Source organism: Lactuca sativa, chromosome 8 (genome assembly GCF_002870075.4).
Source record: "Lactuca sativa cultivar Salinas chromosome 8, Lsat_Salinas_v11, whole genome shotgun sequence".
In the NCBI taxonomy this organism is placed as follows: domain Eukaryota; kingdom Viridiplantae; phylum Streptophyta; class Magnoliopsida; order Asterales; family Asteraceae; genus Lactuca; species Lactuca sativa.
This window is the reverse complement of record NC_056630.2, coordinates 209,203,590-209,275,678: the sequence shown is the minus strand read 5'-3', so window position 1 is coordinate 209,275,678 and position 72,089 is coordinate 209,203,590. Positions and strand designations below refer to the sequence as shown.

Below are 72,089 nucleotides of genomic sequence, written 5' to 3'. Positions count from 1 at the left end.
ATTATTATTATTATTATTATTATGATCTTTTTTGTATCTTTGTGTATACAAAAACTCTATTGTATTTACTAAATACTAGGGTTAACGGTATAAATGTTTACAGTTTTATTTAATATGCTGATTTGCTATTCATATTTTTTATTATTAATATTTTTAATTATTAATTATTCAGGTTGGCAATTCACAGTCATTTGATGTTGCTGAAGCAGATTTTGAATCACAAGATACTAGGAGTTTGAAGGTTATATACACAATATACTTGCATTGAATTATTTTATAAATATTAGTTGACTTTATAAATTTATTAAGTACAACTGTTATTATTTTTAGGATGCAATTTCTGGGACAGATGACAACATAACACCTTCCACTGTTGATAAAAATTCAGCAACAAGTCCCATGAAGAATTTGAATACACCAAAAGTTTTGAAGAGAAATTTGGAAAAAGTATTTGATTTGGAGTTGAATGAAAACTCATCATCTTCAAAAACTCCAAAAATTTCACCAGAATGACGCATTAACCAGGTTGTGAAGGTAAAGTTGGAAAAAAGTGGCTGAGTTGGATTTAAGATGAATTTCGTAAGGTAGTGGATTTTGATTTTTAAACAATGATTATGCATTTTATTTTTCATTCCGTACTTGGACATTGTGGTTTTGAAGTTTCAAATATTTGTTTGGATATTATTTTTTTTAATGGTATGTTTATCATACATTCATAATATTTTATGAATATGAATTTATTATTTAGAAATTATTTTGTTATTTAATTTATATTTATAAGACTGTTTATCATTATTATCAATGTTTTAGCAAAAATATAAAATTTGTTATAACACTTCGAAATAGAAAAATATATGTATTTTATTATGTACAAGATTATGCAAATAAAAAACATACCACTCCTTGACGATTTTGGGATGCTGTCATACCAACAATTGCCAATTTTCTACATAGATCTATTTCTTCATCTGCTGTTCTGTAAGTGAAACCCTAATGGTATCACCAAGCCCATCCTGTATGTACACCAAAAATCATTTTAAAAAACTTTAAAAAACTTTTATTTTTATCAAAGCATACAGCAACTCTCATGGAGATGAATTGTATTTGTACCTAATAAAGACCTCCCTTCAGAAGTATGCCCGACTTCTTCAATATCCGAACCAGGATTTGCTTTTTTTTTTTATCTATGTTATCTTGGTTCTCATAAATTTAGCTATCTTAAGGTCTAAATTGTTTACAAAATCTGAAGCTTTTGCAAACCCCAACCCATTGTCTTTGTTCTATAAACTTGTAAAGGAAGCTCGAGCAAATCCAATGGAGAGGACTATGAAACAAATCTGTCCAATTGACAACCAAACAAAGTATGAAATGAATATCAAGTTCCAACAAATATGAATGTATAAAAACAGAAAAATAACTAAATATTTATCTTTGCTGAGGGTGTTTTCATCTTTTAACAAAAAACAAAAAGAAAATATGGAAATGAATTCCTTTCATACGACCTTGGGACTGGAAAAATTCATAAAACATGAAAGTCTAAGAAAATGTAATTCAATCTGACAATCTGCAATTGTTACTTCACTGTTCTACGCAAAAGATCCATGCTTCATACAACTGTTTCCAAGACCATTGGCTGAAAGAAAATGTAATTCAATTTGAAAATCTGCAATTGTTTTCTGAACAAGTATTTTCATATTATGCAGACCCAATACTTTGTACTATTCGGAACACAAACATTCATATTCATAATTATAAATAAAACATCATTTTGTAAAATTATAAATACCCGGTATAATAAGGCTTAAACTGAAAGAAATCTATCTAAAATGGATATTGAACTTCCATGTTTACACTTAGCACAACAACATCCTAATAGATATCCCTTGAAATTGACAGATTAATCAAATTATATTTTTATACTATGAATAAAATGTTACTTCATCTCAACAGATTGAAGGAATGTGAAAAGAAATGCAAGCTATTAAAAACTTACTTGCTATGGTTAAGTGTTGAACTACATAGAAGTTTCTTCAAACAATGGACGAATTCTTTTGAATTATATCAGCAATGTCGAATGGAATACAACAAAATCAAACAACAAAATTGACAATTCCATTCCCAGACAAAATTTTATGAACATCATTTCTTCTATGTTGCTTTTTCCCTGAAACATCAAATAAATAAAATAATAAATAAATAAAAATAACTATTCGAATTTCAAATATATAAAATAAAATTACTTTGTGGGTTATAGAATTTAAGATCATTTCCACAAACTTAGCGATTGTTTCTCATACCATATCAGGAAAAGTAAATAATTAACAAAACACCTATTTTATATTGAATATATACGATGAAGATTCGTCTCCTAATTTATAGCATTTTTGAATTCAAAAATTGAATAACTATATTTTCTCAAACCTTACAAATTAGCTGATCATTTCAAATACAGAGACTATTCATTTCATTTTAAGAACGTATTTTGCCCTAATTCAATTTCAAAGAATTTGTTCATCAATCTTCAACAGGTTAGTTATTCTTCCGAAACATGTATCTTTTGTTACAAAAATTAAGAAATACGAACAATATATACATTCATGTGTTGAATCTTACCTTCGTATTTCTATTAACGGATCCAATTTCTGAATTTTCTACCTGATTTTCAGTCGCCGGAAACAATACTTCTTCAATCTAATTTGTTTCAAATACAATAACTTGAATTATTGGTTTATGATCTTCAATCGATGTAGACGACCTTGAAATCAGATTGAAAAATAGAGAACAAACAGAGTTTGTGTGTTGTGCCAGAAAAATGAGAGCGTCTTAGGGTTATTCGCATGTGTAATGCAATGATATATTGGGAAAGTGTATTACGTCTATACCGTTCGTATGCGTTTTACTTTATTATTTTTCATTTTTATCAAACAAGACCATGGACGCCATATACGCTAGAGAAAGAAGAAAAAAACGAAAGTTATACTTGGATAATAAAAAATCCAAGAAAATCTATACTGCAGAATCTTCTCAACCTATACCTATTGCACATGGTATTCATTTTAGCCAATACGGTAATTTTCTTACCTTTTTTACATATGTAATATGTTTTATTTATTTATTTTGATTATGTTGTTCATAATTATGTTTAATATATATAAAGTTTTATAAAACTTAATATATTTAACTTTATATAAATAATGTCGTTAAATTTTATACTATTATTTTACAGGTTCAATTAACACTACAGATTCTACAAATGCTAAAGAGAGGAGAAAAATTAGAAAGTTGTATTTGGATAATAAAAAATCCAAAAAAAATTCCAACACTTCTACGCATCAAAAATCATCTATTACACATGTTTCTTACATGTCAAAAAACGATATTATTATTAGTTTGTTTTATAATTGTTTTTTAGCTATATAATTTATTTCAAATTCATATATTATTAAAATTATTCTATTCTATAATAATTATTATTATTGTTTTTCTTACTAACTATTTTTTTCATTACATAACAGATGTCTACAATCGTCGTCATCATTTACTCTCTGTAGATAACTACAGAAACGGTAGATCAGATAAGGAAAATATAAATCCAGTCAAATCGTTTGTATATGAACATACAACTATTCATTCTCCTGCTACAAATATAAATGTTAGAAATCCTCTATCTAACATTTCAAATGGTATGCATTTGTATATAGACAAATTCTTAAATATATGTTTCACATTTGTGTAGTCTATAACAAATCCTAACATTCTAATTTGTATTTTTATGTTCCCAGGAAATTATATTTGTAATAACAACATTCAAACACCGCTATCTATTAACAATGATAATTCAGTGTTTGGTCTTGGCATGACATCCACCGGTCATTCAACCATAATTCAAAAATCTTCATCAATCAAGTTACCAAGAGGAAAACATCAATTAAAAAGGAAGACTACACATATATCTCCTATACCTATGATTGACTTGACATTAGATGAAGAAATTAATGATGAACATATTATTGAAGATGTTTTTCGTGGTACTTCAAAAGGTGATCATAATTATAGAAAAATTAATACTTTCATTTTTTTATTTTTAATTATATTCATCATTTTTTTTATTTATATATGATATTCAACAGATTACTTGGATCATGGAGACCAGATTGTTGTATGTCAGATTTGTCATGCAAAACTATGGACAGATGAATCAGTTAGAGGCAAAAAAAGGGAATACATCTTATTCGTTATGTTGTGGTTACGGCAAAGTTGAACTACCACCCTTAAAAGAAGCACCGTCGTCTTACAAAAATCTTTACCATTCAGTAGATTCTAAAAGCAAGCACTTTATGAAGAACATTCGACGTTACAATTCAATGTTTTCATTTACATCCATGGGAGGCAAAGTTGATTCAACTATCAACACCGGCAACGCACCATACATATTTAGAATTAGCGGTCAAAATTATCATAGTATGGGAAGTCTTCTGCCTTCAAGTGGATGCACACCAAAATTCTGTCAGTTATACATATATGATACGGATAACGAAATTTCAAATAGATCGACAAGTATTGGGTATATTTTTACAATTAACTTTAGTAAACCATTTAAATTCATTTTTGATTATTTACTAACAATAAATAATTTACATAATATTTTCAGTGGAACAACACGCGCTTCATCATCAACTTCAAGATCATATGATCTCCAGATTATAGAATTTTTGAAAGTTATGTTAGATTCAAACAATGCGTTGGTCAAGTCTTATAGGATGGTAAGAGATAATCTTCATGAAAATCCTGGTGCTAATTTAAAGTTAAGATTAATTGGAAAAAGAGAACAAGATGGAAGGACATATAACTTACCAACTTCTTCTGAGATAGCCGCTTTAATTGTTGGTGACATTTGTGATTCAATTGAAAAAAGAGACATCATTGTTGAAACTTCATCAGGATTACTAAAGCGTATCAGTGAATTACATCCTTCTTACCTTGCTCTTCAGTATCCATTACTATTTCCATATGGCGATGATGGTTATAGAGTTGACATCCTTCATAGAGGTGTAACATCTTCAAGTAACAGCAAGCGCCCGACATGTACAATGAGAGAATTTTTTGCTTACAGAATTCAAGATAGAGATCAATCCTTCTCACTAATTCTTAATGCTAAAAGGTTGTTCCAACAATTTTTGGTTGATAGTTATACCATGATTGAAAGTGAGCGATTATATTTTATACGTAAGCAACAAAAAATTCTTAGATGTGAGTCGTATGACAATCTGCGTAATCACCAAGCATCTGGGAGTACAGATATTTCAAATGTTGGGCAACGTGTGATCTTACCTTCTTCATTTACAGGTGGTGCACGTTATATGATGCAAAACTATTTGGATGCCATGTCGTTATGTAAATGGTTTGGATATCCAGATTTTTTCATAACCTTTACGTGTAATCCAAAATGGCCAGAAGTTCAAAGGTTTCTTAACGACACTCCACTTCATCCAGAGGATAGACCGGATATATTATGTAGGTTATTTAAGATTAAGTTGGATGCATTTATTAAAGATTTAAGGGAAAATGAAAATTTTGGCATGGTTCAAGCAGGTATTTAAAATTATATATATATATATATATATATATATATATATATATATATATATATATATATATATATATATATATATATATATACACACACACACACACACATTCTTTAGTTGCTAACTTTTATCCTATTTGTATATTTTTACATGCAGTGGTTTACACAATTGAATTTCAAAAAAGAGGTCTACCTCATAGTCATATATGTCTGTTTATGCATTCTGACTACAAGCTTCCGATAGTTTAATATATAGATCTAATTATTTCTGCTGAGATTCCAGATATTGATGAAGATCGGGAATTGTATTCACTTGTCAAAGAGTTCATGATTCACGGTCCATGTGGAGCTGAAAATTTCAATTGTCCATGCATGGTAGACAGAAAGTGTTCTAAAAACTTTCCAAAGCAATTCTGTAATCATACTTCAGTTGATCCAGATGGTTTTCCCTTATATAGAAGAAGAAATGATGGAAATTTTGTTGAAAAATCTGGTGTTCGGTTAGATAACAGAAATGTTGTTCCATACAACAAATATTTGTTAAAAAGATACCAGGCACACATCAATGTTGAATGGTGCAATCAAGGATCATCTATAAAATATTTATTTAAATATATAAACAAGGGTCCTGATAGAGCAACTTTTGCTATGGTGCACAACAATAATGATTCTGATAAGAACGATGCAGTGGATGAAATCAAAGAATACTATGATTGTAGATATATATCTGCATGTGAAGCATCGTGGCGGATTTTTAAATATGATGTTCATTATAGGTATCCTGCTATGATTAGACTACCTTTTCATTTGCCTGGTCAACAACAAGTTGTATATGAGGCAGACGATGATATTGAAGATGTTCTTGACCGACCTTCAGTTGCTTCTTCAATGTTCATATCTTGGATGAAGTGTAATGAGATCAATAAAGAAGCACGAAAGCTTACATATGTTGAATTTCCTACCAAGTTTGTTTGGAAACCTAAACTTCTAAGTTGGCAGCCAAGGAAAGTTGGACATTCTATTGGTAGAATTCACTCCGTTTCACCTAAGCTTGGTGAAGCATATTTTTTAAGAATTCTTTTAAATAAAGTGAAAGGTCCAAAATCCTTCGAAGAAATTCGCACAGTCAATGGTGAAATATGTTCTTCTTTTAAAGATGCATGCTATAATCTGGGCCTTCTGGATGATGACAAAGAATACATCGAAGCAATTAAGGAAGCAAGTGTTTCTGGATCTGGTTTTTATCTACGTTTCTTATTTGCTACGATGTTATTGTCGAGCAGTTTGTGTAAACCAGAGATTGTGTGGGAAAACACATGGGAATACCTGTCAGATGGAATTCTTTATACTCAACAAAAGAGATTAAAGTCTCCAGGTATTATATGTTTATTAAATTATTAATAAAATTATATCATATAAATTTCCAATATGCACTAAATTACATTTTACGTCCCAGTTAATCTGTTTTTTAATTTGTTGTTACTAATATAGTATTGTTCGTACAGGTTTATCACTAAACGAAGATCAAATTAAAAACTTGACTTTGTTTGAGATAGAACAAATTTTACTCCGAAACAATTCCAGTCTCAAGAACTATAGAAGGATGCCTTACCCAGATGTTGATTTGGTTTCATCTTCAAACAATCGTCTGATAGCCGAGGAGCTAGATTATGACATACCAAATTTGAAGAATGAGTTTGATCGCCTCTTTGATTCATTAACCGATGAGCAACGCAACATTTTTCTTGATATAATGGCTAAGGTTAAAAATAATAAGGGATGTGTATTCTTTATTTATGGTTATGGTGGAACGGGTAAGACATTTCTATGGAAGACAATTTCTGCAGCAATTAGATCCAAAGGAGAGATTGTTTTAAATGTTGCTTCAAGTGGGATTGCTTCATTATTATTAACTGGAGGCAGGACAGCACACTCTCGGTTTATTATTCCCATAAATCTTACCGAGGATTCGTATTGTAGAATAAATCCAAAGAGTGATCTTGCGAGTTTAGTAAGAAAAGCCTCATTGATCATTTGGGATGAAGCACCCATGGTACACAAGCATGCATTCGAAGCTTTAGATCGAACTTTAAAGGATATATTAAGATTTGTCGATCCTACAAACTCAAATATTCCATTCGGAGGGAAAGTGGTTGTTTTTGGAGGTGATTTCAGACAAATTCTACCTGTTGTTCCGGGTGGCAGTAGACAAAACATTGTTAACGCTTCTTTAAGTTCTTCGTATTTATGGCAATAATGCAAAGTCCATAAATTAACAAAAAACATGAGGTTAACTGTTGGAAGCGATTCATCTGATGTTCATCATCGAATAAAGAGTTTTTCAAACTGGATTTTGGACATAGGAGAAGGTAATCTTGGTGGTCCGAATGATGGTGAAGCAATTGTTGATATTCCAGAAGATATTCTCATTAATGATCCATGTGATCCTATTGGTTCATTAATCAATTTTGTATATCCTTCCATTCTTGAAAACTTCAACATTGCGGGTTATTTTCAAGAAAGAGCAATACTTGCTCCCAAGAATGAAGTTGTCCAAGAAATAAATGATCGGTTGCTAAAATTGATTCCAGGAGAGCAAAAAGAATATTTGAGTTCAGATAGCCTCTGCCAATCTGAGTTTGTCCATGATCAGTTTGATGCAAATTTATACTCACCTGATGTTTTAAATGGTCTTAAAATCTCAGGTATGCCAAATCATAATCTAATTTTAAAAGTCGGTGTTCCAGTTATGTTATTGAGAAACATTGATCAGAAAAATGGCTTATGCAATGGCACTAGACTACATATCATATCTTTGGGTAAACGAGTTATCGAGGCGGTTATCATATCTGGAAGTAATATTGGAAACCGGACTTTCATTCCAAGAATGTCTTTAACTCCTACTGAAAACAAGATCCCGTTCAAATTCCAAAGAAGACAATTTCCATTGGTTGTATGTTTTGCAATGACAATTAACAAGAGCCAAGGACAGTCTTTATCGAAGGTTGGATTGTTTCTCAAAGATCCTGTTTTTACACATGGCCAATTGTATGTTGCTTTATCTAGAGTTCAAAGTAGAGAGGGATTAAAATTGTTAATTTTAGATAACCATGGTAGACTATCAAATAAAACATCCAATGTCGTGTATAAAGAAGTTTTTAGAAATTTATAAAAAAATTTAACAAATTTATTATTCCTATCAACTTATGTTAATGTTTTATTTAAATTCATATTGCATGATACAAAATGATAACTTGATAACATATCTATAAATACATATTACTGATTTCATATTTAAATCATTCTCATTTCATAATTTCAACCAATCATTATATCACTATCAAATTACAGACAAAACGTTGTTCAATAATTAACTTATAATTATAATTTAATTTAATTATTTTTAAATTTCCATCCCGTGGTGTCCACGGGTTATAACCTAGTCGTTTAATAGACAGCTCCTCGAGATAAGAACAGCCATCGAGGAGGGCGTTTATGCCTTTAGCACCGAACATGCAAGATCCACAAGAGAATTTCTTCAAACCCTTGCAGTTTTTCGCTAAGCCGGCCATACCTACATCAGTTGCAGGTGAAGAATGGGAAGAAGATGATAGGGTAGGTGGGTTTTTTGATCTTACGAGAGAGAGAGAGAGAGAGAGAGAGAGAGAGAGAGAGGTGGGGCCCTTTAATATTAAATAATTTTTTTTCTTTTTTTTTTAAAAAAAAATTAAGGCGAACTTCATAAATGGTCCCTGTGGTGGTAAAATGACTGAAATGCCCTTCACTTAACGGTTAAATGTTAACGGTGTTAGCAAAAATGACCATTTGTTAAAAGTTTTGAAACCACAGGGACCATCTGTGAGGTTTTTTGAACTTAGGGACTAAACTTGATATTTTCGAAAACCACAGGGACCATTTTTGAAGTTTTGTCTTAGTTTTTTTAATAAATTAGACAAATTCAAACCCTTATAACTTTCTTATTTCTTATCCATTTTAACCGATTCTTTTTGTAAGGTAAAGCTCACAACCTTAACTATATTTTAGGGTTAATATATAATAAAAATGATATATACATGTTGCTATTCATACATGGCAGCTGATTCATATATAAAAAAAAAAATTCTCCATACATAATAATTTGTGTTTTAGAGTATTGTATTGTACAACTTTACAAAGCATAAAATGTTATGCATAACAAAAAAGTATTTTTTTTTTATATATAAATAACATCCCTTAATACCTTAATATAGAGAAAATTGCAAATTTAACCAAATACATTAATTACTTTGTGAAAAATAGCAAAAAAAAAAAAAAAAAAAAAAACTCAAATTACAAAATGAGCCCTTAAAATCGCAAATAGATTGAGTCCATTTGTGATTTCGCATTTCCATCTGCGAACGTACAAGTGCCTAAAGCACATCTGTGCGTTAGACACTTGTATGTTCGCATATGGAACAGTCCATCTGTGATTTTGTACATTCCATCTGTGATTTCGTAGCTATTTTGTATAAAAGGTTTTTTTTCTTCATTTTTCACTATATTTTTTAGAGAAACTCTCTCTTTCCACCTCCCGTTAGTTACAACGCAAACCAAATATTCTTTCATTTTTTTAGAGAGGTTTTAAACAAATTTTACAAAGAAAAAACAACAAAAGTGATAATTTTTTGAAAAAAATTATATATAATAAGATTGTTTCATAGTTAAACCCTATCAATTTCGTAGTCAAAACAAAAAAAAAATATTAAAAAAAACACATGCACACACACAAAATCGTAGGTGAATAGAGAGGAAATCGCAGATGGACATAGTCTATCTGTGATTTTAGGCTGGAAAGGGGTTATATATACAACGAAAAAAACTACCTGCGAACATACAAATGGCTAAAGCACGTTTGTACTTTAGCCACTTGTACGTTCGCAGATGAATGGCGAAATCACATATGGATTATACTCATTTGCGATTTTAGTGGCTAAAAATGCAATTTTAGTTTTTTTTTTTACTATTCTCCACAAAATAATTAATGTATTTGGCTAAATTTGTAATTTTCTCTAATAATAATAATTAAAAAAAAAACTTCTATTAAGGACGATTTTAGATAATATAGATTGAGACCGTTCTATTTTGTATCCAAATAGTAAACATAAATACTACATATTGTTGGTTTTATAAATTAAAAATTAAAAAAATTGGGTGTACTTCACCTAATCAGCTAAAGTTATGGACTAATTCAAAAGTGTTGAAAAATCTTATACATATGTTTATCACGCCTATATTTTTTCTACGACGACCAGCCGACGACATAGCACCAATGGCCACCTCCGAGGACTCACTCCGACGAGCTCTTGCTGAGAAACAATCCACGATCGATGCGACCGGCAACTCGATACGTCAATTGAAGTCTTCCGGCGCATCAAATTCGGAGATAGACGACGCCGTTAAAGCACTCAATGCTTTGAAACTCGAGAAAACATCGATCGAGACTCAACTGAAAGCTTCCGTTTCTGGTGATGCTAACGGCTCTGTTATGAGCAGGGATGCGTTCCGTCAGGCCGTCGTTAATACGCTCGAACGACGTCTGTTTTACATTCCCTCGTTTAAAATTTACAGAGGTGTTGCTGGTTTATATGATTATGGTCCTCCTGGTTGCGCCGTTAAATCTAACGTTCTTGCTTTCTGGCGTCAGGTATGTAGAGTTTTATCAATCTTCATGAGTGAAGTTATTCCGCTATATGTTCATACTTTGCTCTTCTGCTCTAAAATGCATTCGACTTTAAGAGTGCAATCTGTGAAATATATACTCCATTCATTTCGGAATAAGTTTTGCCGCTGATTACGAACCGGTTGGCCTTTTAAGATCAAAATCGATTCGAGTTATAAAACTTATTTAGATAATTCACTAGATATGAGGTTTGCAACACCATTCATATCAATTTTGGATGTAGGATTTTCTAGTTTTCACACTAAAGAGTCAAAGTGTAGCAATTTGGGTGAAGAAGCCGATAGGGTTTTGAACTTAACCCGCTTCATTTCACAATTGGGCAGATTCAATCTGAACATGATTGCTTTTTGTTTTTTTTTTCTCTCCAAATCATTTGTCGTTTGTTTAAGTTTACCAACAAGCATTTTATGTTAACAGGATTAGTAGATAATATTTCTGCTTAAACTTTCTCAGCATTTTGTTCTAGAGGAGGACATGCTAGAAGTTGATTGTCCTTGTGTCACCCCTGAAGTTGTCTTGAAAGCATCTGGTCATGTTGATAAATTTACTGATCTTATGGTTAAAGATGAAAAGACTGGAACATGTTACAGAGCTGATCACCTTCTTAAAGATCATTGTAAAGATAAGCTTGAAAAAGATCTGGCTATGAGTGCTGACAAGGCTGCTGAATTCAAACACATTCTTGCTGTTCTTGATGATCTTTCAGCTGAGGAACTTGGTGCAAAGATCAAGGAATATGGCATTGTTGCACCTGACACTAAGAATCCTCTTTCGGATCCTTACCCTTTCAATCTCATGTTTCAGACCTCAATTGGTCCTTCTGGCGTAAGCCCTGGGTCAGTATTATATCTTATAACAATCATGGTTTTACATTCTTCCATATTTTACTCGTTTCATTTGATATGATTCAGGTATATGCGACCTGAAACAGCACAAGGCATATTTGTTAACTTCAAAGACTTGTATTATTACAATGGTAACAAGCTACCTTTTGCTGCTGCTCAAATTGGTCAAGCTTTCAGAAATGAGGTCATTTGCTTTTAAGCCCCAAATACCAATCTTGTTATTTTTATTTTGTTAAGGTCTACTCGGATTGGATTTTCTTTTTGGGCCCCTGTTTTTCGGTTTTTAGTCTTTGAAGCAATAAAATTTGGAGTCGAATAAGTGACATTTTGTTGTCATCTTTCTTCAGATATCTCCTAGGCAAGGTCTTCTAAGAGTCCGTGAATTCACACTTGCAGAGATCGAACACTTTGTGGATCCTGATGATAAATCACACCCAAAATATTCTGAAGTTGAAAAGCTTGAGTTTCTCATGTTCCCAAGGGATTTACAAATGTCAGGCCAATCTGCAAAAAGACTTTGTCTTGGTGAAGCCGTTTCTAAGGTTAGTTGTTATTCGGTATTTTAAAGCAAAGTATAGGAAACAGCAATTAAACATGATTTTCTTCACAGGGGATTGTGAACAATCAAACACTTGCATACTTCATCGGAAGAGTATATCTATTTTTGACACGTTTGGGGATCGATGAAGAACGTTTGCGTTTCAGGCAGCATCTTCCAAATGAGATGGCCCACTATGCTGCAGATTGTTGGGATGCTGAAATCGAATCCTCTTATGGTTGGATCGAATGCGTTGGGATTGCTGATAGATCTGCTTATGACCTACGTGCACACACGGTACCCTTTTGAATTTTGATTTTCTTTGTTGATTGATTTTCATGTCATCATGTGGACATATGACGTGGCAGGTCTATTGAAACAATAGTAAATAACATTTTTGGTCCCACGAGTATAGCTGATTTTGTAAGTTTTGTCCTAAAATGTTTTCTTGCTTTTTGGTTTTTATTTGTAACGATTTATTATCCAGTTCCAAGTAAAATGATTGATTTTGGTCCCCAAGTATTGTTGATTTTTGAAATTTTGGTCCTAAAAATAGATCTGGCAATTTGATACACGACATGAGTTTTTCATGTATAGGTTTTAGAAATTCGTGTTTCGTGTCTTACACGTGTCAAACATGAATTAAATTTTGTTGACACGCGACACGTATAAACATGTAGAGACACGAATTAAAAACTTGTCTATTGGTGTCACGTATCAGACATTAATTATGTGTCGTTCGTGTTTGATACGTATACACGCCACACTGACACGGATTGTCAGGTCTACCTAAAAGTATAGTTATTTTGCTTGGAACAGAAAACGTTACGTAAAACCTCAAATAAGGACCAAAATTGCAAATGAAAATTTTTTGGGAACAAAATTGAAAAAAATCAACTTTACTAACAAAATTGTAATTTACTTTTGAACAATTTCATTAGAGCATACGGTGTGGATCGTGTTGTTTTTTGTTGTGGCTGAGTTGGCAGCCCATAACGCCGTTATAACATCAAAAACACCCCCCCCCCCCCCCCTTCTTATTGCATCTTGTTGTGGTGCTTCTTGTTGTCTCCATGACAAGAAGAAACGTGATCACCTATTGGCTGCCAAATTATCTCTCTCTATTTCTCTCCTCTTAACATGGTGTTATAACACGATGAACACCACCCCCTCATCTTGTTGCTTCTTGTTATAATACCACTTCAAGTTGCCCATACCATATGCTCTTACATAGTAACCAATTTTTAGTTTTGTTGCAATGTTGAAACATTGAAGGGAAAATGTCATCAATCAGTATTCAAGTTTCACAAATGTTCCATTGTTGTGAAATTTTGTTTGGCGATGTTGGCTTTGATAGTTTGATACTGATGTTCTTTGGGTTGATTATTGTATTGATGTCTTCTTGACATGTAATGGCATTGCCTACATTGATTTTTGAATGAAAATGCTTTGCAACATTTGTTCAATAATTTAAAAAATAGTTTTAAAAACTTACAATGCAGCTAGATGATAATTGCAATGTTTCTAATGATATTCTTGAGTCTTGATTTTTATAGGACAAAAGTGGTGTTGCTCTTGTAGCTCAAGAGAAATTTGCACAACCTAAAGAAGTTGAGGTAATTATTCTAGTTGTGTAGTTGATGGTTTTATATTTTTAATGGAGGAAATTGCGAAAATTTGGTGTATTTTTTTTTTCAGAAAGTGATTATTACTCCCATTAAAAAGGAGCTTGGGCTTGCATTCAAGGGTAATCAAAAGATGGTAGTTGAAGCATTGGAGGTATAAACAAATTCTTCTCTTAACTATCAAACAGCCCCTCCCTATACACCAATTCTTGATTTCCTGTTTTACGTAGACGATGAGTGAAAAAGAGGCGATGGATATGAAATCTGTTTTGGAAACAAAAGGGGAGGTGGAGTTTGAAGTCTGCACTCTTGGGAAAACTGTTACAATAACCAAAAAAATGGTGACAATATCAAAAGAAAAAAAGAAAGAACACCAGAGAGTTTTTACACCTTCTGTTATCGAACCTTCTTTTGGCATTGGTTGAATCATCTACTGTCTCTATGAACATTCTTTCTACATGAGACCAAGCAAAGCCGGAGATGAACAGTTGAATGTCTTCCGTTTCCCCCCTCTTGTGGCCCCCATCAAATGCACTGTTTTCCCTTTGGTTCAGAACGCTCAATACGAACAAGTTGCTAAAAACATCTCCAGATCTTTGACTGCAGCCGGGATTTCAAACAAGAAAGATATTACAGGTTTGCCATTGTCTTGTTTGATTACTTCTCATAAGAATTTTAACTTAACATGTGTTTATATTGTATAGGTACGTCAATAGGAAAACGATATGCAAGAACAGATGAGCTGGGTGTGCCATTCGCTGTGACTGTGGATTCCACGTCATCAGTCACAATCCGTGAAAGGGACAGCAAGGATCAAATCCGTGTCAGCATCGATGAGGTGGCGGCTGTTGTTAAGGAGGTCTCTGAGGGCCGTGCCACATGGGCAGATATCTTGAAGAAATACCCCGCCCACACTTCTCTTTCTGTGAAGGAGGTTTTTTGGCAATTTTTTAGTTTTTTTAAGAGTTTTGGAACTTTTCGTAATTTCTTTACTTTATAGGCGTTGTTGAGTTGCAAATCTCGGAACTGATGATGTGATATTTTTATGTATAGTGGTTTGATATTGTTTATGTTTTTGTGATGTAATTACCACTATGTATAGTGCTTAGTTAGTGTGATTAAGCCTAAGCTTCCTATAAACTTCAAATCTATATCTTGTATTTTCACTCTAATCAATAAAGTACTAAAGCTTTGACCATATCAGATCACTTGTACTTTTACTTTTACTGTTTGATTCATGACTGATTTGGAATGACAATGGGGCGGGGCAGGGTATCCCATCCCCAAACCTGATATCAAAACTTGTTCCCTTCCCCGACCCGATATCCGCGGGTTTCTTATCGGGGCTGAAAATTTCCCCGAACTTGACCCTAAACCCAAAACCTGAAATCTATGCCAAAAAAAGTTAAAATTGTTTGGAAAAACCTACAATGGAACAGTGAAAAATTAAAATTTACATAGGCTTACAACATCAAATACGTTCATAACATCATTTAACCATGTAGAATTTAGTAGTAGTCTAATATTGTTATAAAAGCAACCAACCAAGAAACCAAGTACAAAATATGAAAAACCAAATTCATCGCAATAGTACATTACATTTAAACATTAAAACAAACTCAAAATCAAACCAAATCATCCAAACTTGTTGTCTCGTTTTCTGTAGTGTCTCCTACAAAATGTTAAACAAACCCAAAATCATACCAAAACATCCAAAGTATATAAAAGTAATATTCTTATTATCGTCATTTTACATCTTTCACATCATAATAAAATTCAACATAACGACAATATGTCACTTCTAAACAAGTTATTGTATATAAGAAAACATAAAACAATTTCAAAAAAAAAATAATACTAATATGCAAAAACGATTTATATATTAATATACAATAATATATTAGCTCGAATTTCATTCAACAACCAACTTTGAGCACACATTAAAGCCTTCAATGTTTATGCATGAAGTCGACTACGATGAAGACTTGGGGCACCAGCAACGCCCTCTCCTGGAACTTGGCGGTTATCTCCGCCACAGTCTCCGTCGGCTGTCTCATATCCAAAAACTCATTGGCCAGCTGTTGAAGCTCGACAGGCGGCACAAACTCTGCCCTGAACCTGGTCGCGAAGTCCGACCAAGTCATAGCCTCGACAGCTGAGGCTCCCAACGAGTCACCCACGGACTCCCACTAATCCCTAGCTCGATCTCGTAAACACCCTGCTGCAAACCTCACCTTCGACCCCTCAGGGCAGAAGCTGATCATCTGTACAGACTCAATGTCTGCAATCCATCGCCTGACAGCTATGGGGTCCTTTACCCCGTGAAAATCCGGTGCACCACTGCCCCGGAAGTCCTTGAAGGACAGCGTGCAAGATCCCGACTGGCCAGATGCCATGTCACTCCTGAATGCCCTGAGGCGATCCTCCATCAACTCCAATATCCCTTCCTTGATCGACCCGAATATAAGGGGGGTCAACTCAAGGATGCCTCTGGTGATCTCTGACGCGATGAACTCGCGTAGCCCCTCATCTACTGGCTCGGAACCTGATCCCGAACCCGATCCCTCTCCTTAACTGCCAACTACTGGCCTCGAGCGTAGTACCACCATTCTGAAATACAAAAATAATAATTGTTAGCGATACTGACACCTCTGGAGGGATCACACGTACTACAAGTTCTCTGGTCTTATCTTGGCCTTCCTTAGTTTCGGATACGGATCCTCTGCTTTCAGTAGTACGGGCCCATACTACCTTCCACATCTATCCGTACCTTTTCCAAGGTCTTCCTTGACTCCACCAGGTCTCTTTTACTACCGCTGATCACTGTTATACTCATCCTAGGCTTGCCCCGGGAAATCTCTAACTCCACCCTACCCGGTCCTCAGCTGCTGAAGGCCTCCTTGTAATGCCAATTAGTCATTACCTGAATACCATCACATGTGTTGAGGCTCAGATAATCCTTCGAGTAACAGACTCGTCTCTACACGATTAGACTCAGACAAAAGCCGCGCAGTAAGGCCAAATCCAGCACTCTAAGATTATTCAACCCTGATCACATGTGACGTGACGTATTCATATAATGTCTAACTCTCATCACTCAAAGTCCTCACGAAGCACAAAGCAAGCAGCATTCAGACACAAGGAAACAATCTCAGGCAAATATGTCCTCATAGAGGAAAGTTGTACTAGCATACAATGCTAAACACACACTATCTGGCATAACCCTAACAGGCTATCCTACTACTGTCTACTCAATTCTAGCATGCAATTTTCATACACTGAAGCACATAAGGCAGGCACATAAGGCATCACTCCTAGATCCTTAGTCCTATTCTAGTATGTTGTTCTACTGAAACTGATAAACATAACATAAGCTGGTATGGGTACTTTGGGGAATACTTACTTGAGCTCGGTCGGTCGCACACATCACACACTTCGTTCCTTCTTAAACTCTTTACTTAGCTTTTCGGAAAAATATTTTCTTCCTTAAAATCTTTTAAATCCCTTGATTTGAGTTCAGACACCCCCGAAGGCGTGTCCGAATCCCTCAAACCAGGGCTCTGATACCAACTTGTAACATCCCAAAAATAGGAGCAAAAAATTTCATTTTTAAAACATACAATTTGCAAAACATTAGAAATAAAACATTCACGGATTATGTCATTTCATAAAAGGTGTTGCTTGTTTGGAAACCATTTCATAAAACATAATACTATCAGAGTACAAAACCCCAGGAGGATCCCATAGTGCGGAATACAAAGCGTGTGTGTGATGTACCGCTACCGTGCTGGCTCCTTCCCCTTCGAAGAAGAGGTACCTGAAACCAAAACTGAAAACTGTAAGCACGAAGCTTAGTGAGTTCCCCCATCTTACCACATACCATACAATCACATATCATACACACTGCCGGACAATTCTGGGGTGCCTGACCTACCCGGTACGGCCATTCTGGGGTGCCGACCTACCCGTGTCAAGCCGATCTGGGGTGCTGACTACCCATGTCAAGCCATTCTGGGGTGCTGACTACCCATCGGTCCTAACAACCGATCCTAGGGGACTATTTCACCCCCTACTGCTACTATCACATATATCATAACATAACATATTATCAAACATATCTAGGGCGTCCGATCTACCCTTCGGTCCTAACGACCGGGCTTGGGGACTATTCCCCTCCTACTACCACTATCACATATAACATATCATGCCAGCATATAAATAGATCATCACGTACTGTCAGACATATCTGGGGTGTCTGACCTACCCTTCGGTCCTAACAACCGAACTCCACTATCATCACATATTCATATCAGGCCATCATATAACATATCAAGTAGTAGCAAACCCAGATGATATCACAAAGAGAATCATCTAACAAACAACTCCTACTGGTGGGCCGACATTGTGGCCGTAGACCCACCGCTACTGGAAGGTAACTCACCTCAAAGTAGCTGCTGATCTGCATGGGAATTGACTGTCTTCTGCTGCTGCTGTCCCGGAAGTCCTCCTGCTAAAATCCCCACAAAACACCCAGTCAAATACTGCTAACCGACCTTAGGGTAAAATGACCATTTACCCCTGACCGAGCCAAGAGTCAAAGTCAAAGTCAACTTCCAGTTGACCCGACTCGCCGAGTTGGCCTGCCAACTCGCCGAGTCCCTATCCTTTTGTCTGATCATAACCCCGTCTCTACTCGACGAGTTTTCCTTTTAATCCAAGGTCCAATAGTCCTTCATCCTACTCGTCGAGTTGTATGAACAACTCGCCGAGTTCACGTTCATCCGAAGAACATGCTATGATGCGACTCGTCGAGTTGTATGAACAACTCGCCGAGTCTGTTCTTGAGGCAAGAAGATTGCCTTGGACTCGCCGAGTCAGGGCATTGACTCGCCGAGTTTCTTAACGGGTGAGTCTGGCTTCCGACTTACTGAGTCACACCCCATGACTCACTACTCCACTCCGCAAACACAAAAAGGGGAAACTCGGGGACTCGCGACTCGACTCACCGAGTCCGATGAACGACTCGCCGAGTCTATCGCATGCAAACACTAAATATTCGATTTTGCTTGGATCCAGCTCATGCCATACATAGATATGGGTTTCTAGGGCCTGGTTAACACGTAAAGTTTCCAACTTTACGTGTAAATAAACACCAATGAAGGTTTTAGGGCTCAAAATGCACTAAAAGAGTAGATCTAGGGCTTTCATGCAATATGGCTCCATAAAGGCAGTAGATCTGAGCTCCTGGAGCTTAATCATGCCTAGATCTAAGGGTTAATCAGCTTATTACAAACCCTAATTCATAATCAAGCTTGGAAATGGCTTAAGAAGGACTTTAATGGAGCTATAAAGGTCTACCAGCATGAAAACAGAGGGTAACTGAGTTATACCTCAAGGGAATAACTTGAAATAACACCAAGATGTCTGGCCTCCTTCTTCTCTTCTTGATCTACTCTTCTCTTCTCTCAAAATCTTCAAGAAACACACCAAAACACTTCAATCTCTCAAGGAATAAGGGTTTGGACGATGTTGGGAGCTCTGAGGGTGAAAGGGGCGAGGTTGGGGCGCATAAGGTTGGTTTAAATAGGGTGCAAACCCTTGAAATTTAGGGTTTCATCAGATAGCGGGGACTCGCCGAGTCCAGAATGTGGACTCGCCGAGTCGCCAACTTAAACGTGCTCCCAAACCCGTCTCTACTCGGCAAGTCGGGCCTACAACTCGTCGAGTCTAAGGCCAAAATGCAAAATACTTAGATAAATTTTTACGTACCGGGAACCAGGTGCTACACACTAACGCCCCCAACAACAACAGATTTCTTACTCCTTTCCTCCTAAAACCATTTCCTCCTAATTGCTCTGATCGCACAGGGCCGTTCCCTTCCTATCCATAATCCTCATCGGAAACCAGCAAGAACATCTGTCGTTACCTTCACCACCAAAAAGCACAACCCCTCCCTATTTCTCCGATCTCTAGTTCCTCCTGCACTGTTTCGATCTCTCTTGTTTCCCTCTCCAACCCTTTATTTCTTACCTATTTTCTCTACCAACAATCGCCAAAAAAATTATAATCACCCAAGATGACCAAATTCTTGCTGGAGTTGTCAAATATGTCAGAAACCATCTAAACTTCTATAACAGGTCATAAGTTTGATGAGAAAATGTTGACAAAAAAAACTCAATGACTAAATGAATACCAATAAAAAAAAGGTTACCTTTTAAAATTATTATCCCAACAAAAAATGACTGAAACCAATTCGAAAACACCTATCCTAAAAGGGAAGTGATTTGTACACAACAATTTTTCTCCGATCACAACAATTTATGATTTATAGAGTTGCATAGTACAATATTTTAAAGCATAAGTTGTTGTGTATGGAGAAAATTTGTTATCTATAAATAAGCTCCCATCATAAAAAGATCATATAACCAAGACAAAACTGCAAAAAATGGTCCTTATGGTATGTTAAAATTTGCCACTTTGGTCCAAAAAGTTTTGGAGTTGCACCAGTGCTCCAAAACTTTCATTTTATTGCGAGTTTGGTCCAAAGCAATTAATTTTTTTTCAAATGACGGATTTGCCCATTTTATTTGTTTTTTTCATTTTCTTTTCTTTACTATTATCTAATTACAAATTTACAATAAAATGAAAAATGAAAAACAAAATATAACCCTTTTCCCTCTTTACAGACTCAATATCACCCTCTTTCTATTTACTGTTCGGCAAAAATATCAACGCCATTGCCGGAAACTCGAATCCACCACTGCCACTGTCGTCTTCTATCTCCTGCTCTGACGACAGCTTCGCCTTTGCAAATGCTACCTCGACAAACACGACAACAATCATTTCGTCTCTCTCCTTCTCCGAAGACATCACCGTTTGAAACCCCAGCGTTCATCGACTTGGCGACGACAATTGATTGCTAGGCTTTTGGCGACTGATTGTGGTGGCAGTCGTCTCTCTTTCCTGCTAAGGTTTTGGACCACCACCGTTTGCAGATCCGATTTGCCGCCTACCATAGAGGTTATGTCCAGATTTACAGAGCTAGGGTTTGTAGCGCCGGCACCCTCAACCGTCGTCTTCATTGAGTTGCAGATTAGAGCTAATATTTGCAGATCTAAATGTCGCAAATGGTGGTGATGTGAACGTCATCGTCTGTGATGTTTGAACGTCGATCTGTCTCTTTCCTTTCTGGCAAGTCGTGAAGCTACATATCTAAACATCGCAAATGGTGGTGATCTAAACAATATCAATGATGTGTAAAATACCAACCCGATGATTTCTTGATGTATCTCCCATATTTTCTAGAACTAGAATCCAAAAGAAATTGCTTGACAGATGGAATCCAACAAAGCAAAAAATGATCGCATAGAATTCTCTGAGTTAAATCATGTTGTACTACCTTCGATCATGACATCATCCAACTAGGTTTATTAGTTTTGAGATCCAAAAACTCCAAACCATTTTTTCATCCGATCATATTTCACTTATGCCAAGCTTGTGTATGTTTTTATCCACTATGTATTTACGCACAACTTTGTAAATTTATCAATTCTTAAATCTTCACAATAACGAGAATTACCCATTCAAACTTTTACTAACGAGAAAACTAAATAAAGAGAGGATTATGGTACAAAACTCAGGATGTTGGTGGGGTAATGGTATTAGGATAGATTTATTTTTATTTTTGTTTTATTTTAATTACATAAATAGTTAAGTAAATCAAAAGAAAAAAGTAAAACCAATTATAAAGGGTAAAAAGATCATTTTACACACTTTCAATATTTAAAACAAAACAACTCGTAACAAAATGAAAGTTTTGAACAATTGGTACAACTCCAAAACTTTTTGGATGACGGTGACATTTTTATAGTTGAGAAATTAAATATATTTCTTATATTTTATTCTTATTATTCTTTTATCCATATTAAATAGTAACAAGTGAATTAAAATATTATCAATTTTATTAAGGGCGTGTTTGGCACGAAGCTTTTGAAAGTGTTTGGGAGCTTCCGACTTTTAGTTTTTGACAAAACGCTCTAGTTTAAACAAAAAACTTCGTTTGTCAGTACGAGCGTTTAGCTTTGAGTTTAAACAAAACGTTTCAAATCTAAAAGTTATTTCATCTAGCGTTTAACAAAACGCTAGTGAGCTTTTGAAATCAGTTTCTATAATTACCCTTAAAAATATATTTATATATTTATTTATTTTTAATCAATTGTCCTTTTATGTAATTTTATATATTTCAAAACAGCTACTTTTACAAAACACTTATATAACAAATAAAAATTAAGACTTTACCCTACCAACTATATGCTAACGGTTTTCGGCTATCATCTAATTTTACGAAAATGTATTATAGTTTTGCGTCACCAACATGGTACCGTTTCTGTACGTACACTCCTTATTGCCTAATCATAATAATTTCTAAAATATCCGATAGAATCTTTTAGTGGCCTACATCAGAGCCCAACTACAGCCCAAAAACCTAAAACCCTAATCCTACCGCCGGTGTGGGGCCATTGATCGGAACGCATGCGTTTACATTCCGCTATCTTATCATCACTCGCTCACCACCGCATCACCTCCAGATTCCGCCAAATATATTCTTTACAACGACCGGCTAACGCCACCGCACCAATGGCCACCTCCGAGGACTCACTCCGACGAGCTCTTGCTGAGAAACAATCCACGATCGATGCTAGCGGCAACACGATACGTCAATTGAAGTCTTCCGGCGCATCAAAGTCGGAGATAGACGAAGCCGTTAAAGCACTCAATGCTCTGAAACTCGAGAAAACATCGATCGAGACTCAACTGAAAGCTTCCATTTCTGGTGATGCTAACGGCTCTGTTATGAGCAGAGATGCGTTCCGTCAGGCCGTCGTTAATACGCTCGAAAGACGTTTGTTTTACATCCCGTCGTTCAAAATTTACAGAGGTGTTGCTGGTTTGTATGATTATGGTCCTCCTGGCTGCGCCGTTAAGTCTAACGTCCTTGCTTTCTGGCGTCAGGTATGTTGAGTTTTATCTGAATTTATAATCGCCACGATGACAATCATACCGCTTAAATTTTATACTCTCATCTCCTGCTTGAAAATGCAATCGGCTTTGTGATATCCTGTTCATTTCGGAAATAGGATTTGCCGCTGTTTTCGAACTGATTGGCTTTTCACCTCAAAATTGATATGAATCGCAAAACTTTCTGGATAGTCCAATATATACGAGGCTTGCAACAAAATTCATATCGATCTCAAATCTAGGATTTTTAAATTTTCGCATAAGGTATTGAAGTGTGTTGCAATTTGGGGGAGAAAGAGGATTGAATTCCAAACATGCAGCGCCAATGTGTGACTAATTTTTCCTTGTAGGTATTCGTCTCATTTTTTACAAAATGGACAGAATTCAATATGAACTTGGTTGTTTTTTTGTTATTTAGCTCCTAAAGTTTCTATTGTCTAAGCCAGTTATAAAGTAATTTTCTGTACAACTAGGAGGATTGGTGTCTAATCTGAAATAAAAGATAAATCATTGGACACAGTTTTCCCAGAATCAAAAGCCTTAAACATCTATACCTTACTTGAGTTTTAAAATTGTGTAGCTTAAAGCAATTTGCTACCAAGCATCCCTAAGAAAGACTGACTATTTAACAAACCATTAATTGACATATGAATCTGTTTGAATCATGCGAGAGCTTATTCATTATCCGAAGATACAATAACATCAAAACTCAATAATGGAGATATGCCTCAACTAAACAACAATAGATTGGATGTTGGAGATGATAGTGGAGGATACTAATATCATTTTGCTTAAATTTTCTCAGCATTTTGTTCTTGAGGAGGACATGCTAGAAGTTGATTGTCCTTGTGTCACCCCTGAAGTTGTCTTGAAAGCATCTGGTCATGTTGATAAATTTACCGACCTGATGGTTAAAGATGAAAAGACTGGAACATGTTACAGAGCTGATCACCTTCTTAAAGATCATTGTAAAGATAAGCTTGAAAAAGATCTGGCTATGAGTGCTGACAAGGCTGCTGAATTCAAACACATTCTTGCTGTTCTTGATGATCTTTCAGCTGAGGAACTTGGTGCAAAGATCAAGGAATATGGCATTGTTGCACCTGACACTAAGAATCCTCTCTCAGACCCTTACCCTTTCAATCTCATGTTTCAAACCTCAATTGGTCCTTCTGGTGTGAGCCCTGGGTCAGTATTAATCATCTACTATTTTCAGATTATTTTACTTCATAATTGCAATGATTATAGCTTTACATTCTTCCATATTTTACTCATTTCATTTGATATGATTCAGGTACATGCGTCCTGAAACAGCACAAGGCATATTTGTTAACTTCAAAGACTTGTATTATTACAATGGTAACAAGCTACCATTTGCTGCTGCTCAAATTGGTCAAGCTTTCAGAAACGAGGTCATTTCCTTTCTTGAAAATTTAAGATTGCAACACGTGCATTTCATTCATGCTTTATGTATTTTCTTTAAGACATTAAGGGTGCGTTTGGTTGTGGAAAATTGTTTTCATTTTCTAAGAAAATGTTTTCAGAAAATAGAGTTGAGTTTTCGCTTTAAATTTCCAATAAAATTTTCAGAAAACGCGTTTGGTTGAAACTGGGGGAGTTTTCATTTTCCATCTTAGAAATTTGGAAAACTGTAAAAATCACTTTTCGAATTTACATACAAGTTGGAAAACTGAAAATTTTCATTTTCTTGAAATTTTTTGGAAAACTGAACGAACCAAACGCGTTTTCAAAATTTCTGTTTTTCTTGAAAAAATTTCCTAGAAAACTGGAAAAATTTCCACAACCAAACGCACCCTAAATGATTATTCAAGTAATGAATTTATTTATGTTCACTTAAATAACGATGTTCTCTGGAAATTGACATTTTGTTGTCATCTTTTTCCAGATATCTCCTCGACAAGGTCTTCTAAGAGTCCGTGAATTCACACTTGCAGAAATCGAACACTTTGTGGATCCTGATGACAAATCACACCCAAAATATTCTGAAGTTGAAAAGCTCGAGTTTCTCATGTTCCCAAGAGATTTACAAATGTCAGGCCAATCTGCAAAAAGACTTTGTCTTGGTGAAGCCGTTTCTAAGGTTCGTTGTTATTTAAAATTTTAGAGCAAACTACAGGAAATAGGAATGTATTCATATCTATTCATTCATAGTAGCAATATGCAACCCTAATAGCTTTTAAACACATATTTCTTCACAGGGGATTGTGAACAATCAAACACTTGCATACTTCATCGGAAGAGTGTATCTATTTTTGACACGTTTAGGGATCGATGAAGAACGTTTGCGTTTCAGGCAGCATCTTCCAAATGAGATGGCCCACTACGCTGCAGATTGTTGGGATGCTGAAATCGAATCCTCTTATGGTTGGATCGAATGCGTTGGCATTGCTGATAGATCCGCATATGACCTACGTGCACACACGGTAACCATTAATTATAGAAGGGCATTTACGTCTTTTGAACTTACAAAGTTCCTTCAATTCCTTATTTATTGAAGAGATGATGTTTTATGGTTTTACCATTATTTGTAACGAGGTTTTGGGTTGTTGGTTGGTTTTCATAGGATAAAAGTGGTGTTGCTCTTGTGGCTCAAGAGAAATTTGCAGAACCTAAAGAAGTTGAGGTAATTTTTCTACTTTTATATTTTTAATTGAGAAAGCTGCTAACAAATTGATGTATTTCTTCTAGAAACTTGTTATTACTCCTATTAAGAAGGAGCTTGGGCTTGCATTCAAGGGTAATCAAAAGATGGTGGTTGAAGCATTGGAGGTATAAACAAATTCTTCTCTTAACCATCAAACAGCCACTTATATACACGGTTTTCTGATTTCCTGTTTTATGTAGGCGATGAGTGAGAAAGAGGCGATGGATATGAAATCTGTTTTGGAAACAAAAGGGGAGGTGGAGTTTGAAGTCTGCACTCTTGAGAAAACTGTGACAATAACGAAAAAAATGGTGACAATATCAAAAGAAAAAAAGAAAGAACACCAGAGAGTTTTCACACCTTCTGTTATCGAACCTTCTTTTGGCATCGGTCGCATCATCTACTGTCTCTATGAACATTCTTTCTACATGAGACCAAGCAAAGCTGGAGATGAACAGTTGAATGTCTTCCGTTTCCCCCCTCTTGTGGCCCCCATCAAATGCACTGTTTTCCCATTGGTTCAGAACGCTCAATACGAACAAGTTGCTAAAAACATCTCCAGATCTTTGACTGCAGCCGGGATTTCAAACAAGAAAGATATTACAGGTTTGCCATTGTCTTGTTTGATTAATTCTCATAGGAAAATGTGGACTTCTTATATTGTATCTATGTATGTATAGGTACTTCAATAGGCAAAAGATATGCGAGAACAGATGAGCTGGGTGTGCCATTTGCTGTGACTGTGGATTCCACGTCATCGGTGACAATCCGCGAAAGGGACAGCAAGGATCAAATCCGTGTCAGCATTGATGAGGTGGCGGCTGTTGTCAAGGAGGTCTCTGAGGGTCGTGCCACATGGGCAGATATCTTGAAGAAATACCCCGCTCACACTTCAGCTTCTGCAGATGAATGATCAGTGAAGTTGTAATGTAAGGTGCTCTCTCTTTGTTTTTTTTGGTGTTAGAAACAATGTTGCTGTTTATTTTTAAATTCCCAACACGCCCATGCTTCTTTCAACACACATCATGCATATCAGATTTTAGCTCTACTCATATAGTATAGGGTTGTTTTTGTCTTTTCACTTATGTTGGAGAAAAACATATAGACAGACAGACACACAAGAAGAATGTAATTTTCCTGTTGGTTGTGCACCTGTTTTTTCATTTTTCCTGGATAAAGTGGTGACGTTGTGTGGATATATATAATTTGATGAATATTTGAGAAAATAACCTAGTTGGAGAAATTAAAAACCAAAAGCTAACGAGGGTAAATGTGTAAATAGTTTGGACTTGAAAGGAAAGTCTTTTTTCGCTTGCTAAACTTTTCATTTTAATAAAAGGGAAGCTATTCTATCAATTATCAAATTTGTTGAGCTATAAAGTCGAGTCTAGGGTTAAGTTAATAAGGTCTTAAAATCCCAGATTAAATAAAACAATTATATCACCTTTAATTAGGGAAACGTGTCCAGGAAAAGAACGAATATATTCTTTCTTTTTTTCCCCTTTGATAGCCGTGTCATTCGACTTTTGGCGCAACAATCGAATTGCGTACATAAAATTAATGTTAAACTTGGGTAAAGCTTTTCTTTATGACTAATTTCTATGTTCTTAAAGTTTACATATATTATATATTCTTTCATGTTTAAGATATATCAAATATTAACAAATTATCTCTTTGGTTTCGCTGTCTTTTTCTTAATTCATACAAAAAAAAAGGCGTTCTCCAAAAAATGTTGCAGTCTAGTGGAATAAGGCAATAAGCTAGAGATTATTAGAGGTGACAATTTTGGATCATTTATATGTGCATGATTCGTTTTGGGTTTGTTCTATCTTTCATGATTTGAATATATAAAACAAAAACTTCAGCTAGAAGGAAACGAATCGGACGGAGCTAAAGCTCATGTGTATGTAACTTTAAAATATGTTTTATCTTTAACGAGTTAATAAATAAAACAAAAAGTTTAGCTAAAAAAGATCTGGCCCGATAGATTTAAAGTTGTCTAAAGGGTAATTTTAAGATATACAACGTTTTGAAATGCTTGATTAAAGATTATATTAGTTTTGTAGATATATAGTTTTTCTGCAATCGTATTTTGGTAAATTAAATATCAATAATTTTTTACTAATGACAAAATGTTTGTAGGTCAATCTCATTAAACCCGAACTGTTCCAAAAAGTGATTTTAGATTTATAAATTCGATTACAATCCACTGTTTTTTTTTTATCTATTAGTCTTTTTTATGATTACTAATGAACATATTGATGATTTAGTAGTTGTTTTAGTGTAATGAGATTTTAAAGTTCAAACTATGATCTTAGTATCATCAAAGTTGTTTTAGTGTAATGAGATTTGGAAAGTGATTATATTATCCAATCAAAATCCAAGACCAATTTGTGATTCCAGAAACTACCTCGTTCTTTAATACTCCAATAGAACATTTTCGATTTATGATTCTCTGTCAAATGTTTTTATTAAAGTTTTGAATTTCAGTGAGATCGTTCTCAAATATAAAGTTTCCTTTAAAGCTTTCGATAAACGTCCCCTAGAGATCATGTCAAAGAAGGTGCATTGTTGACACAAAAAGTAATGCATATATTATCTGTAATCACATTATAGACGATTTGAAAGGGATGCTACACAACTTGAAAGCACCTTTGTTTCGTGTCAAAAATTTGAGGGGTTCGATTACGCCATTCAGTTTTATTTTATTTTTATAAATGTATGCCAAATCAAATATTATATTTTTTGTACAGATAGAACAAAATTTCTTTTTAAGTGTCACAGAGAAACACTCAAACACAAACACATGTCAAGTCAAATATTATATTTTTTTTAACAGATAGAACAAATCTATTTCCTACTTGGTATAATTTTCATCCAAAATTACTTTCCTGCCTACTAAACTTCTCACATAATCTTGGTAACCTTGATTTTCGTTCACAAACTTTCTTCTAATTAAGGTATTAATGATTTATTTTTATAGTTGATGTTAGATCATTTAATTTTGAAATATATACTAAAAATATCATTGAATCTATATAACCTTTGATTTGATGAGATCAAAGGATGAAATTGTTTTTACGATTTTTTTATTTTTTATTTGATCCGGATTCATTAGTTATGTGTATCTATTGAACAGTCAAACAAATTAACATTTCTTATTTTTTTTTAATAATTTGAATATACATTTATGAAAAAAACAGGATTGTCATTTATCATATAAACAAAATATCAAATACGACGATATAAAACTTCAAATCACTTTTGATAAACATATTTACAACCACTAAAATAAGTCTACAAGTTTCTTCACAACCCATGATAAATTTTCTTTTCTCAAAATGAAAATGATTGCAAGTATGATTTATGGTTCCCATCGAGACTTTTCCAAAGTGGGTGAGGGGTATCTTGGTCTTTTCCCACATAAAACCTTCTTTACTCAGTTATACCATATGCATCATTACTTGCCCCACGCAACATCAGTTGTACCCAGTGCATTACCAGTTGTACGTTTACCTTTCCAAAAAGCTTCCAACACTTGTACCAATCACAATGGAATCCCTCAAAATCAGTAATACAAACCGTAACGGATTGGAGAATCCTTTCCATATTTTCATCAAATCTCTCTATTAAACCATTCATCATCATTACCATTCACACAGTGAAGGTGAAATGTCACCCACAAGAACCACAAATTCTTCAATTTTCGAAGCGTTCTCGCTAACCCCACTTCCATATCCGGTTCTTTTGATCTTGTCGCTCATCTTCTTCTTTCTTGGATTTCAATGGTACTCTTCTTACGAAGAAGCCATTGAAGCTACTGAAGAGAGCTTCAATTGGGTTCTTTTAATCACTCCATTAATTCTGCTTTTTGCTGTCAAATGGTTGTCAAATGTGGAGCACCCAGAAAAGTTTTTTGGGTTTGGGTTGTCACCGTGGGAGCGTCGCCGTTGGCTAGCGTACCAGTCGCCGGAGGAGGGAGGTTCGCCGTGGGGGGTGGCTGCTTTGATATTGTTGGTGCTTGTCTTGATGCAGTTTCATTCTACTGTTCTTGAAAGTTGGTTTTGATTAAAACGAGTTGAATTTTAATGGGTTTTGGGGGTTAATGTTAATTAAAGTGAGGTTTGATTTGTTTTTGTGTTTACTTAGAATGAATGTTTAATATGAGGTTTGATTTGTTTGGTACTACTACTCAGTTTGTGCTATGGTTAGTTGTACATTGAGCTATATAGGTTGTAATATTGCTCTTATATTTGGTTTTTTGGCTTGTATAATAGTATCTAATTTATGCTTGTATTGCTATTCATGAAATAGGATTATTCATGGGTTTTTAGTATTCAGGATTCAATTGTGTGACAGAACATAATCTCATCTCATTATTTATGTAATAAATGGTACCTTGTTAAATGGTTGATAATTGGCCTATCTGCCGTTTAAAAAAAAATAAAAGTAAATGGCCAAACCCTAACTAGGCTATGCCACGTGGCTCGGTTCAATTGGAGGAATGTATATAAGTAATTTAAAATTTCATGTCTCTTAGCTCTAAATAAATGTTTTTTTTTTTTATCATTTGGCCATGATCATCCGAAACCAATTTGTAAGGTTTGAGTATTTTGCTAGTTGAAGCAGTTTTGGATGAAACCGATTTTCAAACTTATAATTGTTTTTATCGATTATTTCTTCAATTTGTTGTTTATATAAGGTTTAGAGGTTTACTATCCTAGATGCGAGGAAAATATTTTTCTAAATTTTAAAAGTTGAAAAATAATGTTATGAACCCCTCCTTGGAAAAACATTGTAGCTCATGCATAGCCATGAGTTTTACTTATTTGTCAGTTTAACCATTAAAGTTTTCTTAAATTTTGACACCGAAAGCAAGTTCAGTGAAATATGAAATCTAGCAAAAAAAAAAAAAAAAAGGTTTTATTCAAACCGCTTTCACTCAAACGGATGGGAACCGATCCTAACGAAATCCTGTAGATTTGGAATTTTTTTCCTTGGAAACTGGTTTAGATATTCTCGTGTAATCCTAGAAAAATACATTTAAATTTAGCTTTAAGATTTTGGCACAAGAAATGGTTGATCACCAAAATTTCTTAAATAAACAAATATGTGCAACTAACCCAAAGAGTTTTATGGTCTGCCAAGCAAACCCAAATACATACATGCTCTTTCTTTTTTCTAAATTAAGTTCTATAAATCAGTTTTTTTTTTTTAAACGGCAAATAACATTAAAAAAACATCATACTTGTAAGCAAGAAGCTAGCAAGCGAGGGCAGAGTACAATTACAGAGAAGAAAACAAAACGAAAAGATACAATTAAATGTGAGCAAATGAAGAACTACTCTATTAAGCCCAATTACCGCAGAAGCTATTATGATTCCTATGTTTACCCCACAAGTAAGATAAAGTTATTATCATGTCTGTTGTTTTTGTTGGAAATCCCCACACTTTTTTGAATGTCATATATCATTTATGGCCAACCAAACACAATATACGATACACTGGGCAAAATTACCATATTACCACTATGGGTCATTTTGTGATTCCTTTTCAATCCCAAGGGCCAAGATGCAATATTATTCAAATACAGGGTCAAAATTAGAAGTACCTCATCATTGGGATGTTACAAATTTCCCTTTATTAATCAAATAAGTTACATTCGTTGACCCTAACTATTACATCATCTCATTGATGCCTAGTGAGAAACGCGAACAATACACGATGTGACCATAGAGACATCACAACGTGACAAGAAAAAGTGAAGAACCTGTGTCGGGACTATTCTCATGACGTGACACATTGGTGGTCAAAATGTGAGGAATATTGCATCCCAAGCCTCTGATCTTTTAGGGTTTCGTTTGTATGTAAACCCTATTATCTCGAATCTAGGGTTCATTATCAACCTCAATCACCCTCAAACCTCAGAAAACTCTAACCCTAATCTTTCTTAGTGATTCCTGGCCTTCTGGAGCTTTTGGTAGTTTGAAGAAGAAGGTGTTCTAGTTATGGATCTAGCAAGGAAACATCATCATCGTCATCTTGTGCTCATTCTGGACCTTTGTAAGTGTCCAAAATCCAAACTTTATTACTTAATGTTGCTAGATCTAAGTTTTTGTCCCATGTCCTTCATGCTTGAGCAAGTGTGAATGGAAGGAATTCATAAAGTTGGAAACTTTATGGATTCTAAGGGTCCCTTGAGTAGTATAAGGTTCAGATCTAAAAGGTGGTTAAGTATTGGATCCATGCATGTAAGTTTTGGTGTTATCTCTTCACTTTTGACATAGAATGGATTGAGGACATGAAAGAAGCATGCATGTCCATAAAGTAATCATTTTTATGGCCCTTTGGAGTTCCTTTAAGCTTCTGAAAAATTTAGAGTTGAAGACTTAATGGACTAATGAATCAAATATTTAGATTGTTGCTTCAGACTCAAGTCACGGCGTAGCACTAAGGGTGTCACAACGTTACCATGAAAGGAACCCGCGCCTTTTTGTGTCTTTTGTGATCACAACATGACGAAGGAATGTTCGCGTCATGAGGTTTACTTAATGGGTCATCCGTGACCGAGTTGGCTGAGTTGGAGTGAGTCGAGTTGGAATCGGGCCGAGTGTACTCTCAGGACATGACCAAGGGCTGGTCACGATATGAGGCTCTGTGGTTAACATTGATGGTTGTTGACTTTGACTTTGACCATTGACTTTTTGTTAAATTTCTATTCTTAGAATGTAGAATTAGGTTTTACCTTGTGTGGTTATTAGGAGCTGTTTAGCACCCATTTGATAGTTATGGGTGGCTTGGCTTTGAGCTGGATTTTAGTCGACTTTGTAAATCAGGTGAGTTTCTCACTATACTCATGGGTCGAAGGCACCAATGTCGGCCCACTAGATTACGTTATGTATCCTTGTGTATAGGACGTTGCTACACTATAGTGGGTTGTTAGATTGGTAGATCTGTTATGATTACATGTATTTTTGGCTATTGTTTGTTTATTGTTTATGTGCATATGTCGACATGTTGTTGTTGAGTTGAGGCAGTCCTGATTTGTGATGTATGCCAAGATACCTGGGCGGTCTAGTGTACTATAGGCCCTATGATGCGATCCAGTCATACTGTAAGCCCAAGGTAGCGGTCCAGCTGTTAAAGGCCTTACGAGGCGATCCAATAGACTGTAGGCTCAGTAGAGCAGTCCAGGAAGATTGTAGGCCTAGCTAGGCAGTCAAGGCAGACTGAAGGCTCATATGTTCATGCATTGTATGTGTATTGTTGTGTGGGGTATTTTAGGGAAATAATTATACTTTGTGCTTATGGTTTGGGGAAATCAGTAATCGTGTAGGCCTTACAAGGCCTGGCATGATCACACTGCATCCCCTAGAGTTTATTTCATAAATTTAGCATCTTTGTAATAACAATAGTAAAATGTATTTAACCATTTCGTACTTTTAACACAAGTTTTCTTGTGTTTTACTTGTATCCCCCCCCTAAAACATTGAAAAATCTCGAAAATATGGGGGTATGAACTCACCTCGAGTGCGTTCTTGGTTGGATAACGAAGTGGTGGCGATGATCTTCAAGTTAGAACACGTGAAGATAGTCATATTCTAATAGTCTTAAACACATAATAAAATGTGTAAATTAGATGAACTAACAATGAAAGTGTTGTATAACACTAGATTATATAAGGAATACTTACAAAGATTCCTAAAAATCAATTGAAGGATTTGTTTTCTGGGGATATTTGAAAGTGTTTCTGGGCAAATATATGAAGATTTGAAGATGTTCTTGGGGATAAACGTATGAAGTTGAATTCGTTTCTTGAGAGAAAATTGAAGGAAATTTTGAAGTGTAAATAAGGAAATGGATAGTGATTTTGGCCTAATTTATATAAGAGGGGGTGAAGATGATGTGGCATTTGCATTGGATTGTGTAATATATCTCACTGGGAAAATTTTCAACGGATAAGATATTGTGAATTCGGCCTAAGCACTAACCGAGAACCATCTTAACGCCACCGAAATCACATGTGATTTTGGTCCAAGGGAGATCTCGGGCTCGCATGTTCTCGGTTCAAGTTGAGATTTCGGTCTCCCATGTTCTCGTTCCAAGAAGTGATTTCGGTTAAGAGGTGATTTCGGCCAAGAGGTGATTTCGGTTCTTCATAACCGAAATCTCTATGCTTTTGCACAATTTAAATAAAGAAGTTTGTATAATAATTTGGATTATTAAATGATTTTACTTTTGTTGACTTACTTGACTTTTGTTGACTTATTTGTCTTTTGTGGACCCGAAATGGTCGGTTGTCAAAGCCTTCGACCCATGGAGATATAGTGTAATGACTCACCTCAGACTGCTGAATCTCATAGATAAATCTCTGGCTGTTGGCCTGCTAAAATCCCCGTGCTATCAGTCACAAAATAACATCCAATTAATAATTAGATCCCGACTCACACTAAGAGTCCAATCTAGGGTAGAAGACCTTTTTACCCTTTCCCTAAATTAGCCCAAGGCCAATGCCCAATCCAATTGTCCAAAAAGTCCAAATTCCAAAATAATCATCCAAGGCACAAATATGGCCCACTTTTCCAAATTGGGCCCAAACCCCTTCATAGCCCTTCAACCAAGAAAGTCCAAAAAAATATTAACAGCCCAACAATAGAATTCTGATGGCCCAACAAGGCCCAAGAAAACTAAAATTCAATATTAGCATACTCTTTTTAGGGCTTGCACGTTCAACGTACCTTCTTGTACACCCAGCATACTCCACCAACTTGGCCAACTTCCAATATTTAGCTCTTAATCAATTAAGTCTTCAACCCAAACTCATATATGACTTCCTTAAGGTGGTTTATCACGTAAAGTTTCCAAATTTATCTTCATGCATGGTTTAATGGGCCTCTAGAGCTCAAAAGAGCTTAATAAATGACTTAACACATGCATGAGACCAAAACCACCATAAAGTTTACACTTTTATGCTTAAGAAACCCTTAATATGCCCGGATCTACAAGGATAAACTCCATAAACGACCTTAGCTCACAATCACCAACCAAAAGGGACTAAAATGACCATAAACAAGCTAAAGAGTAAATCAATGCAAAGAGTAGCTTAATGCGTTCCCCAAAATACCACATACACAAATAAAAAGCCTCTCATGGATATAGCTCGTTGGACCCTCCGGTCCGGTCTCAGTGAAGACCCTCCGGTCTCACGGCTCGTTGGACCCTCCGATCCAGTCTCAGTGTTGACCCTCCGGTCTCACGGCTCGTTGGACCCTCCGGTCCAGTCTCACGGCTCGTTGGACCCTCCGGTCCGGTCTCAGTAACATATAATATAGCATATATATCACACAGACAAGATGCATAACTCAAGTAAACATATAAGACCCTCCGTTAACTCATAGATACCACTCATGGTAAGTATAGTGAGAAGACTCACCTCGGATGATGAACAACCCCTATAAACGCTGCTGCCGCGCACCGGTCTCTATCTCCGAGCCAAACCCACAATTAACTCAATTAGGAACTAAGTCCAAACTCTCACTCATTAGGTCTAAAGGTAGTACACTAACCAAGCTATCCATAACCAAAAAACCCATTGGTCCCACCAAGGCCCAATAACAAACGAGCTCTCCCGAGCCCCAACTCTCAAGTCTAAAAAATATGGCAATCCCAACGCAAGGGCCCAAAGCACATAAATATATTCCTTTGGTCCAAAAATCTATTGTAACAAGCCCAAACTCCAGGCCTAACACTCAAGGCCCAAATGAGACTTAACCCAAAAATTCCACATTGAGGTTACGCGCGGCGTACCTCCCTTGGTACGCTCAGCGTACACACGAATCCAGATCGGGCCATCGGGGACACTTGTTCAGTACGCGGGGCATACTGGATTTACGCTTTACGTTCTTCTAGACTTTCTTTTTCCACTATCTTGGTCTTAACCCGTTAAGACCATAGCTATGTCTATACTCTCAGATCTAGACTCCCTCAAGGCTCATACTCCATAAAGGTCATGACTTTATGTAGCACCTGGATCTTGGTATGTATTCTTTGTAACTAACTCTTTAAATATTTGCATTTTTGGCCTTGGACTCGACGAGTTGAAGGACCAACTCGCCGAGTAGAAGCGGGATAAGACGCGGGGTCTAAGTTATGGACTCGGCGAGTCGGTTCCCAGACTCGGCGAGTAGACCCTGTCTGGACCAAAAACCCTAATCCGAGGGTTTGCACCCTATTTAAACACTTTAACCCGGCCTCCTTCGTCCCATTTACTCCCAGAGGACCCCCATAGCAAACCCTAGACATTGTTGAAGCAAACTAGAGCATTTGAAGTGAGTTTGGTGCTCTTGTGATCCAAGGAAGGAAGAGAAGCTTGAAGGAGCAAGAAGGGACTAAAGGGGATCCGAATTTGTGCATCATTTGCAGCTCATTCAAGGTAAAAAGTCTGTACCTTGTTCTTCCAAATTCTAGATCCCATTTTGTGTAGTTTTAGGGCTTTATGAGACATTTTAGCTAGCCAACCATGAATGCAAGCATGGTTGGGGATGAGGGTACGAATCTAGGACCCTCGAGGGGTCACTAAGCAGAAAGGGGGTGCTTTTTCCACCCAAGAAAGGCTCCATGCAACTCAAGGGCTTGTTTTAGGACCTTTTGAGCTTAAAGTCCCATGCAAGCACATAAAGGTTGTAACTTTACGTGCTAGAACGGTCCTAGGAGCATAGATCTATCCTTTGATCAAGAGTTGTACATCAGAAATCGAAGATCTAGTGAGAATATGCGACAGACTCGGCGAGTCCAAGATTGAGTCCCAAATCAGTTGAGGGTCAAAAGGACCCAATTGAGTGTGGAAAGGTTTTAGGGAGTCCCGGGGAGTGACCCAATGTTCTGGACTAAGCCACTGTTCGGGATATTCATGGGACTCGGCGAGTGCATGAGCAGACTCGACGAGTCCAAGGCAATCTTCATATGGATGAAGATGAACTCGACGAGTTGTTCATACAACTCAGCGAGCCAAGGGCAGGACCTATTTATCAGTTGAAGATGAACTCGACGAGTTGTTCATGCAACTCGACGAGTCGGATGAAGATTCAGTCGATGTTCAGTTGAAAGGAAAACTCGTTGAGTCATCGCCTAACTCGATGAGTAGAGATGGGCATAAGGACAAATGGAAGGATGGGGACTCAGCGAGTTAGCGAGCCAACTCGGCGAGTCAGGTCAACTGGTAGTTGACTTTGACTTTGACTTGGTTGGGGGTAAGATGGTCATTTTACCCTAAGGACAGTTAGCAATGTTTGATTGAGTGTTTTGTGGGAATTACAGCCGGAGGATTTCCGGAGCAGCAACAGCAGATAGTCAGTTCCCGCGCAGATCAACAGCTACTTCGAGGTGAGTTACCTTCCAGTAGCGGTAGGTCTATGGCTACAATGCCAACCCATCAGTAAGAGTTGTATGATTATATGATTGTTTATGTGATATTCATCTAGGTTTGCTACTATCGATATGTTTATGTGCTAGTATGATATGATGCTATGTGCTAGTGACAATAGGGGAGATAGTCCCCAGAGTACCGGTCGATAGGGCCGAAGGGGTAGTCATGCCCAACCATGCTAGATAGATTATGTGATATGTGTTATGTGGTAGTAGTAAGGGGTGAAATAGTCCCCAGTATCCGATCGAGAGGACCGAAGGGGAGACCAGCACCCAGATATGCTAGTCAGTATCCGGTCGACAGGACCGAAGGGTAGGCCAGCACCCAAATATGCTAGCAAGTATCCGGTCGAGAGGACTGAAGGGGTAGGTCGGGCACCCAGATATGCCTGACAATATATGTATGTTGTGTGATTGTATGGTATGTGGTAGGATGGGGGAGCTCACTAAGCTTCGTGCTTACAGTTTTCAGTTTTGGTTTCAGGTACCTCTTCATCGAAGGGGAAGGAGTTGGCGCAATAGTGGCACATCATACACACAAACTGTTTTCCGCCTTACGAAATTGTTCTGGGATTTGTACTCTGACATTTGGTTGAATTCGTATTTTGGTTTTCAAACACGATGTATGAATATGAAATGATTTGATCAGACAATGTTTTATTTACAAATGTTTTCCAAAGTATTGATTAAAAATAAAATTTTTGGACGTGAAATTTGGTTCGTTACACTTTAAGCCTTTGCATGGCTGATAAAGTCCCAAACCCAAATACACTGACTCTTTACTCCCAAAAATGCTCATATCTCATGCATGGAGAGATCTTGATGACCAAGATCTCATTTTTATGACTCCAAATGATTAAAAGCATCTAAAAGGACATGTATTATACTCTGGAGTTCATCAAACTCATAAAGTTCCAAGCTTGGGACATAAGATCCTAAAAATGGACTCAAAACAAGAACTAGCACAACAATGAGAAAGTTTCGAACTTGATACCTCTGAAAGATGCACCAACAGGTGTATAACTCAGATCCAAAAGCTAGATTCTCAAGCTATTCTCTTTCAAGGCTCCTTCTTCTTTAATGGACAAACATAACAAGTCATCACCCCACTAGATCCACATGAGAAAGCCACCAAGATTCAAACTTTATGCTTTCTAGAGCTAGATCAATATGATTAAGGCTTGGATCCACAAGCTCCAAGCCAAGCAATGCTTCCTCAAGGAACTCCTTCTTCCACAATAAGCACCAAAACTTCACTAAATCACCAAAAAACTCAAGAATCACTCAAATGGAGGCTTAGGGTAGATTTCTAGGGTTTAGAGAGATGGAGGCTAATGATATTAGGGTTAGGTTACGGGATAAGTGTTGGATTAGGTGTCTAAGCCCATAACTATTATTGGTATGTATTCGACCCGAGAGTAGCATGGTCCATTTGGGTTGCATATCATCAGGACAACTTGTTAGGATGGACTTTTGAGAGAAGGTTATTTATGGTTTATTAATATATTATAAGTAATAATATATTAATATGAAATCATATGTTTTAATTAGTATTGATCAAGAATTAATTTGGAATTAATTTAGTGGTCGAAAGAGACTAATTAAATCTATGGGGACTAATTATGATAATTAGTTATATTTATATGTGTTGGGCTTATGATCCATGTTGGACCAAGTTTATGTATGGATACATAAAGAGTTGGGCCACATGAACCATGGATCATAAAACCCATGGGTATGGATTTGGGTTATATCCATAACCCTAGAAATCCCACATATAAATAGATACTTCATTGCCCAAAATCGCCACTTGTATCTTTTTAGAGTTCATGGTGTCTTTTGTGTGCATGGAATTCTCTCTCAAGTTCATCCTTTGTCCATGGTGTGTTGTGATTCTATTTGAGGCTTCCACACAATTGGGGCTAAGCTCTTTAAGGCCAAATACACCAAGAATTCAAGCTCCATCAAAATGTATGTCATGCTAACTAGTATATTATATTTTTATGTTAAATGCATGCTAGTTGTAAGATTAATACCTTGGAAACCATTTGCATGTATAATTAATGAAAACATAGATCCAAGCTATTTAGGGTTGTATGTGCACCATAGGATGTTGTAGTATACCAAAACCCAACAGTGGTATCAGAGCCATGGGTTGTTTTCAATTATACTTGATGCAAGTTGCTGAAAAAAACTGAAAAAAATCGAATTTTTTGTTGTCGGGACAGCAGACTCGACGAGTCCAGTGATGGACTCGACGAGTCCATGAACAAATTCATCCAACTCGTCGAGTTGGTTCATGCACTCGACGAGTTGGACCCCCTGACAGCTTATCTTCGAGTTTTTTTGGCCTGTTTTGGATTACAATCATTGCTGCAAAGTGTTTTTGTTCATAAATTTGTTTTTTGATACTATGGTAATGTTTATTCTCATCCAAATAAAGGATAATAATCAAAGTTTCAAGTTTTATACATGTTTATATGATGCTTGAAAAATGTTGATTATGAATGTTCATGTTTATGAGTTTGTTTAGATTAATAGGAAAAATTATGAGATAGTTGTTTTCAATCCAAATTAATCTTGAAGTTGTTCATAATATGTGTTTTTGTAACTTGTCCTCAAGTTACATGAAAAGTCACATTTATGAATTTTAAAACTCATAAAATTTCCATAAGTTATGAAAAAATGAAGAGTCACATTTTTAATGCTTTTAAAGTCTTCCATAACTTGTTTACAAGTTATGGAACTTGAAGGGTTTTTTCCATTAAACCACTTTAAAATTCATAAGTTATGGAAACCATAAGTTTTTTGAATTGTTCAAAACTTGTGCTCAAGTTTTGGAATTTGTAAAGTCAAACCCCATATACACTTTAATTCCAAACCCAAGAATTTTAAAAGTTAAAGTTCAAACTTTATGGACTTCATTAAATTAATTAAAGTGTCTATTTAAAAAGTTAATAATTCCATAAAAACATGGTTTAAGTTTAATTAAATTAAGAGTATAGTTTAATTAATAGATTAAACCACCAAGTATTTTAAATGTTTAAAATACACCCTTATACTATTATAATATTATTAGTTAATACTTATATATATATATATATATATATATATATATATATATATATATATATATATATATATATATATATATATATATGTATGTATAAGAACAAAGTCAGTCTTACCATTAGTAGGCCTCATTCACGAAGTCGGTCTATAGGGGGGGGGGGGGTATAAGGTTACTGCCTATAAAATGGCAGTTTAATGGGTGTCCACTCTCACCCACCGCTTCCTTGACCGGTGGAGGGTCGTTAGCCGAACGGGTAGGACAAGGACTATAATTCTCCCTTCATTAAAAATATTAATGATAAATACTAAGTAACTAAACCTTTTATAAATACTCAATCTTAGTTACTTAGGAAAAAGTGAATAAGGTGCTAATCCATGAAATTACACTTTGCACTTTGTTTAAGTCGGTTAGTGGAGCGTGTGTGGTTAACCGGCACACTAACTCGTATTTAACAAGGTAGGCAAAGGGTAACTTAATGTTTATCATAGTATCGATGGAGCATGTGTGGTTAACTGGCACATCGATTATGGGGTAAACACTTAAGGGTACCAAGTAATTTGCATGGTTACTTCACACCTTGTTTTGTGATCCTCGACATCCCAGTCACAAAACCTGAAGGGTACACTCGAGATTGAAACATGTCATTGAACAGTTCAATGAATCTCAAATATCTAGGAGTTTCAAAAATCAATTAAAACCTAATAATATATATTTAATTTTCATGGTGGAAATTGGTGAATCGTCATTCGCCTACCTTCAAATATTTTATAGCTTGGATTACGACATCCCTCTTCCAAGTTATAAAAGTATTGTGTTGGGTCCTAGCCTGAATATTTCATATTGGGTGTTATATTAAGGACTTTAAATCAACTATCTTGAATATCTCCCAAAAGATGTCTGGTTTAGACATTTATGATCTTCCCAAATCTCTTGAAACAAGCTTTCCTAAATGAAGATGATGTCCCATGGAAATCATACTTCTTTCACCTCTTCCAATTATTCTCCCTAACCCACTGAAACGACCGAAAAATTTCAACCAATTTAAACTTTTCAAAAACAACCCGATTTCATTAAATTATTACAAAAAGGTTTTCAATACAATTCATTTAGAGTATTCCTAGAATCACATCACAACATAAACATGAGGAGCGGTACGATCATTCCTTCGCCTTGCCACGGTCTCCTGAAGAACCTGAAAAACATTAAACCGCAACTGTAAGCCCGAAAGCTTAGTGAGATATCCCCAAAATACCAACCACACATACGCCCTTCCAGGCTACGACCTTCTGGTCCAAATCATAATGCCTTCCGGCCCATAACATAGTGCCTTCCGGCCCATATCATATATAGCATACATAACATAACAGAACACGGAACAGCCATGCACTTCGGGTCTACTGTGAGACTGGTCCGCCGCACCGGCCAACAATCCACCTGGTCCACCCTCCGAGTCTAGCCATGTACATCGAGTCTACAGTGTGATTGGTCCGCCCGCATCGGGCCTACAACCCACCTGGTCCACTCTCTGAGTCTACAGTATGACTGGTCCGCCCGCACCGGGCTTTCAGTCGGCCTGGTCCACTCTCCGAGTCTCGGCACGTCTGGTCCGCCCTCTTGGGGCCTACAGCCTATCCGGACCGCTCGCTGGGCCTTCGGGACAACCGGTCCGCCCTGGGTATCTTGGCCTACAGCATAAAGCAGGACCCACCTTAACCCAACTCCAGTCCAAACAACCATGTGCACATAAAAATACAATCATATAAGAATTCACAATCAACAAGCCGATCAAACAGATCACATAACATATCATCATCCTAACCAGAATACCGACCTAACCGGTCACTAGCATAGCATCACCCTACATATCAGGGAACTGAACTTAACCAGGTCTCTAACATATACCTTCCTAGCTACCAGGATGCAACCATATCAAAGCAATAACATAACAACAAATACCCGACTCTCAATCCGATAAAGGGCCGGCCTTGGTGCCTTAGACCCTGTCGATATAGTGAGGATAACTCACCTCGCACTGCCGAAACTCTGAACTGAAGAGCAGGTTCTCGAATCACCAACTCACCGCAAATCCCGAACTAGCCATCAACAAAATAAACATTAGGCCAAGCATACATCCACTTATCGGGCCAAGGCTAAAGTCCAAATCTTATACAAAGTCCAATATTGGCCCAATTTACCAAATTGGGCCCACCTCACCAAATAGGCCTAGATCCAAGGTCCATAACAATAATTGGGCCCAAAACACTCTATCCATAATTTCCAGACTTGGCCCATAAACCAACTACCCACAAACGGCCCAAACTCTAAGGCCCAATATTAAGGTCCAATAAGGGGAAGTACGCTGGGTGTACCCTCCTTGGTACGCGGGGCGTACACACTAAAACCCAGCTGAGGATCGGGGCCCTGACCTGCTACGCGGGGCGTAACTTCGCTACTCATAAAGTCCTTATAACCTATTAATGGCTTAAGCTCTTAAGCCCAAACTTCAGATCCCTAGGCTAAATACACCTAAGATTCATAAAGTCTCAAACTTTATCACTTGGGACGTCCAAAAGTTCTTAATCTAAGGTCTTAATCCATTAAGACCTATATATCTCACACATGGAACAACTACAGCCCTTGGGACCTCATTTTTCTCACTCAAGACCTCTCCAAAGGTCTGAAAGGACAGATAATCTCGGCCAACACAAAACATGAATCAAGATGAGAACTTTGGGACAAGAAAGATGCTAAAACTCCACAATACTTAGATCTATGCAAAATAAATGGCAAGCAAGAAGCTTTATACCTCAAATAAGCTCCAAAGGATGATATCTCTTCAGATCTACAAGCTCCAATCGTTCCTTTCCTTCTTTGACAACTTCTCCTTTCATCTTCTAGCTTTTCTTTTGCCAAAATGAGCTTTCCAAGGCCAAACACACCCAACAATGGAGGGAATACGGGTTTCTAGGGTTTCTAAGGTTAAGGGTGAGCTTAAGGAGGCTAGGGTATGAACCAACATGTTCCTTATATAGTGGCTGACCCTAATTTTAGGGTTCTAGAACTCTAATAGTACGCTGGGCGTACTCAACCTTGCACCCACGTCCATATACGCCTTACGCTGGGCGTAATCCTAGCTTACGCTGGGCGTACTCGGCGAGTCCCCAAATTTCATACTTGCCCCTCATTTTCCACTTTTCCCACAAGATGACCAAAATATCATTTCTCTTAAATCCCGGGGACTCACAATTAGGTACGGGGCGTTACACCCACAAGTTCCTGAAAAGTTTAAGGTCACTCAAGGCCTATTGGCAAGTAAAGGTCTATGTGTGATCACATCTTGGAGATGTAGTCACATATTAACAAGCCGGGAGAGTTGGATGTCAAAGTCTTGAGAAAGTTTGTGGCTCAACTACTTTCTAAGTCACATAGTGAGTTCTTTTGGAATACCTATGAAACAGACTATGACAAGACCCTTAATGATCTTATCTATTTGCTAAGATCAACTTCCTAAAAACTTTATGGACATTGACAATGATGACACTGGAAATCCAGAAAAAACATTCTCTTCCCAATGGAAAGGGATCGGCCATAGTCAACTCGGTTGACCAAATGGTAAAGAGAAAAGCTAAGTCTGAGATAGTCCTATTACCAAAGGGCCCATATGTTTATATTGCCATAGAAAGGGGCATTGGTTGCGAAGCTGCCAAATTTACCTAAAGATGTTAAAGTCAATAACTTTGACTCTACTTAAGGTAAAGTCCACTATCTAACTCTGCTAAGTTTCTATTCTGAGATTCTTGATACATGATGTGACTGGGTCACAAGTTGATGTTTTAAGAATCAAAGAAAAGTGAAGAAACTTAAAGAAAGAATATGTTGAATCTGATCGCGTAGATGGATTTCTATCGCATAGTTTGAAGATCGGATTCTTGAGCTACTTCTTAGGAGTTATGATATTTTGCTTAGGAATAGATAACAAGTTTTCATATGGATTGTAAGGATAAGTTTTTCCGCAAAGTTTTAAAATAAAAGGTAAATCTTTTGATTTTATTTATTTTAAAATATCCTTACAATGGCATTTGTGAAAATCTGTGTTGCTTATAAGATTCCATTAAGAGCAAGAGTGGAAATATGAATTTGATTCTTTCATTTGTGGTAGTGTCTAAATTTACCAAATAAGGAAAGATTCTCATCACCCAAGTTTTAGTTGGATAGAAACTTGGAAATCATGCAAGTTGTATAGCATGATGAATGAGAACTTTCGAGCATTGGAAAAATTAAGACTAACTACTTGTTTACATGGATGTGTGAGTCAAGTGAAGGACTAAGGGATCGGGTACACATTCTTGTGCACTGTTCAGAGTCCACCACAAAAGATCGATAATACTATTTGTCATAATTTACTATATGTGACATCCCCATTTTCACGGCCAAAAAAGACCAATTTTGTTTATGCTTTATAAAAGTAAGAGTACTTCTTTTCATAAAAATGTTGCGGAATTTGTTCCCAGAAAAACACGATAAATACGTTATTAAAACATTTTCGAAGAAACGTATTTTATTCATTTTAAAACATTTGGGATGTCATTGTCAATACAGAAACATAAGCATAAACAGAACTTACATTTATTTACACTAGTGATCTACATCTCTTTAATCTCTCAGTGTAATGTGACTTCATATCAACACCTATGATATAAATAAACTGAGTGGGTCAGGTTGGGAAACCTGGTGAGTACATAGGGTTTTCAACCCACAATAATATAATTATTATGTTTAAACAATCAAGCAATTAAACCCAATTACCCATCCCCATTATCTTCTTTACTCTTAAGGATCTACCCTAAGAATCAACTATTTCTCGTTCATTCATTCCTAAGGATTATCCTAAGGAATCGGCACGAAGTCCATCGTTACCAAAGCTTATAGATTACAACTGGTGAACACGTAGTCCAAAACATCTGGTAAACACTTAGTTCAAAAGTAACTAGTGAACACACTTAGTTCAAAATACCTAGTGAACACACTCAGTTCAAAGATACGTAGTGAACACACTCAGTTCAAAATACCTAATGAGCACCTAGTTCAAAAACACCTACAGGTTACGAGCTTACTAGCATTCCACTGGACCGTCTAGTATCGCCCATGGTCATCATCTATACTCCACTAGATGACTGGATCACTGACAACATTGATGTCTCCCATCGTGTTATCGCAAAACAACTATTTCATCTACCCATGTTTTACCCAACACATTTTGTAGATATAAAATACATATACAGTTTAAATCATTTAAAACATGTATAAAAATATTTCACCCAACATAGACAACAAGTATTCAGACAATATGCACACACAGCACGTAATTTATATTAAAATACTTCATATCTGTGTAAGATGAAAGGGACTATGCACTCACTTGAGAAGGTGGTGACTCGGTACTCGGACAGCGCTTCGTTTACTTTAAAATAGTTTCCTTCGACGAAACCTAGTATTATTACCACTAGATTTTAGTCTAATATTTACAGTGACTAATTATTAGTCTTATTATTATTATTATTATTATTATTATTATTATTATTATTATTATTATTATTATTATATAAGTGTTTAAACAATACTTTCCAACCACTATGTACAGACAGGGGCCAGACATAAAACACCGGAGGGCAGGACCATTTTGGCATATAGCACTTCTGAAATCCAACAACCCTATGTGGCCCTTTAAACTAGATTCGCCGTACCGCGAGTAGTTAAAAAGATATTATAACGACACTTATATAAGTCATAATAATAGCTCAAATATTTATTATAAATTTATAATAACAATACTAATTTTAAATATAAACTATATTTAAAATAGGGTAATCATAACTTACTTACAAGGGGATTTTAGCTAGGAGTCGGGCTCTGTAGGGACAGAACTTCGTCGCTGAATCTTTCTAAGAAAGATTCGTGCAGCGCTTCAGCGCTCACCTTACTATACTAAAACTACAGAAAGAGAAGTTGAATCCCGAGGGACCGAAATGCTCGGGGGATAAGCAGAGAAAGACTCTTGAATCAAGAGAACGGTGCAAGAAATATGAGAGCCCAAGCCTCTTATTTATAGTAATTGAATTTACAAAAACTACCCTCCATAATTACTTAATGACCTTATAGTTATATAAACAACTAAACACCCCTTTATAATACTATTTTAAATAGATTTAACAATATTTGCACTAAACTAATGTCGAAAGAACTCAACATTAGTCTTATAATGACCGCATCGTCGATACCTTTCTAATGATATATACATATGTATATATATGTGTACGTATATATGATTTATACTTTATTTTAATACGTAAATATGCTATTATAATTTGTAACTCGTTCATACGAACTCCGTTTTTGACGTTCTTTATATCCACGCGTAGGTGGAGACGTAATCTACAAATTTCGTTTAGACTCTGTCGGCTAATTTTGACTTTATTTTTAAAGTTATATTTTTAACAGGCCGGGACAGGATTGGTCCGTTAAATCCTCATAACTTCTTCATCCGACGTCCGTTTTCGCCCATCTTTTTCTCGTTATGCTACTCTTAACTAGATCTTTGATTCTTGTTCAGGTCGTGTCAGCTAAAAATCGCTCGATCTAATATTCGAATTTCGGGTTGTACACTGCTAATCCGAAACTTCGAAAAATCATAACTTCTTCATACGAAGTCAGATTTGGGCGTTCTTTTTATCGAAGTTCTTAGTTTAACATATTCTACGACTTTCGTTTAGAGCGCCAAGGCTAAATCTCGCTCTATCGTAAATTCACTATTTACGCCTCCCGGTATCGAGCCGGTTCCGTCACGAAACTTCGACGGGTCATAACTTCTTCGTTATAACTCGGATTTTGGCGTTCTTTATATATATGGAAACCTAGTGACATATACTACAACTTGGTTCAAATTATTTATAAGCTTCTGTCGAAAAGTCATTTTCGACACTTATTGCCTCTAATTTGACTAGCCCGGATCTGCGGGCGTTACACTATAGCTCAGTAAATATGGTTATACTTATAAGCTTAAGTGTAATTTTGAGACATTGAAAAGAGGTTCCAATGTATGGCAGAGCGAATAAGAAGAATCAATTTAGGCAGAAAGATAAAAGTTTCTCAAATCTGAAAAGATGGGAGAGTACTTTAGTATCATGTTTTAAGACCATCTTAATGATTTTGAGACCTTATCACAATTCATCCTCTAAGTGCATTCTGATAGTTAAGAAGAGGAGTTATGAATTGTTGAAGTGGTTAAATCAAGAAGATGATTCATACTTCGTTCCAAAAACAATTCTTAGAGTTATACTCTAAGATTGTAACTTGAGTGACTTGTCTTAAAGAAGGTTTAAAACACTTATCAAATGTAAGAGTAAAAGTTTTCTACTCTTGTACATTTGAAATTGGTAAGTTGTGATGTTTTGGATAAAACAAAGACCAACTAAGGCCAACTGTGTGAAGTGTTTGTCTTGATTAGAATCCACACTGTCTCTTGAATATCTGACAAGAAAGTCTTATATGTCAAGAGGACAGTGGGAGTCTTAAAGGTCTTGAAAGTCTCAAGAACTAATCAAGAATAAAACCTAAAGTTCTTCACTAGAACACAACTTGAGGTTTATAACCTATCGTGTTGACATATTCTGTGCCCATTCCAGTTAAAGTTGGCTTTGCATATGAGTTCTTAGAGTTCTTAATTGGTTGCACAACAACTTGGAAGCAATGGCAGGCCCTTGAGCTGCCAGGTGGCAAGAAATTAAGATTGAGTTCAGTCCATATGAGTTTGGATTTGTCATTATCCTTGTCTTGTGACTATGGTTTTGACAATTCACATGGATAAGAACACATACACCATTAAATCTAAGGGTCATAAGGTTTCTCTCCTATTCATGAAAATGATGGTGAGGAAACACTTCCACCAAGTAGATTGTAAGTAGATAGCAATTGTGATATTTGCATTCTCAAAGTCGTTAGTTGAGCTGTGTGGTTAAGCGACACACTAGCATGGACTTATGAGAAGTGGCAAAGGTCTAAACAATTGAGACTATGATTACGGCATCCCTTTTCATAGTTCTGAAATTGTTTAGACACACCTGTGAGCTATCTAAGATAAGGTGTATGATATTGATAAAGTTTTATCAAAGCAATCTAGTATCAGAAATCTGAACTTTGGTAAGAAAGTCAATAAAGTATTGTTTTTTCTAGAAGCTTAGCTGATTTCTGAGTACATGTCAAAGCTAATGGGAGCATAAGTGTTATGCTAATAATCATCATGTTAGTGGGAGCATGATAATTATGATGAAGGTTGCAAGTTAGCAATGTTAATTATAGAAAACAAAAGGTTTCAATTGGGAAAAAGTTGTTTTGCTATAATTAAGGGAGAGGAAATTATACTTCATCTTTATGTGAGACATCGTGAATCATATCCCATATGCTTCGGATATAGGATCGATTGCATGTGCTATATTCATCCTTTCGAAAATTTTCCAAATGCCTGGGGCATTAAGAAGGGAAAAGGTCTAAAATTGGATATGACTAAAAGGATTAGACAATTGTCGAGGACAATATAAGGTTTACCAAAGATTGGTTGCTCGAGGACAGTTGGAAGTATAGTGATAATTATGGAAGGACTATATTGACATAATCTATAAGGAGGCAACTCTTGTTCAGAAGTGATAGTCAAAATGGAATATGGAAATGTTTCAAAGTTAGAAATTATTCAATCTATGTAAGATTAGGAAACTTAATGCAAGAAAGATGTTTCCAAGGAGTTGATCTCCTTTGGAATGCTCTGTAATGTTTGTTGTAAAGTCTTTCTGACTTTGTGCATAATCATTACAAGAGGATCAATGCATATAAGTTTAGAATCTAACAGATTTCAATAAATGGCATGAATTTGGAATTCTTGCATTTGCAGTAAGGATTTGGGACTATGAAAAAAGGATCATTGGAGTTATGTTCAATTGATCTATTTCACAAAGTAAAGATCATAGACAAACATAGTATGCATACTTGGTGTATGGCATGACTAGTGTTTAGAAAACATAGTGTACATGCTTGGAGCATGGGACAACTATTGTTTTAAATTCAAGAATAAAGTTGATAGCTGAAACAGTATACAATGAATAATGTGTAATCATATGGTGATAAATAAAAGGTGTTTTATTTTTCTTCATAGGTTTTGATACCATATTCGATTCAATTATTCTTGTGTTTCATTTTGCATGTTTTGACTTCCAGAATAAACTAGGTCATCGTTCTGGATGACTAAGTTATTCAAACCATCCACAGTCGGTCATATGTTGGAAGTAGATATGAATTAAGACTGTCATGGGTTAGCTTGTAGAGGTCTAAGATGTTGGACAAAGGGCTACAACACTCATGAGTGCTCATAAGTTATGAGTATTGGATTCAACCCGCGCTCATTGGAATCACTTCATGGATTTTATCACGAGTGATCATGAGACGATAATATCTTATATTCTTCAAACCTAGAGATATGAGTTGTTACTATGAGTTGGTTATATATTGATTGCACGAAAACGCATTGGTAACTCGATGTTATAAAATGTGTCTTTGTGTATGATTCAACAAGTAGGAGAACAAGCCATATGAGTCGAATTTTATCCATTCCTTTTACCTTCGGGATAAAAGCGATATCTGTGGGCCCCTCGATGATTTGGTGATGACAAACGAAAGTGCTCGGCCGGGCCTGGACTGATTTGATTTGTTCAATTAGCCAGTCGTCATAAATCGAAAATCGGGAAACAACAAATGGATCGAGATAATGATTATAATCCATGTCTCAGTCCATATGATATCTAGAATGGAGGAATATATGATCCCTTATCTATTGGACATGTCATTTGATTTGTTCAGAGTTTGACAGCGGCTTTAAGAGCTACGATTGCTAGTCGGGATCTTGGAGTCATACTTGAATAATAGTTTTAGACTTATCCAAGTGGGAGACTGTTGGATTAGGTGTCTAAGCCCATAAGTATTATTGCTATGTATTTGACCCGAGAGTAGCATGGTCCATTTGGGTTGCATATCATCAGGACAACTTGTTAGGATGGACTTTTGAGAGAAGGTTATTTATGGTTTATTAATATATTATAAGTAATAATATATTAATATGAAATCATATGTTTTAATTAGTATTGATCAAGAATTAATTTGGAATTAATTTAGTGGTCGAAAGAGACTAATTAAATCTATGGGGACTAATTATGATAATTAGTTATATTTATATGTGTTGGGCTTATGATCCATGTTGGACCAAGTTTATGTATGGATACATAAAGAGTTGGGCCACATGAACCATGGATCATAAAATCCATGGGTATGGATTTGGGTTATATCCATGACCCTAGAAATTCCACATATAAATAGATACTTCATTGCCCAAAATCGCCACTTGTATCTTTTTAGAGTTCATGGTGTCTTTTGTGTGCATGGAATTCTCTCTCAAGTTCATCCTTTGTCCATGGTGTGTTGTGATTCCATTTGAGGCTTCCACACTATTGGGGCTAAGCTCTTTAAGGCCAAATACACCAAGAATTCAAGCTCCATCAAAAGGTATGTCATGTTAACTAGTATATTATATTTTTATGTTAAATGCATACTAGTTGTAAGATTAATACCTTGAAAACCATTTGCATGTATAATTAGTGAAAACATAGATCCAAGGTATTTAGGGTTGTATGTGCACCATAAGATGTTGTAGTATACCAAAACCCAACAATAAGGAGCTTAAATAGGGTCCAAGACCCTAAAATAGGGTTCATGTCAGATTGGTGTACGCCCATCGTACATATGATACGCCCAGCGTACTCCGAAGAACATCTGCGACCATCCTGGTCAGTATGCCCAGCGTACTTCAAAGTACGCCCAGCGTACTTTCTTTTTCACTAGTACGCCGATCGTACGCTTCCGAATGCCATAACTTCTTCGTTATAAATCCGTTTATGGCGATCCTTATATCCACGAAAAGGTAACGAGAAGCCCTACACTTCTATAAACTTTATTCCTCCTAAAACCCACTGAAACTCAGATCTAAAATTCATGAAAATCCCGAACCAACGCCTTTAACAATACATTTGGGCTCTAAAGCACAAACCGAACTCTTTTATCACACAACCTACCTCACCCACATCCCAAAAGGGCCTAAACCTTTCTCCTTCAAAGCCTCAAAACCTTCTCATACTCGGATTAAGGCCCATGGGCCTTAAATCATCACAAAACAATCCAGAACAGGATGTTACAATTTACAAGTTCTCGTCCTTAATCTACTTTTGTGGATGAAAACAGGAGTAAATGTGTTGATTCAAAACAATATATGATAGGATATTATTTATTTTTTGGAAATTCTTTAATTTAATGGAAAGTAAGTAGCAAACCATCATCTTTTGTTTTTTAGGAATTATATATATATATATATATATATATATATATATATATATATATATATATATATATATATATATATATAAAGGGAGAAGGAGAGAGAGAGAGAAAGAGAGAGAGAGAAAGAGATGTCAATGGGTCCAAAACGTGGCAGAGGTAGCATCCCTCATTTACATGCATAAGTTCCTTTGCGCCACCACCGGTCCCTGAAATCCCTCGTTTCCTAACCCCCACCCCCGGAATCTACATCACCCCCTCCCTCTTGTTCTCTGTTTGATTACACAATACTAAAATCTAAAATCTATATATATATATATATATATATATATATATGTATGTATATATATATGTATATATATATATATATATACACACACACACACATACACACAATACTAAGTATAACATCTAAAATTTGAATTATTATAAGATACTACAATTTGAAAAATATACAATACTAATTTCAAAGAAATTAAACAAATCTGAAAGATGATCCAAACTTCACCAAGCCTCTTCAAGTGCAACTATGTGTAGGAAGCATCACCAAAGCATATGGACTATCCTTCAACCAAATTCTTATGGTGCTTTTCCATTACCACCTATTGATTTCAAATATCGATTACTGAAAGACCAAAATATCCTAACATGGTCACACCAACTCTTAGATCATAAAACCCAATTTCTAAGATATATTCACCATATAAGGACTAATGGAGGTAAAGAGAATCAAAACTTCACCAAGCCTCTTAAAGGTGATCCAAACTTCACCAAGCCTCTCCAAGTGCAACTATAAGTATGAAGCATCACCAAGCATGGAATAGCCTTCAACCAAATTCTTCTGGTGCTCTTCCATTACCAACTATTGATTTCAAATATAAATATAAGTTACTAAAAGACCAAAATGCTCATACATGGTCACACCAATTCTTAGGTCGTAAAACCCCATTTCTAAGGACCAATGGATGTAATGGGAATCGAATCTGACCTCAAATACGAAAGTTGTGAAAAAGTGATTTATGGGAATCAAGCTAATACATGGCCCGTGTGAATTTAGCCTAATTCCTCACGACATGTATGATTGCTACATCACACAGTTTTACCCAATAATAACACCATACTTTGCTAAATCAAGTTCTAACCCTTCTAACATCATTTTAAACCATTTTCAATGATTGGTATACTTTAATATCTCCATTACACATGTTTTAATTATCTCATTTTACTCCTAACATCATTAGATTATGGATTAAAATAACCTTTTCGATTTCTTTATTTTTATGCTTTAAAGCTCTGTAATTGTCATTAAGTTAGATTTTCACCCTAAATATGTATCTATGATGATACAAACTAACTTAGAAACATTTTAACATACTTTAATCCATGACTAACCCATAAAGTGAAGATTTGGTCAGATTCAAGCTCAAAAGTCAACTTCTAAGTTTGAATCTCATTAATAATTCCATGGATCCAAATGAATTGATCTCATACATGATATGAGTTTTGATTTAGCTCATAAAACTCCAAAAGCAATTATATAGGAAATTAATTGATTAATTGGTGAGCTAATTATAGAATATCAATTAAAAAATCAATCTAACTCTTATAAAACATTCATTTTCGGATTTAGAAGTAATTCCATGACTTCATACTAGAGATTCAAATCTCTAGTTGGGAGAGAAAATCACCCCATCCAAGATTCTACAAAGGCTTATATGTTCCAAAGAATGAGAAGGGAAAAAGTTTGCATCCTTATAACACAAATGTTATTACACTTTCTACCCTTGGATCTTAATTTTATTAAAATGAACACCATTTCACTTACTAAACATCCATTATTTCATTTTGACCATTCCCCATAATGTATCTAACATTTTTATCCTATTAAATCCTATGTGCCAACTCATGGTTTAATTCAACTTTCATGGATTTGACGGTTTTGGTCTCTCAACTTTAAAAGCTTACTCCTAGATCACCATTTGACTTGGAAATTAACTAGTAACTTAATGTTTTCCTAAGTAATTTATGTCTTTCAAGTCATGTTTGGTAAATAGGAGTTGAATTTTAACTTTCACAAACCGGCAACTTTGGTCCTTTAATCATAACGTTTTCAATTTCTCTTTATTAATCTTCTAGTTTATTTCTGTTATAATATTTATTATATATTTCATTTATTAACTTTTAATTATTTATTTTTTGTTTTATTGTCCTAAAAATATGTTTTTGCTAAAAAGAGCATACGTCTTGGTCCATTTTGCAGATGTTGTACAAGTCCATTCGTTTGTGTTTATTGAAGATTGGATTAATGACAAGATCAACTATGATTTTCAATCCCTAAAAAAAGGCATTGAAGCGGTTACACTCTTGGTCGATTTGATCATTTCATACTGCCTCCATATTCAACAATTGAAAACCAAGAAAGGAAGTTTTGTTTGATAATATTATCGGTTGGTCGTTTTGTTGGATTTCCAATAGATATTGTAGAAAAAAATTTAATTAGGTTTGCTTAATTAAAAATCATATTATGATTTTTAATTCTTGTAAAGTTCAATCATTCTAACTTTTGAATAAATTTGTTGTAGAAAAATAAAACAACCCACCCAATAAAAAATAATTGACAAAATGGAACTCGTAGTCGTTACCTAATAACATTTTACTTGTTTTTAATTACAACAATTATTCATTTTCGAAAAGAAAAAAAACAGCTATTATGACACAAAATATATATAATATGCTTTCCTTGAAGCTGAAGCACTTGTGTACTTTTTCTAAAGCTCCCTTTTTTACTCTTGAAGTTGGAAAAAATGTTCAATCAACAAAATTATAAATGAAATTTTAACTAATTGCCTTTGAAAAAAAATACTTACAATAATTTATAAAATTTATTGTTGCTTTCTATGATTCCATCACGCTTGATATAAGTACCAAAAAATATTTATAAAATTTTACACTTACAAGCTCTTTTAGGTACAAATATCAACATTATAAACATTAAATTTATTTTGCAACACTATTTGCAAAATTAATACAACCTTTTCCAACGATGCAATCCATTTCATTCTCTCTTAAACATATACAATTAAAGCAAAAAACAACTCCAACATAAACACATAACATTGCTTGTTTTCTTTTAAGTTATTCAAGGGTCAGTATTCATCAGAAACCTGAGTTGTGTTCATCAAGTCTTTTCTTTTCCGTGAACCCAAGTTAAACCACCGACCTTCAATGATCCAACTTGAAGACAAGAAAAAGACAAGAATAACCGGCATTAAGAATAGTAATAATTGGAAATTAATACCTACATAACCCGACCAAGATTTGAAGTTTGAGTATTCTGAGAGAGACAACAAGAAGACAACAATGGCAAGAAACCCAACCAAAGGAAGAGGTGGCAATGAGATGGATGACAATGTTTGGGCCCTCCACCCGTGTTTTGAGTCCGGGTCAAATCGCTCCATTTGTCTCAACCCGCTATTTTTATTTTCCAACTATCACACCCTCATGTACATATATACATTCAAAAGGGTAAGATTGCTTTGGAGATGGGGTTTGTTAGGTTAAGGTATATATTCTTTGAGTATGAATTATGACAAACCATTTGTAATAAACAAGCTAATAAGATAAATTTTTAGTTTTTCTTTTCTACTGCGTAAGAAATTGAATTATTTCCGACAAAACTGAATTTCATCCATTTTAGCAACCAAACAGAGCATAAAATAAATTTTGACATTTACTTTATTGCACATTATATTATTCTGTATTCTTGTTTTCTTCAAGAATTATAACCAAAAGTCTTGTACACTCAGGGATGATGACATCTATTACAAAGCAAAGCCTGTGTGAGAAAAAGAAATTGCACAATTCAAGTTGCTGATGCTGACATGGCACTAACATCATAATCTTAACTAAAAATGACACTACTTACTTTGCCCATAATCACGGACACAGACATCAAGCAGCAACCTTTTTAGCCGTCACAGAGTTAATGATGGTTGCAAAATCCGAACCCTGCGTGATATAATAAATTAATATTCATTTTTATTTTTATTTTCTATTTCAACATATTTATAAATAATACCTTCAAAGAAGCACCACCAACAAGAAATCCATCAATGTCTTCTTTTTTCGCCAGCTCAGCTGAGTTCCCAGCATTTACAGATCCTGTGATACATAAACAAATAAATATCTATTTAAACATAAACAAATAAATATTTATTTAAACATAAACAAATAATTTGAAATGAAATACCTCCATAGATGATACGTGTCTTGGATGCAACTTCAGGTGAGACGTTTTTTGCAAGCCAATCACGGACTGCCACGTGTACTTCCTGAGCCTGCTCTGGTGAGGCCACTTTACCGGTTCCAATAGCCCATACAGGCTCATATGCAATTACAATGTTATCCCAACTCGACACAGCATCTGTATTAAATAAATAAATAATGTTATAATTGGGTAGATTTTTTAAAAAGCAAAAAAGTAGGATGATGATGATGTAATAAATGAAAGGTTGCCTGCATAAGCTTTCAACTGCTTGAAACAAACATCAAAAGTTTTTCCTGCTTCTCTTTCTTCCAATAGTTCTCCAATGCAAGCTATTACTCCAAGATTCTGGCCTAATGCATATGCAGCCTTCTTACCTATAAACTGGTATTTAAAGTGATTTAGAATGTGATTTTCACCTTTTTATGATTTAGAAAATAGAAAGAAGATAATGAATTTATAAATCTAACCTCATCGTTTTCCCCAATCACATGCCTCCTCTCAGAATGCCCAAGAATTACCCATTTGCATCCGATATCTTTCAATTGCTCAGCACTGTAATTACAATTTACAAGTGGTAAAGTATTGGAACTTCTTGAATTTAATCCTTCCTATATTATATATCAAATAAGATGAATACCTGATTTCTCCAGTAAAAGCTCCACCTTTCCCAATCCAAGAATTTTGAGCAGCTATCTCAATTCGGTCAGATAAAGAGCTCTTTACTTGATCGATATAGACAAAAGGGGGTCCCACAACAACATCTGCAGAGGTCAAAGAACTAAAACTCAGATCTAATGAAATCAAGAATCATGAATTGCTAAAGAAATAAAATGTGTTGCTATTTACAGCAACCAAAATTAATATGATAGAACAATTAGCAGGCTTCTTAAAGTTCTCTTCTTTTTTGCAAATAGGTTTATAAAGTCTAGTGGATAAAAGCAGTTTGTATGTAAAATTGAATTAGATAATTAGATTATGTTACAGTTGAATGAAATAGAGATGAAGATAGAAAACTAACCAACATCAGGCTCCAAAGTTGCACTGTTCAAGTCTGAGACTAGCTGCTTGATTGAATCTTTGGTCCCATTCTAGAACAAATGTTACAAAAATGCCACATAAAAAGAAAATAAGTGAAAGTACAAAAATTGGTGTTTAATTTTTTCAAATTTATTGTGACTGAAAATTGAAGGCACAATCACTTACACATTTCCAGTTGCCTCCAACAAAGAACTGTAACAAAAGAACAGATATCAATTGTCAGTAGCTAATATTGAGAAAATCGGCACTATAACTGGGTTACATTTTGCAAGTAAAATGCCTTGTTAACAAAATAGAAAAAATTAAAGTACAATGTTGAATGGAAAGGAAAGAAACTAAGCAGATTGATGAAAGTATTCGGCTAGTTCTTACATTTATCCCAATATCAAATTCAAGTTTATTACAGGTTGAGAACTAATAGCCAGTTTACTAATTGAAAAATCGCCTATTAACATACTACGACTATAAATAGAAATCCAAGGAATGCTGCAATACTAAAAAAATCAGAGCCGTGTTCAATTCTTTTACTTTTTCGCTGCTTAAGTTAGCATTGAGAGTGTGATTATCGTTCCAAGCAAAAGAGATTTAATTGGAACGGATATATCAAACATTAGATCTGTATAAAATGAAAAAAGCATGTATATCTATCTACCTTCCCGGTGCCGGCCATGGCGACGATGCCGGTGCAAGGTCGTGTAGAAGCAGAGGAGAGACGTATGTGAGAATTGACAGACTGGAAGAACGATTGAGTTGTGGAGAGTGAAGCGGACTCGAGCTTCGAAGAGCGGCGGAGTCCGGAGAAAAGAGGCGGAGAAGCAGCGGCGGATTTAGCACCGGAGAGCTGGGATGCTGGTGTAAGAGAAGTTGAAACCATCGCCATAGTAAACCCTAATTCGGAGGTTGGAGGCGACGAAAATGGCGGTAGTTGGTAAGGAGTGGTGGAACTAGGGATACTGTGGTTGCTGTGTAAAGGTGGCCGAGAGGCGATGAGTTTAATGATAGTGATTTGTTTTACACGATAAGTCCTTTTTTACGCTCCCCTTGGGGCGTGTAACTAAATATATTTATATTTGTTTTTAAATATTGAATAACTGATTATTTTAAATATTTAAATAATTGATTATTTTGTTACTATTAGTTATTTTATCAACCAAAGAGGGTTTAAGCCGTGTGGAATTAAAGAATAGTCATTTAATATTAGATAATCACATATGAATGGATATTCAGTTTTTGGGTTAATAATTCTGTCCAAAACCATACTTGATTTATAATTATACTGTGATTAATTCGCTTTTAAAACTGAAAATAATTAAAATTTAAGTAACGAAAAGAAAGATTTTGGTTTAATTGAAAATTATGGTCCACGGATGTGGTTATAAGTTTTAAAAAGCTTAGAAACTTTTTTATTTAGATACTCACTTCATTTTCACTCTCTCGCCTTACTTAGGTTGACATAAAACTCAATAAACATTCTTTTAAAATATATCTAACTACTTCATTTTAATGTTAATTTATCGTTCAATCTATATACATTTTACACGTATAACGAGTGAATATCATCCATTTTATAATAAATCAGGTTCTAAATTTATATTCCAAAATGAAAAACGCTATTTTTGAAAAATGGGTAAAAGTGTAAAACTACATTACTCTTACTTGTAATTTAACTAGATGTTATTTTCAACAAATAATCAAAAGACACATACATGATGATAAATATGTGATGGCGCATCCATCACATGTGCCACATATCACTCCACCTATACTTATTATTTTGATAGGGATGGGCCTCATGGGAATTGTGTGTGCCCCATCGCCCAACCAAAAAGTCCAGATGCCATCTTTCAAAGCAACGAGGGCATTCTTGTCAATTTGTCTCCTTACTAATATCGATTTATCCAACCATTTAAAATTTGTTAAGTAAATTCAAATGTTTGTAATTTCTTGAGTTGCTCTATTTTTTAAAATAGAGATATTCATCATAATCATTATAAATGGAAAGTTGAAATATTAAGATCATTATTACAACAAGTATCATAAGATGACCACGCAGTACATGAATACAGTTCCAAGGATTCGTAAGAACATTTTTTGATGGCGATATAAACCAAGTGGTAGATGTAATATCTTTTATTTAAAATTATTAAATACCAATTATATTCCAAAGTAGATGATTCTTTTTTTTATGATTCCAAGTTGGGTTAAACTTTAGCACATTATATCATAAACAGATTGACTTGAGACATCATGTTTTTAATTTATCTTCTCTAAAAAAAATTAAGTTTATGATAAATTAATGATCTTTTATTTCAAATCAAAAATATATTTTTACATAATAAATGAATCTGCATCAGTTCAAATCCTTGATTTGATAAAACTATTTAATAATTAAGTAGATAGAAAATTATTTATTTGAGACAATTAAAAAGATCGGTGGTCGCATATATTGTTGACACGTGTATAAATGATAGATAACAAGTGAGTGGCCTGGCATCGATAATATCTAAATGCCAAATGGACCCAAAACCTTTGCCCAAACAAATTAATTCTTATGTGACTAAGATATTTCAGATATTTGTTTATTTTTTTTTCAAATTTATTCCTCGAGTCAGTTCTTAATTGATAGCGGAAAGCTGATTATTGAAAACTAGAAACTAGAAATTGTAACTTTTATTCTTACGAAAGTATCCCATAAATTAATTTATATATAAAATATAAAAACTATAACCCAAAACCAATTCCAAGTTACATGAAAATAATCAAGTATTAAAGATTGAGATATGAATCTCGTCACATGCAATACGCAAGGCCGTTTCAACAACAAAAAAAAAATGCAACGACCAAGGAGAAAAAAATGAAATCCAAAATAATAAACATGCCTTATATTATATGCTATAAAATATTAATTAAATTGCCTAGGCTATAATTCATATTTGATCCAAATCATACATTAAATAACTTCCTTTATTTTTCTTCTAATAAAACAATAGTTACATACATTATACATACAAGGAGCCGATACGATAAACACATGTCATCATCATCATCATGTAACCGTATAATTGACCAAAAAAGTGGATTTAAACTTTTTTTTTGAAGTACCTGTGTTTTGTTTGTGACTTGTGAGAGTGAAAAGTTAGGAATCTATGCAAAGTGGTGGTGGCATGGCGGTGGTCCTAGCGGTGACCACCACCATTACCATTGAGGCCGCCAACGACACTATTTGATGAGCTGGCTTGTACAGTATGAGATGATGAACAGCCACTAGGACTAAGAGAGCTCTCATCTGAGATGCTATTCTCCTTCCTATGTGATTTCTTCAACTTTGATTCACCCCCTGACCCCTCCTACAGTATACAATATATATGAAACATCATCATTTTTACTCTTAACACCCAGTTATATCTATATGCAAGAAATAGAAGAAAATGTAACCTGATCTAGTGTAGATCCAGGCATCTTGAGCTCCAATTCAGTAGCAACATCATTAGAGTCCTCATTTTTTCCACTTGATGACTTATTTTTAGAAGGTTGTCTGGTAGAGACGTGGGACCTACTACTGGGTTGGTGAACAGGTGGTGGAGATACGTATTGAAAGAAAGTGGAACACGGGTTTGAGGGATTTTGGTTGCCAAAAAAAGGGTAGGGTTGGATGGGTGGGTGGTGCATAGGTGGCATTGGCATTTGCATAGGGATAGGGTAGGGGTAGGTAGGTGGGTGGGGGTGGGGGTGGGGTTGCATTACAACTGATTGGTCCATATGACCCCCCCATGGGTATATACTACTACTAGCCCTAACCCTTTGTTGGTATTGAAGGTTAAGGTTTTCAATATCTGATTTTAAGGATGCTTTTTCTTCTCTTAAATCATGCTTCTCTTGAGTCAACTATTATCATTCAATATTTCAATTCAACCAATGTCAATATATCATATATTTATAATTAGATAGATTAATAAGAAAAAGGTGAGAATACAATGTTATAATTGGGTAAATTATCCAAACTACATTTTCTTAATAAGAAAAAAGTTGAAACTACAATGTTGTAATAGAAAGAAGACAATGTTACATAAACGGTCCCTGTGGTTTACCAAAGGTCACAACTTTCGTCCCGGCTCATTAAATGCTCTACAATATACATTATTTACTTATGATTTAATGAAATTTTTATTTACAAAAATAAAAAATGTAACAAAACACTATACTTTCTATTTATTTTTATAAAACAAAACTGTAAATTAATCAAAACAATGAATTTTTTTATTTTTTTTTAATATCTGTGTCATTTAAAATTCACACGAATAAATATGAGTTATAATGCCAATTTCTATATTATACCATGGTGGAATGAAATTTAACAAATGGAAGGAATCACATTCCTTCAAGAATCATCTATTCCATTCCACCATGCAAAACAAACAAGTTTTTCTCATTCCATTCCAACCTTTCCCCAATTCCATCATACAAAATTAACCAAACACTAACCGATTGTTTTCAAAATTCAAACTAAATCTTCTACTTTACAGATACATGTGTTTTGACTTATAATAGCAAAAAGTCATGAATGTGTGATTTTACTTAATTATTTCTAAAAAAAATAATAAAATTTGGAAAGTTACCTCACGGGATTCTTCAGTGAGTGTTGTATACTCAGATTTTAATCTGCTGACTTGAGCAGTCAAATCATTTAGCATCTGGATTGTATCACAGAGTATAGTTGCCTTATCAAATTTAGGTCTATCAGGATCTGTTCAATGTTTACAGCATTTTAGCATTAAACTTACAATATATCCAACAACATTAACAGAATAATTTTAAAAAAGAAACAGAATACAAACAGGAATACAGGATACATTGACAACACATTATAGAACATAGTGTTGCTATACATAGGTGTTTCTTTTTACTTTATGGTTTTTGCTATAAAGAGTCAACAAAACATTATATACCAATAATGATATAAGATTCTTATTTATATAAATGAGATGAAGAGATGAGAAATTTATCCATTTTTCTTATTATATAGCAAAAATATGGTGACATACCTAATGTCTTTCCCAATTCAGTGAACTGCTCATTGAGACGATCTCTCCTTAGCTTCTCACGATCAGCCTTTTGAAGCTTTCTGTCTTTATGTTCAAATCCAGGCCTTTCAGAAGCAATAAACAAATGTCAAGTGGGAGAAACAATCAGGGGCATGACTCAGTGAGAAGGGCATTTATGTCTTTTGCACAGACAAACAATCAAGAGTGAGTCCATGTCCCACCTTTTTTGTCTGATTTAGTCCCAATCTAATGCATGTCAAACACAGTACAAGAAAGAAGGTGGATATATATATATATATATATATATATATATATATATATATATATATATATATATATGTTGGCAACTGGAGATGTGTATTGAAACTACTAACATGAAAAATAATTAAAATAAAATGTTTTCTTTTCAATTATTTCCAACTTAAGAGAGTGAAAAACAATTATTACACCTTTTCTTTTTTCCTTTATCCACTCTCCTAGCTTAAACTTGCTTTTCTCTCCAAACTTGAGAACATAGTGTAAGGGGTGCTTGCTTCACAGAATGTTTTCGAAGGAATTGGAATTTGTCAATGGATTGGAATATGAAGGAATTGAATTATGTCATGTGTTTTGTTGGCAGAAACAGGATTGGAATTCACAGGTGTTGGTGAGGTAAATGAGGGGAAAGAAGATGGAGAGTGAGAGGCAAGAAGCACTTACTTGTGAACTTCTAGGGTTAAAGGGGTAATTTAACAATGTTAACATGAACTTCTAGGTTAAAGGGATATCTGAGTATTTTTAACAAGGAGTGCTTGGAATTGAATTCAATGCGTTTTAGGATGAAATCATGAAAAGTTGATGCAAAGGATCTTGTAAATTCCATAGGATTTCAATTCAGTACTCATTTGCAACTAAAAGCAGGATTTGAATGGAACTGAATTCCAATCCAGTCTAAATCAAGAAAAACTGTTCATTAATACTAGCAGCTAGCAAACTTAAACAGTGAAGTATAAAAGCTAATGTTCTAAATCATTGAACTTCATCTTACAGACAATTATTGCTTGCAGTTACAGTCACATTACATACCAAAATTAAGCAAATCAAGCCAAATCCCTCATCCAAAAGCATGTCATCTAAAGTTCAGAATCATTGAACTACATCATACTGAATCATACTTGCTCATAACGCGAAGTTCTCAATCCAATGATATGAAACTTCAACACCAGAGAGGAACAACTCATAAACATATCTTAATTCCTCAAATTATTAACATTTTAAATTCCGTTACCGAGCAAAACAGCTCGAAATACGTAAGCTCTGTTGTTATGAGCTGAGATTAAGAACTCATACCTTAATTCCGCGTTCAATTGATTTGGGGGTGGTCGATTATCAGGTGGAGCAAGATGAAACTTCTCTGAATTAGGAGGCAATCGATTATCCATTTGTAGGAGATAACAGTGAAGATTTGTATCTCCAATTTGCTTGATTTAGGTGTGATCCTTTCTGAGTTTTAGGGTTTATCCGTTATCCGATCCAGAAAGACAGAAATTTCATAAAGATAACGTGATTAAATGTAATTGTTGCCTATTTTCACTACCGAGAATCTACATAGTGATAGCTGTAGTGCAAGTACACCCGCATATTTTGGATTCGGGTCAGCTTTACCCGACGCTTTTCTCCGAGTTTTATATAAGTTACCAACTTCAACGACGCTTTTGCCAGTTTGCCAAAAAAAAACACGTTTCAAACGATTTATTTATTGTTTCGACATGTCCCGATACATTTAACTAACAAATTGAGTTGCTAATTTTTTTAAGAATTGGGAGGTGAATCTTTACAACTTAAATACTGATCTATAAGTCACTTATATATGTATTTTATGTGGATTAAGTAAATTTTTAATTTTTTTTTTTAATATAGGAAACTAATTTTTTTTTAAAGGCTACATATATAAATTTTGAAATCGTTATATTTTATTGAGGAGCTCAAGTGTCTTAGGTGTTAGAAAGTCAAAAGTATCAAACACAAAGGGAAGTAATTTGTACACAACATTTTTTCTTCATACATAACAATTTATGTTTTATAAAGATGTACAATACAACATTCTAAAGTATGTAACATCCAAGGCCGGTCCAAACGTATATGGGGTCCGGGCCTTTAAAGATAAATATGATAAAGATTCAAAAAAAATATCATTTATTCTTCACTATAAATGCATACAATTAGCAATAACAAGCAAGCCAAATTGTTTATCTTTTGAGCTAGTTTGAGTTTGAATCAACTTTAAGCCCTAAAAATTGTTTAGATATTAATTTATATATATATATATATATATATATATATATATATATATATATATATATATATACACTACATAACCGAAAAATTTTGGGCCCCCTGGGGACGTGGACCCTGGGCGGTCGCCCGGGTTGCCCACCGTCTGAACCGGCCCTGACATCCAAATCCTCGGTGTATGGAATTTAAAGTAAATTATGAGTTTTGTGTTGGCCACGACGTGGCATGACGATATGAGGTGCCTTTTTTCGTTGAGGTAACACGACGTGACAAATAAATTAGGGGCAAACCCTAATTTCCAGACTTGGATCATATTCAAAGGAAGTGATGGTTAGTGTTTTCTCTACCCTCAGCCTCCATCACCTCCTACCCCCCCCCCCCCCTTCGTGAAGAAACCTTAATCTTTATCTTCTATTTTTGAGCTCATCTTGGTGTTTTTGGTGGTTCTTGAAGGAAGAAAAATACTTTTGTGGTGAAAGGAGCATCTTAGCCAGCTTTGAGACTCTGTTTGGGCATCTCTGGACCTTTGTAAGTGTTCAAGATCCAAGTTATTGTTCTATGTTGCTAGATCTAAAGTGTTGTCTCCTCTTCTTCAATTATAAGCTAGTTTGGTGGAAGGATTCCATAAAGTTGGCACCTTTATGGATCCTTGAGGTCATTTGTAGGTTATATGCTTTGGATATGCATTTTGGTGTAGTTTTGAATCCATGCATGGGATTTTGGTCCCATTTTGATCCATCTTGAGTTCAAGACATGCATGTCTATAAAGCACCAATCTTGTAATACTCGTTTTCCAGATTGGTTTAGTTTAATACTTGACAGGATCAAGGATGGAGTTTTTGGGAAGAACTACATGCCACAACGTGGTGCATGGATGCTTATGACGTAGCATTAGTTAAATGGAATGACTCTATTTGATGAGTACTAGGACATGGTAGTAAAGTGGCCACGATGTAGCATCTGTTTTGGCCCAAGCCCATGATTTTAGGGTTTCTCTCGTATTTAAGCATGATGCCCATGGTCGGTGTAGGGAAGGGGAAAGTTGGGCAGTGGAACAAGACCCAAAAATTTTAGGGGCCCAAGTTTTTTAATATACTCTTTGACGCTTCAGTCCTTCGAACTCCTTCTTCCTCCTTTGGCGCTTCAATCCTTCAGCCTCCTTCTTCACTTTCGTTCATTTTCCATTTTCTTTCTGGTTCGTTTTCTTGGCTTTCTTCTTGGTGCCTGTAGGTTTGTGATTTTTTTCACAAGCTAATTGATTTTGAATTAATTTTCATAATAGTTGAACCTAATTCTTCTGTGATTGATGTTTCTTATATAGGAATTATTAAGAACTGGTCTCATATGTTTCTGGCTTTCTAGTTCTTTTTCTTCCTTATTCGTTTTCCTAGATTTCTTCTTGTTTCTTCCCGTTTTCCTATGTCTCTTATGTAACGTCCCAAAAAATAAGACCAAAAATTTCATTTTTAAATTAATAAAACAGTAATCCCAAAAACAACATCATAGAAACCAATGTGGAACAAAACGTATCGATACATCATAAATATCATAGTAAATCACAGGATGCGGAATATGGTGGTGTGTGCACTGCAATCATCATGGGCTCTTCCCCTTCAAACCAGAAGTACATGAAACATAAACTGAAAATCGTAAGCACAAGGCTTAGTGAGTTATCCAAAATACCACATAACATACATAATAAACACATATTGGGCCCCCTCCCCACAACGCGCCTCGCCCAACATCGAGTCCCACTCGGCCTCGAGCCCCACCCGATATTGAGCCATGGTCGGGTTACAGATCTGTCAATCACCAGACCTTGCCTGACATCGGGCCCCGTCCGATACATATAATCCTATAAACATATAATCATGCTAGCACAAGTGATAATCACAAAGAGAATAGCATACCATACAGTCATCGAGCCCCGTCCGGCATCGGGCCTTGCCCGATAAGCATAAAAACACATACTAATAAGTAGCATACAATATACTTATCAGGCCCCACCTGGCATCGGGCCTTGCTCGATAAGCATACCATCACATAACACATGCAAGAGTCACACAAACATCTAGCATCCTAACATATAAACCATGAGCCAACATTAGTGCATTCGACCTATTAAACTTAGTGAGGAGGCTCACCTCACATTGTTGAATCTCATAGATAAATCTCTGGTTGTTGGCCCGCTAAAATCCTCGCGCTATCAATCACAAAATAATCATCCAATCAATAATCGGATCCCGACCCACACTAAGAGTCCAAACTAGGGTAAAAGACATTTTTACCATTTCCCTAACTTGGCCCAAGGCCAAGGCCCAATCCAACTGTCCAAAGGGCTAATTTCCATAATAATCAATCAAAACCCAATATGGCCCAATTTTCCAAATTGCGCCCAAACTCATTTTCCTGGGCCTACAACCAAGAGTTCAATAAAACATTAACAACCCATTAATAGAATTTTTATGGCCCAATAAGGCCCAAGACAACTAAAGTCCACCATGACCCAAAACCGAAGAGCCCCCGAAACCGAAGCCCACTGCTGAGTATGCAGGGCGTACTCAGCTCGTACTCATCTCGTACACTCAGCATACTCTCTTAAGGGCTTGTACGCGCAACGTACTCCACCCTTTTGGCAAACTTTCACTTTTTAGCTCTTAATCGATTAAGACTTCAACCCCAACTCAGACCTAACTTTCTTAAGGCGGTTTATCACGTAACGTTGCCAACTTTACGTGCATGCATGGCTTAATGAGGATCTTAGAGCTCAAAAGAGCTTTAACAAATGCCTTAATGTATGCATGAGACCACAAATTGGAATATCCATAAAATCAATGAAAATTTTAAACTTTTAAAACCAATCCACAAACCATCATTGTTTACAAAATAGTTTCCAAAACATGTTTGTTATCAGAGTTTTCCCAAAATCATAAAACAAAATACGAAGATGTGCACGATCACACCTTTTCCTTCCCGCGATCATCTGAGGTACCTGAAACATAACCCAAAACTGTAAGCCCAAAGCTTAGTGAGTCCCCTCAAAGTACCAGCACACACATAATAACACATATACAATAACACCATGCAATGGGTCCACAGCTAAAAGATTGGATTACCCCTGAGACCACAGCATAAGTTTGGCTTGCCCCCAGGCCCACAGCTTATGACTGGCTTGCACGCCGACCAAATCAGTCCTCAGACTGATTAACACCAACCCCTCAGTACGGGTCTGGCATGCCCTACCCGACCCTTAGATCATATATGGAATGCTCATGATCCCTTAGTATGAGTCTGGCATGCCATACCCGACCCTCAGCTCATATCTGGATTGCTCTAAGGTTTGTTGGCTACCGTACTGTAACGACCCAATTTTCACGACCAAAAATTTTGTTTTAAAACATTACTTTAGAAAATATTAATAACTAAAAACATTGTTTGATCAAACCATAACACAACGTGAACCATGTCTAAAAGCCAAATCATACAACCAATCAAAATATCAGAGTACAAATCCCAGTGAAGCTCGTAAATGCGGAAACCAGAGAGTGTGTGTGTGACATACTGCTACCGCGCCGGCTCCTTTCCCCTAGCTGAGGAGGTACCTGAAACCAAAACTGAAAACCGTAAGCACAAAGCTTAGTGAGTTCCCCCATCATACCACATACCATACAACACATAACATACATACTGCCAGGCCATTCTGGGGTGCCTGACTACCCGGTCAAGCCATTCTGGGGTGCTGACTACCCGTGTCAAGCCATTCTGGGGTGCTGACTACCCATGTCAAGCCATTCTGGGGTGCTGACTACCCATCGGTCCTAACAACCGATCCTCGGGGACTAGTCCCCTCTTACTACCTTTATCGCATATAACATAACAAGCCAGCATGCAAACATATCATCACGTATTGTCAGACATATCTGGGGTGTCTAACCTACCCTTCGGTCCTAACAACCGAACTCTACAACTATCACATATACATATCATGCCAGCATATAACATATCAGGTAGTAGCAAACCTAGATGATATCACAAAGACAATCATCTAACATACAACTCCTACTGGTGAGCCGACATTGTGGCCGTAGACCCACCGCTACTGGAAGGTAACTCACCTCGAAGTAGTTGCTGATCTGATCGGGAACTAACTGTCTACTGCTGCTGCTGCTGCTCCGGAAATCCTCCGGCTGCAATCCCCACAACATACTCAATCAAACACTGCTAACTGTCCTTTGGGTAAAATGACCATTTTACCCCTGATCATGCCCTAAGTCAAAGTCAGAGTCAACTTTCAGTTGACCCGACTCGCCGAGTTGGCTTTCCAACTCGCCGAGTCCTTACTCAAACGATTGCCCTGAATCTCGTTCCTACTCGTCGAGTTAGGCGATGACTCGACGAGTTCACCTTCTAAACTGATATTCAAGTCCTTCATCCTACTCGCCGAGTTGTATGAACAACTCGTCGAGTTCATCTTCATCCGATGAACACTTATGCTAAGACTCGTCGGGTTGTATGAACAACTCGCCGAGTCCATCTTCATCCGAAAAACACTTATGCTGCGACTCGCTGAGTCTGTTATTGATCTAAGGAGATTGCCTTGAACTCGCCGAGTCAGGGCATTGACTCGCCGAGTACCTCCATAGATGAGTTCAGCTTCCGACTCACTGAGTCACACCCCGTGACTCACTGCTCACTCGACACTACGAAAAGGGGACAAACTCGGAGACTCGCGAACAGACTCGCCGAGTCACATAAACGACTCGCCGAGTCGTTGCCATGCACCCACTAAATACACATATCTGCTCGATTCCAGTCCATGCCATTCACAGATCTGGGCTTCTAGGACACGAATCACACGTAAAGTTTCCAACTTTACGTGTAGATATTCACCAATATGGATTTTAGGGTTCAAAATGCCTCAAAAGGGTAGATCTAGGGTGGACAAGCAACATGGGGCCATAAAGCTAACAGATCTGAGCTCCTGGAGCTCAATCTTGCCTAGATCTAGAGGCCAATCGACTTATTACAAACCCTCAAGCATACACAATCTTGGAAATGGCTCAAAAAGGACTTTAATGGAGCTATAAGGGACAATAAGCTTAAAAACAGAGGGGAAACGAGCTATACCTTAGGGGAAACGTTGGAATGACACATAGATGCTTGGCCTCCTTCTCCTCTTCTTGATTCCCTCTTCTTTTCCTTCAAAGAAACTTCAAGAACACCACAAAACACTTCAAACTCACAAGGAAGCAAGGCTAGAGAGAGATACAGGGCTCTGAGGGTGAATGGGGGCGAGGTTGGGGCGGATAAGTCGTTTAAATAGGGTGCAAACCCCTGAAACTTAGGGTTTCATCCAACAGATGTGACTTGCCTAGTCCAGGATATGGACTCGCCGAGTCGCCAACTTAAACGTGTCCCGGGTCCCGCATCCACTCGGCGAGTCGGACCTATGACTCGCCGAGTCCAAGGCTAAAAGAAGGGAAATACTCAAATAAAATTTACGTACCAGGAACCGGGTGCTACAAATCTCCCCCACTTATTTTAGACTTCGTCCTCGAAGTCTGTTGCTCGATCCCGAAACAGCTCGGGATAATGCTCCATCATCTCGTCCACCGGCTCCCAAGTCCATTCCGAACCCTTGCGGTGCTGCCATTGCACCTTCACTAATTCCACCCTCTTGTTCCTCAAATCCTTCGACTTCCTGTCGAGGATTGCGACTGGGCGCTCAATGTAATTTAGGCTGTCATCAACCTGAATATCCTCCAAAGGCACTACTGCTGAATCGTCCACTAAGCACTTCCGCAACTGGGAAACATGGAAAGTGCTATGGATCTGGCTGAGCTCGGCTGGCAGATCCAACCTATACGCCACCTTGCCCACCCGGGCTACAACCCTGAACGGTCCGATGAATCTCGGGCCCAACTTGCCCCGCTTCCTGAATCAAATGACGCCTTTCTAAGGCGACACCTTCAGGAGAACCATATCCCCGACTTGAAACTCCAAGTCGGATCGACGCTTGTCGGCGTACCTTTTCTGCCGACTCTGAACAGTCTGAAGCCTGCTCCGGACCTGTTGGATCCTCTCGGTCGTCTTGAGCACCACTTCGGTGCTCCCCATGACTCTCTGGCCAACTTCACCCCAGCATATCGGGGTCCTGCACCTTCGCCCGTACAACATCTCAAATGGAGGACGATCAATACTCGCGTGGTAGCTGTTGTTGTATGAGAACTCGGCCAGGGGAAGATAGGTATCCCAGCTACCACCGAAGTCTAGCACGCACGCCCGCAGCATATCCTCTAGAGTCTGGATGGTCCGCTCGCTCTGACCATCCGTCTGCGGGTGAAAGGCGGTGCTAAAATGCAGACGAGTGCCCAACTCGTCATGGAATCTCTTCCAAAATCTGGAAGTAAAACGCACATCCCTGTCCGAGATCACCGATACCGGCACCCCGTGCCGCGCCACGATCTCCCTGATATAGATGTCGGCCAATTTCTCGGCCGATATGCTCTCCTGAATCGGAATAAAATGAGCACTCTTGGTCAATCTATCCACGATGACCCAAATCGAATCCACTCCACGCGCGGTCCTGGGAAGCTTCGTGATAAAATCCATCGTGATATCTTCCCATTTCCACAGTGGAATATCCAATGGCTACATCTTGCCATGCGGTCTCTGATGTTCGGCCTTGACCTTCCTGCAGGTCAAAAACCGCTCGACGTGCCATGCCACATCCCGCTTCATGCAGGGCCACCAATAATCTAGACGAAGATCCCTATACATCTTCGTCGCCCCGGGATGAATAGAGAATCGGGACTTGTGCGCCTCCTCCATCAAAGTCTGGCGCACACCTCCGTGATACGGCACCCACACCCTACGGTGTAATGTCAATAGTCCTCGACTATCATAATCAAAGGAGGAAACCTGACCCACCACACGCTCGCTCTTCCGATGTTCCTCCTTGATAGCCTCCTGTTGAGCCTCCCGGATTTGCTCCAACAGGGGAGTCACCACAGTCATCCTCATGCAAACGTCCCTGATCGGCGCCGCCTTGCGGCTAAGCGCATCGGCCACCACATTGGCCTTCCCCGGGTGGTAAAGGATCTCGCAATCATAATCCTTCACCACATCCAACCACCGACGTTGCCTCATGTTCAGATTCGGCTGATCCATGAGGTACCTCAAACTCTTGTGGTCCGTGTAGATGGTACATCGAACCCCGTAGAGGTAATGTCGCCAAATCTTGAGGGCAAAAACCACCGCCCCCAACTCCAAATCATGCGTCGGGTAGTTCGCCTCGTGAGGCTTGAGCTGCCTCGAAGCGTAGGCAATGACATGCCCCCTCTACATCAGTACCGCGCCCAACCCAGAAATGGACGCGTCGCAGTATACCACAAAATCCTCCATGCCCTCTGGCAGGGCTAAGATCGGCGCGTCGCACAGTGTCTGTCTCAGTGCTGTGTAAAAAGAACTTTCTCCGTAGCCATGTCGGCAAATAAAGGTTCTTCCGAACCTAAAACATAACACAAATGATTAAACCTAATGCGATC

At 36.4% G+C, this 72,089-nt stretch overlaps 5 protein-coding genes and 2 pseudogenes across 6 annotated transcripts in view; 5 read left to right on the top strand and 2 right to left on the bottom strand.

Annotated features, from left to right (window-relative positions):
• Positions 1–513, top strand: part of LOC111879208 (uncharacterized) — a 3,506-nt gene extending 2,993 nt beyond the window's left edge. Inside the window, exons 10-11 of the mRNA XM_052766650.1 lie at positions 173–241; positions 331–513. Coding sequence (XP_052622610.1) covers positions 173–241; positions 331–513 — 252 coding nt within the window. The remainder of the gene's footprint in view (positions 1–172; positions 242–330) is intronic.
• Positions 514–2,932: 2,419 nt separating this feature from the next.
• Positions 2,933–8,759, top strand: LOC111879207 (uncharacterized; annotated as a pseudogene).
• Positions 8,760–10,845: 2,086 nt separating this feature from the next.
• Positions 10,846–15,512, top strand: LOC111879201 (glycine--tRNA ligase, mitochondrial 1-like; annotated as a pseudogene).
• A 7,275-nt stretch (positions 15,513–22,787) lies between these two features.
• Positions 22,788–27,148, top strand: LOC111879202 (glycine--tRNA ligase, mitochondrial 1). Its single transcript, XM_023875673.3, has 9 exons — positions 22,788–23,326; positions 24,138–24,520; positions 24,627–24,744; positions 25,239–25,433; positions 25,552–25,776; positions 25,917–25,976; positions 26,042–26,122; positions 26,198–26,603; positions 26,678–27,148. The coding sequence occupies exons 1-9, from the start codon at positions 22,847–22,849 to the stop codon at positions 26,908–26,910; spliced, it is 2,181 nt and encodes a 726-aa protein (XP_023731441.1). The 5' UTR covers positions 22,788–22,846; the 3' UTR covers positions 26,911–27,148.
• Positions 27,149–29,545: 2,397 nt separating this feature from the next.
• LOC111879206 (uncharacterized) lies at positions 29,546–30,333 on the top strand. The gene has a single exon (XM_023875679.2). It carries the CDS (start codon positions 29,670–29,672, stop codon positions 30,063–30,065), a length of 396 nt encoding a protein of 131 aa, XP_023731447.1. The 5' UTR covers positions 29,546–29,669; the 3' UTR covers positions 30,066–30,333.
• A 25,295-nt stretch (positions 30,334–55,628) lies between these two features.
• LOC111879203 (triosephosphate isomerase, chloroplastic) lies at positions 55,629–58,236 on the bottom strand. Of its 2 annotated transcripts, none has more exons than XM_023875675.3 (10): positions 57,879–58,236; positions 57,392–57,418; positions 57,207–57,276; positions 56,826–56,949; positions 56,656–56,740; positions 56,437–56,569; positions 56,171–56,344; positions 56,000–56,082; positions 55,847–55,929; positions 55,629–55,739 (listed from the first exon to the last, which is right to left on the bottom strand). In XM_023875675.3, the coding sequence occupies exons 1-9, from the start codon at positions 58,104–58,106 to the stop codon at positions 55,873–55,875; spliced, it is 981 nt and encodes a 326-aa protein (XP_023731443.1). In that variant the 5' UTR covers positions 58,107–58,236; the 3' UTR covers positions 55,629–55,739; positions 55,847–55,872. The 2 variants fall into 2 exon arrangements, with proteins under 2 accessions (XP_023731443.1, XP_023731442.1); XM_023875674.3 differs by having other exon boundaries at positions 55,629–55,756; positions 57,879–58,235.
• A 1,857-nt stretch (positions 58,237–60,093) lies between these two features.
• LOC111879222 (transcription factor bHLH121) lies at positions 60,094–63,940 on the bottom strand. Its single transcript, XM_023875693.3, has 5 exons — positions 63,598–63,940; positions 62,269–62,372; positions 61,843–61,970; positions 60,662–61,111; positions 60,094–60,573 (listed from the first exon to the last, which is right to left on the bottom strand). Exons 1-5 carry the CDS (start codon positions 63,687–63,689, stop codon positions 60,403–60,405), a joined length of 945 nt encoding a protein of 314 aa, XP_023731461.1. The 5' UTR covers positions 63,690–63,940; the 3' UTR covers positions 60,094–60,402.
• Positions 63,941–72,089: the final 8,149 nt, after the last annotated feature.

Coding starts and splice junctions, on each gene's coding strand:
- LOC111879206 (XM_023875679.2), top strand. CDS start 29,670: ATGTCACCCACAAGAACCACAAATTCTTCAATTTTCGAAGCGTTCTCG.
- LOC111879203 (XM_023875675.3), bottom strand. CDS start 58,106: ATGGCGATGGTTTCAACTTCTCTTACACCAGCATCCCAGCTCTCCGGT. Junction 57,277..57,391: donor TTGGAGGCAACTGGAAATGT/GTAAGTGATTGT, acceptor CATTTGTTCTAG/AATGGGACCAAAGATTCAAT. Junction 56,950..57,206: donor AACTTTGGAGCCTGATGTTG/GTTAGTTTTCTA, acceptor TGACCTCTGCAG/ATGTTGTTGTGGGACCCCCT.
- LOC111879202 (XM_023875673.3), top strand. CDS start 22,847: ATGCGTTTACATTCCGCTATCTTATCATCACTCGCTCACCACCGCATC. Junction 23,327..24,137: donor TCCTTGCTTTCTGGCGTCAG/GTATGTTGAGTT, acceptor AAATTTTCTCAG/CATTTTGTTCTTGAGGAGGA. Junction 24,521..24,626: donor CCTTCTGGTGTGAGCCCTGG/GTCAGTATTAAT, acceptor GATATGATTCAG/GTACATGCGTCCTGAAACAG.
- LOC111879222 (XM_023875693.3), bottom strand. CDS start 63,689: ATGGATAATCGATTGCCTCCTAATTCAGAGAAGTTTCATCTTGCTCCA. Junction 62,373..63,597: donor CAATTGAACGCGGAATTAAG/GTATGAGTTCTT, acceptor TGCTTCTGAAAG/GCCTGGATTTGAACATAAAG. Junction 61,112..61,842: donor TCACTGAAGAATCCCGTGAG/GTAACTTTCCAA, acceptor GAATGATAATAG/TTGACTCAAGAGAAGCATGA.